General features: G+C 39.4%; 2 protein-coding genes across 3 annotated transcripts; both read left to right on the top strand.

Moving 5' to 3' along the window:
- Positions 1-13,785: 13,785 nt before the first annotated feature.
- LOC145978994 (uncharacterized) lies at positions 13,786-15,237 on the top strand. Its single transcript, XM_083112053.1, has one exon. It carries the CDS (start codon positions 13,786-13,788, stop codon positions 15,190-15,192), a length of 1,407 nt encoding a protein of 468 aa, XP_082968179.1. The 3' UTR covers positions 15,193-15,237.
- A 758-nt stretch (positions 15,238-15,995) lies between these two features.
- Positions 15,996-44,457, top strand: LOC145978667 (klaroid protein-like). 2 transcript variants are annotated; one of them, XM_083111437.1, is made up of 9 exons: positions 15,996-16,099; positions 17,227-17,358; positions 18,170-18,333; positions 19,599-19,701; positions 22,646-22,771; positions 25,358-25,470; positions 30,543-30,710; positions 32,477-32,569; positions 44,184-44,457. In XM_083111437.1, exons 2-9 carry the CDS (start codon positions 17,313-17,315, stop codon positions 44,313-44,315), a joined length of 945 nt encoding a protein of 314 aa, XP_082967563.1. In that variant the 5' UTR covers positions 15,996-16,099; positions 17,227-17,312; the 3' UTR covers positions 44,316-44,457. The 2 variants fall into 2 exon arrangements, with proteins under 2 accessions (XP_082967563.1, XP_082967562.1); XM_083111436.1 differs by having other exon boundaries at positions 18,170-18,345.
- Positions 44,458-72,089: the final 27,632 nt, after the last annotated feature.

Below are 72,089 nucleotides of genomic sequence, written 5' to 3'. Positions count from 1 at the left end.
ATACAATCTCCTATCCTTCCAACGCAAGAGACGTCAAAAATATATAGAAGAATGTGTTCACTATCACAAAAACAGTGTAAAATTGTAGATCGGAACCCAAGAGTCAATTGGCGGGAAGTATGGAATAATATACAGGCCCGCCACCTTACGTTCAGAGTCAGATCAGCGTGGTATATAATTGTACACCAAATATTCATTACTAGAGTTAAACTTTATGATATAAAATTAGTAAATACTCCAATATGTGCTACATGTAATGTACAAGATAATTTAGTGCATAAGCTTAGTGAATGTCAAATAATCCAAAAATCATGGTTATATATCAAAAAACTTGTGAGTACAATTTGTCGTACATCAGAACGTAACATTTCAGTAGATATACTTTTGTATCCTTCCTTTGCATATTATCCAAGAACAAAACGCCACAGTGTACAATGGCTCTTAGGCCAATATGCCCTTTTTGTATCCATATATAGGCAACAAGATTTTCACACCCAATTTATCAATCACCTGCACCAGGAATACCAAATGATCCCTCGTTGTAAAAGAGATATGTTATATGCAAATTTCCTAAATGTAATGTTCACTTTAAAATGACCTAAAATGTATAAAATGCACAATAATATGTAATAGTTTCAAATAAAAAAAAAAAGTCGGTAACGCGTCTGACTACCATGCTAAAGGTCCCGGGTTCGATCCCCGGCCGGTTCAAATCCGGGAACTTTTCTAACGTTGGAAGCGGCTCCGGCGCCCACCCAGCCTCGAATAACATGGGTACCTGGGGGAAACCCTGGGGGGTAAAGACGGTCAGGGGCGTGATGCTGATCACATCACCCCCACTCACGACCGGATCAAGAAAGTGTGGGGCGTTACCCCACACCCCCTATACGCCTTCATGGCGTGGTGCTAAGCACAGGGGAGCACTTTACCTTTACTTTTTTTACTTGAAAAGATGGGGTAGTGTGCAAGAAACAGCGGCGATGGGACTCGCTGAGCTTATCGCGCATTACCCAATGAAGAAGTCGCTCTGGCAAACCCCTGGCTCTTCCAGGGCTGTTGCGCACCGCAGTTTAGTTTATATTTATATATATTCATAATGAATAGAAAATAATACATTCAGTTCGGTAAATAATATTCTCAAATATGGCTCCTTCAAACAAACCAGGCTAGGTACGTCCCCGGACCGTAGCCTACCGTGCCTAAGACTGGTAGTATATCATAGTCTTTATAGTTCGTACAGAATGCAATGATCAGAATGGCAGTCCTTCCAGACCGTGGAAAGTCAGAGAAAAAACGAAACTGAATTATGTCCTAGTTCGGCGACCACGCGCTCGTTCCTCTCCGAGCGGCCATATTGCCCCATCAAACCTCGGCGAGAAGAAGAGGACCCTGATTAAACAATCGACAGGAAGAAAAGAAATGATCCTGCTTCCAAGGGTATCCATAACCCCTTGCATCCGGACGCCAGCCGAGCGAGGGAATTACAATGTGTTTCCATGTAGCTGCGTGTAACTTGGTTGGATGTGACGACCCTCGGACACGTCTCCTCTCGCCTCGGACTGATTGATGCCCCATTCCGGCCACTAAACATCGTCGGAAGGGCGTGACAGAAATCTCAACTCCCAAGGGTGGAGGAATGCACCGAAGAAATGAACGGCAATGCATTCATAATACATATGTAATTCAGTTGGGCTGTCATTGAGACCTGACTACCATCCAAGTCGAAGCAACAGTAGACTTGTGGTATATTTACGGTAGCATACAGCACTACCAGAGACGTTACTTCATGGAAGCAAGGAGTGAAGCAGGTGTTAAAATAACAACGAGACAAACGGGTTAAAGGTGTGTGGAAAAATGGGGAATCTAAACTGTGACATTTCTTTCAGGATGTTTGTGACCAAACGTGATACATGCGTTGATTTGTATGAGCAGACATCAGTGGCGGCTATTGGGTTCCAAAACTGGGGGGCAAGGACAGTTAACTTTCCCTTGGTCCCTATAAAATTTAGCATAGTGTGGGGCAAAAGTAGCAAAAAGTGGAAGGGCAACTGCCCCCTCACCCCCTAATAGCCGCCACTGGCAGACATGATGAATTCATTGATTTGTATGAGTAGACAAGTTGCATTCATTGATTTGCATGAGTAGACAAGCTGCATCCATTGTTTTGTATGACAAAACATGTTGGATATGTTGATTTGCTGGAGCAACGTTGATTTGTATGAACAAACATGTTCGATTCACTGGTTTGTATGAGCAAATAATGTTGCGTGTGTTGATTTCTATGAGCAAAACATTCTGCATGCGTTGATTTGTAATGTTCATTGACTGATTGATTTGCTTTATTTTACTTCGCTTTTTGTGCTACTCTTGGCTAATTTATGAAGATGGGGATGAGTGATGATATGATGAAATTGATGAATCAACAATCGCAAACATCCATGACGAGGCTGGCATTCAAACCGGGTTAGTGGATGTTCTAACCACTCCGCCACAGGGGGCGGCTTGTAATGTTGAATATGTTGATTCGCATGAGCGAATATACTTCGATATACATGTTCCTTACTTCTAGAAATAAATCCTGGAACCCTTTCAGCCTGGAAAATTTATCAGATACACAGCATTTGTATGAGGCACAAGAGGATGTGCGAATCATACAAATCAAGGCATTCAACATGTTTGCTCCTACAAATCGACACGTGCAATTAACCATTAATACAGGGAACACCTGTTTTCATACAAATAAACACATGTAACACATTTGCTCACGAAAGCCAGCACATACATGTGCTTATTCTAGTTAGATTTGTTTGCCTTAATATTTCGTAACTTCATGCAGTCTGTGCTACATTTGAGTGTAAAAAGTGGAAGTCGTGCCGAAACGCTTGGGATTTCAGGACATGTGCTCCAATTGCTCATCGAGAGCTGGGCAAAATGTAAGGGATTGCCCCGTCTGGTCTGCGGAGACGGACAACGTGAACGGAAAAGCAGAAACCGGAATTTTAAATTTGACTTTACGAGACAGCGAACGCTTTCGGGAACTACATAACAAGCACCTGGACACACGTGAGCGAATTGTAAACGACGGGACGCCTTGTCTGTCTCGAAATATCCGTTGGTAAAGCTTCTAATGTTAAATACCAGCCATTTTAGGATGTTTACAGTGGAAAAAAGAATTGGGGAAATCACTTGTGGTGGCGGTGACGGATTAACAATCTTTGCTCGTGGGGGGGGGGGGGTGTTAAGGTGTCGCCTTATATTTATTAAGGATGTAACGTAAACGAGACATTGGACAGTCTCGGTCTCGTTTTCTGACTGCCTCGTTCTGGGTGTAATGATCGTGCTTGTGAGCATTAAGACGTTAGTAATGACGCATTCCTAGCAAGCGCTGGTTAACTACTAACCTGAATATTGCAATCTGAAGAATGATCTTAAGTTTATTCCCTTCTATAAAAATATTGTTTATGGCTACCAAGAAAAACAAAAGTTGATGGTATCTCATTAAGCACAAATGTTTAATTAACATTAGCATTAACAAACATCTGTGTTTAATGTTATTGCCATTTGTTATATTGGTCATGCTATTTGTCCATGACAAAACCGATTTCCTATTTATGTTGAACATAATATATGACCCGTAGCGTGCCAATTGTCCATCACCATGCTCGTGCACTTTATTTGACCCAATAAGAGCTTCAAGAATTAAAAGAAAACTCAAAACAAGCTGTCGACAACTTCTGCACCAGCATACATAAAAAAGCATCGCTTAAAAACACATAGGACGTAAGAGAAAAATTAATGAAAATAGTCATGGACAATTTGCACAATAATACTCATGGATCCTACTGAACAACAGGATACAAAGATAATACAAATGTTAAAAATATTGGTCTAACAACATAGAAGTACGTTTAACTTTGAGAAAGGCGTGTATAAAAAGGTGTTTCTATTCCTCGCTGTAAAAAGTGTTACGTAAAAGCTTATTTTCCCGAACAGCTCAGAACACAGCCAGTCTTGTTTTAATAATTTACTAAAAATATTAGATCGTAAAAACTCTTCTGTCTCTCAAGGGATTGAGACCAAAATGCATACTTAAAGTTATATAATTCCTATTCAATATTGCTTTTAAAGCAGAGCCATTTCAAGAATGTATGATATTCAACTTGACGTCATCGTGGAGTGCACTTTAGGAAGAATACGCATGACAGATTTGCGGGTGTAAAGGAAAGGGTGTGAGAACCCTCTTACAGCGAGAGTGTGATCATGATAATCATACCTTGAATGAGTTCGGCAATGATCATGCGCAGAACGCTTAACCGGCATGCTTTCAACGCAGGATCTGATCTGTTTGTAGGAAATATGGCGGCGGGCATGGTTCCGAACTATGAGTTGTGGGGGAAGTTGTTTCCTGAATATAATCTACTGATACATGAATTGGCGTTACCAAGGCTTTTCTATCCGTCTGAAAGGTTGTGTACTGCATGAAACCACTGTCGCTCATTCGTACACGCTTGAATGTTTGCAATGAAATATCATTTCAATGTGTCAATGATCGTAGACACATATTTACAGGGTGTTTCCGTGACCATTTTACAAGTTTTCAGGGATGATGGAAGGAGACAAAAGCATCAATATGAGGTAAGCAACCCCTGTCCGGAAAAGCCTTGTTCAGAAGTTACAAGCCAAAACCATAATGACTAGATCACGGAAGTTCAGGCATTTATTTTCGTTAAAATAGGCAGGCAAAAAGGCATTTATAATGTGGTAAATAGGCACTAAAAATGAAAAAAGGCAAAATAAACCGAAAAAAGGCACATTTAGAAGTCGCTTACTTTTATCTATAATTTCTGGCAAAATGTTAAAATCTAAATTGGGAAGAACATTTCAATTTTCTCCGTCTTGATTGCACATAACTACAAGGTGCTTTTTAAGTTCTAAACATTCATTGATAGTCGTCTGTCAGAGAGAATGTTTTTCATAATAGAAAATGATCTTTCTACTTCGACAGAAGTTATTGGAGCATACATATAACAAGCTAATGTAGCTGGACTCATTTTGGTAACAGCATTTTCACCTTTTAGAATATCACAAATTGTTTTCAATTGTTTCAAGTCCTCATTTGCACTCACTGCCCGTTAGCACTTTTCCGCAACAGCTGACCCCTTTTCTCCTGGCACTTCCATCATCTGCTGCATAGATTCCTCGAAGATTTTCATGGATGCTATAATTGTAATTGTCTCTGGCAATGCACCATAATGTGCAAAAGTAAACTTGAATAGCACAGGAGTTTTTTCACTTCACGAATTGAAGCCGCTTCATTTTCTGGAAGAGCATCGATCACCTCACTGATTTTTTGAAGGTTGTTAGCATAATATATAGCTGCTGATATCCAGGTTCCCTATCTCGTCAAGACTGGTTGCTGAGGTAAACTAAACTCAATCGCAACTTCCTGAAATTTTCGGGTTCGAGAGGGAGATTTCAGAAATATTTTCTTTGTGTTCGAAATCAACCTGTCCACTTCAGCAGTCAATCATGCACAAGAAATGTTAACCGAAAGGCAATATCCTGACTCAGCATGAAATACTTTTTTCTCACACTTTTCTCCTTCAGCAATGTTGAAACATGCGTGAGTTCGACATTACTTAAATAAGGCGAAAATTATTCACGTAATAAACAGAAGAAAAATAAATGCCAACATTTTTTTTAAAAAAAAATGGTCAAATGTCATTGAAAAAGGCAGAAAAAGGCATTATAATTAAAAAATAGGCAGTGGGGTCCCAAATAGGCAAAATAGGCAAAATGAAAAGGCTTCCAAAACATTCGAAACAACATAAGAAACGTATATCCGGAAAAATTTTATCAATATATGCAGTAGATAAAAAGAGGCATTTTGCCAAACTTCCTGGCTCTAATAATGACAAGAAGGGTATGCCAGCAGGTTCACCTGATCTGTTCCCACTTGAGTGTTGTGTACGAGGCACCTGTGGATAATAATGAAGAACTCCTGGCAAGAATCCTTGCTGCCAGTGACATCGCCAGAACGACTCCAGGGGTGTTAGACCATATGCGGCAGAGTTTCTTGCAATGCTGTCATGCCTGCATTGATGCTAGAGGGTGCTATTTTTAAACAACTGCTACAAATGCATTAATTTTGGCTAGTTATGTATGATGTAGCAATGGTAGAAAATAGTACAAAGGTAAATCAAAAACTAAAGTGAATTTAGCTCTACAATCGATTGTTTGGCATGTGTGTAATTATATTTTTTGTATGTTGTATGTGTCGAGGTGTAGTACGTCTGACAGCCACCAGAGCGCAGCATGTTTTTTCTTCCATTCAATAGGACAGTCGAAACATGGCACAGCAACTGGAACATTACACAAAAGTGGATGTGTGTAGTGTCATTCGATTTTTGTGTGCCAAGGGGAAGAATTCCTGCCACAGGGTACAACAATTACAGCCGAGAGGTACTGCCAAAATATGGACAGACTTAAAACTGCCATATGCCAAAAACGCATAGGAGCATTACGACAGGGTGTGGTGTTCTTGCACGACAATGCGAGCTCAATGCTCCCGTGCACCCATCGGTGGTTTCAAGTGGAAGGTTCTTGAACACCCTCCGTACAGTTCCGATCTCGCCCCCTCGGACTACCATCTGTTCGGACCCCTGAAGAAACACCTCCTTGGAAAACGTTTTAACACAGTTCAAGCAGTACAAGAGGCTACCGTTACCTGGCTCAACAGTTTGGAGCAAGAATTGTTTGCGCCCCGATGGAAGATTTAGGCTCCCACTGGAATAAATGTTTGGACCGCAGTGTGATACCATGTGCATAACATACAGCAGTTTCATATTTATACTCATTCACGTTTCGGAATAAATTCAATATTCACCTTACTTTTTGATTCTCCTTTGTAATTTACTTATTAAAGCTACAAACATAGGTATTTCTTCTTTTTCCATAACCATCCCAAATTTTGGTTAAATTTTGGTTTTGTTGAGACTGTGTTATACTCAGATGGGCTAATCGGGACTGGACCTACAGGTAAAGTTGGACCAGAGCCACTGTGGTAGTATTGCATCCTGGGAAAAGGGACTGCATAGAACCTTCTAGCTTCAAACAACGATTTTGGTTTATATCTCTTGACTGGAGCATTTTCGGACTGAGGTTCCTTACCTCTTATGTCCATAAACAAACAACATATCTCCTAGTGTCTCAAGTTTGTGGGTTGCATACCTCTCATGTTAGAATGGTTTTGGATCCCTTGAAACTTCTGAACGAGGCGTCTCCGGACAGGAGATTCTTATCTCATATTGATGCTCTTGTCCCCTTCCATCATCCCTGAAAGTTAGTAACATGGTCGCGGAAACATCCTGTATGTAAAATATCTGGCCTGGCAGTTTCAGCCCACAGTCATCCGTTTCATTTTCATACATCACTGTATTGGTAAGATCGACTAAGCTACATTTTAACATGGAGATGATGACTATGTTTACTTAAGTTTTAATTTCACTGTGTCTTTCCCCTCACGATCTACATTTGAGGGCCCACTATTACAGACTAATTACGGTTATACGTGTACTACTGGGCTTCGAGCGTATACCGCTCGCTTTGCCTGCTCGGGCGAAGAAGTTCTCAATTCAGTACGCTATCTAGCGTCGTCCGTGCGAACTATTTGGTGCTCGAGCAAAATGCTCTTCCTGCAGCACTCTGATGAGTGCTTCTGGAATTTTTAGAGTTCACTCGGTTTGAGAGAACAAGACTATGTTCTGCCTCTACAGACAGACAGAGGTCATGAGCCTCCTACTCCATTCTTAACAGGTAGGGTTAACTTAAGCTCTGATCTGGATTAAGCGCAACCTTCTGGTGGTTTCTACTCGATTTCCTCGCCTCCCAAAAACAACCAAAGTGTTTGGAGTTCAAACTTTGTCTTGCGTCCACAGTATTTACTCGCTTTCTCGCCTTTCTACCAGGAGCACCGCTGACCCAACCAGTATCTTACATCCTTGTTTATTCTTTACGTTTGTTTTCATTTCCTCCTCAACAAACGGAATCTCGCTTCCACACTTCGTAGCTACGCTCCAACACAACTTGTCGATATAAGCATCGTTGCCAACTCGGGCTTCTTGGTCCCAAATATGGCTCTTTTCGTACTCTCTCTTATATCTCCCAAAACATGAAAATCTCCAAGGAGCTAGCTTCGCAAGGGTAGATCTGGCCCCAATTGAGGATTTTAGCTAGAACGGCCCTCAATTTGATTTTGATTTGGTGTTTTTTAAGTCCACTTTATGCACAGTAAGGCTATTCGGGACTGGACCTACAGTTTAAAGTGGCGAACCACTATGTGCCTCCACCGGAAATATACTCTGTCCCAGCTAACTGTGGAGCAGGCAAACGATAACAAGTCTCTGCGCAAGTAGTGACGCGAGACGGCTCCACCAATGAACAAGTGAGAGGAACGGAATTGCGTGGAGGGGGGAAAGCGACTGCCTTCTCAGCAGCGTGTACTGTTTCGCCCTGGCCACTCGATTTTCCTCGCTTCTCTGACGCTATGCGTTGCCTTGCTTCACAGTTAGCTGGGACAGGCTATAAGTGTCGAATGAGGGTGGGGTTTGAAGGACGCAATCCAACCCCCCTAGAAATAAATACCTTCTAAATAACGCTTAAGCAAGGAAAAGTTTGTTCTGTGTTCATTTTCTATCGTCACACACAGGTGTGGGAACACACACACACGCACGCACACACACACACACACACACACACACACACACACACACACGCACGTGTACCTGCCTCCAAGGGCTTCCCAGCTCTTGAATTACGAATGGACCTTATTTCGTAAATGTTCATAGGGATGGCAAAATCCGAAAAAAATCCTATCCAGATATCAATAATGTTCTATCTGGATATTCGAATTGCCCCGATTATTCGAATTGCCCCGATTATCCGAATTTTCCGGATATCCGATTTCCGAATTATCTGATTCGGATTATCCGAATTATTCCGATATCCTATATCCGTATATTCGGATTATCCGTTGCATCCGAGACAGATATAATTTGAAATCCGAATATCCGTTATTCTGATTTTGTGGCATCCCTAGTTTCAGGTTATGAAATGAAGATAATTGTGTGTGTATGTGGGGGGTGAATCTCCGTTATTTCGAAACGGTCATGTTTTATATATAACAAATTAAATCTTGAAAACCAAGAATAATGTAAATGTTTTATATTTTATTAAATGTAAAGATAACATCATGACCTGCATTCTTTATTCTCAGGGTCTAGCGCTTCCTCTTTAAACATGTGCAGTTACTTTAACTCTAAAACATAAATCCAAGCGGTTTAATGGCACAATACGACATAAAGAAAAGATGCGCAGGCACGTCGGCGGTAAGGTGACGGTAAATCCTATAAATACAGTGCACTAATGCTGTATCCGAAAGGTACAGGCTTGAAGTGTGGTCTTGACGGTGGTTCTAAGCCGCCAAGTACGCAAGCATTCGAGACCCTAGCTCGGAGCACGGATGGTTGCAGACTTGGTCACGTGATTTCTGCACTCGTTGTTAATTTGTTTGAAATCACGGAGGTAGAAAGCCAGCAACATAAGTTAAATATACGTTATAGGCCAGCAACTTGTTGGTTGAAGTTCTTCTAACGTGTGGAAATGTATGTATTAGAACATTTGAAAATGATATCTGATTTCTATGTTGAAAAACAATTGTTCCTAACGCGGGGAAAACAATGTGTACTCAGTTTTATCTATTTGGCGCTGCAGTCGAAAGAATTTCACTTCCAGTCCACGACTTCAAGTCCATTCTCGGAGGATGCTAGCTTCAAGTACTCTCTTGCACCTTTCTGACACGGCCTAAGCATTCTCTTTTAATAACCTTGTTTGGCAACACTGTCCATGATGTCTGTGGAACCTTCCAAAGACACACATCGTCTTGCAGTGGGATATCTATTTGCGATCCTTAATACCTTGTTTTCTTATAAGCAAAAAAAAGTGGGGTCCTCGTATGCAAACGCTTTTAAAATGTTCTGCCCTGGAAAAGGTTTGGACGACCAGATAAGTCTGCTTTGACACGTCCCGCAACATACGATAGGGGGCGCAGGAGCCTCGCCCTTCGTGTACTCAGAGAGAGGGACGCTGGACGAACAGATGGTCAGAGGATTCTGGCGTCTGAGGCCACTGACCTCGTTGTTTAGCTTGTAGCTCTGATATATATAAATAAAGAAATTTGTTCATTGTTTGCTGCATTTTATGACACTAGGTGCAGTGCAGGTGCAAGGCTGGTGCAAGGAAATTACGTTCAACCAAATAGACGGATAGCGGTGTTCAAGTTCGGAAGATTCAACAAATGTCTGTCTGTTGTTTCAAACGTACATTTGATTAGTTAGCACGCACCACGTGACCATCCATCACACGCTGCACCGCTTCAGAAGAAAGTGCGAACGGCGCAGACGTTATCTTATGTACAGGGGCCAACAGAAAGTTTTTTTGATTGAGTGATTTGGTCTATTTTACTTTGCTTTTGTGCCCCTTTTGAGGATGCTTGATGACAGTGATAAAGGTATATTCATTTATAATGTCCATGCCCAGGCTGGGATTCGAACCCGTGAACCTTGGCGTCGTAGCGCACCGTGATAACCACTTCGCCACGGAAGCCAGCTATAGTTACTTCAAAAGTTTCGTTCTTAAGAGCGATGCTTTGATGTCATGTTTACGTCATCATAAAAAAGAAACCTGTTAAAAAGTGATTAAAAACTAGATATGGAAGGAGCCGTAGAGAACGAGAGGAGGAAGCGAATTAAATAAAACAACACAGAGATGGAGAGAAGAAAGAGGGAATGCAAGAGAAGAGAATTAAAGGAACGAGGGAAAGAAAAGTGAAAATAATAAATAAGCGAGGCAGAGAGATAGCAAAAAAACGAAGAAAATAGAGGAGGGGAGAGAAAGAAATGAAGCAGGAAGTGTAACAAACCTGAGAGTTTAAGGTTTTATATTTGTAAGAAGTTAAGATTTTTAAAATGTTTGTTACTTCAAATAATGTGCAAGTTGTCACAGACAACTATAGTTAGATTGATACAGTTGTGGTTGGAACTTGTGTATATGTTTAGAAATACGTCATAATCTGTTCGTGTTGACGTCACTTTCTCATCTCAGCAGAGTAAGTGAACCCACCTGAATGTTTTTCACCTGACGACAGACACAGTTAGAAAAGAGGTGAAGGTGAGAAATCAACAAAAACGTGGTAACGGTTAATGGAATGCCCGAATAGTGTAATTGGTAATTATTTTCGTTTCATTCTGGCTATACTCGGAAATAATAATTAAGTACAGAAACTTTCGTGTATTTACGTTTGTCTTGTCCAACGTTAATTCTATATGCAATTGTGCTTAGTGATTGTGATGTGATTTAATATGCAATAGAATTGTTCCTCTTCAGGCAGAAACGTAAGCAAATCTGTACCTTGCTTGTAAATCCACATACGATAGGAAATATAAGTGATTATAAAACTGCGTTTAACTTCGAATACTGTGTTGTGCTTCTTTTCTACCCAGCAAGCCCTGATGCTTTGCAAAGATTATTATGTTCCCGACTAAAAGAGTAGCGGACTAACTTTCTGACGACTGGTGTACAACCGATGGACGTTGCAGAAGACAGACAGAGAAAGAGGAAGAATGTCGATTAAAAAAACGATACTAACCCACAGAGAAAAAAAGGAAAACAGATAAGACAGAGAGCAAGAAATAGAAAGAGACAACGAGAAGGAAAGAGAAATATGAATCATTGATTTATTTTACTTCGCTTTTCTGCCACTTTTGGGTAATCGCGAAGATGAAGATGAGTGATGATTTGATAAAGGGACACTCACAATGTACACCCATGCCCAGTGCTGGATCCGAACCCAGAACCCCTGAAGAGTAAAAGTGAAATGTTTACATTGTGGTGCCTGCACTGAAAAAACAGAAGCTCTACACCACATTTGGTCAACGTTTAACCTCAGTGGTGTTTAATGCAACCATTTATCGGTGTTGTACCACCACTGAGATTCAACGTTGAAAAAATTTAGTGTGGACCTTCCTTGACCACTCTTGTGTTGCTCTAACAAAAGTGCGCCCTTGACCCGGACAAGGTAGTGGAAAAAGTCATGTTAAGTTAACTAAAAATTGGTGTATTTGCGGCAAAAGTGAGACGGAGTTAGCATCAATATTGTGAATTTTGTTTCATTATATTGCATTTTGTTTACATTTCTAAAATAATCAGGAATTGGCGAGGTGAAGGATAAAGTGAACAAAATCGCAACGACCCAAATTATGCCGTACCAAAAGATATATTATTTCTTTGTTTAATTTATGTACATGTTCGTTTCACCCAGTGTTATTCTGTCATTGTATAACACAGACCTGTGTGGTCAAAGAAGATTTCTAGTGTTATCACACGTTTAGGTATGATAATTTTTCTGTGCGAGGTTGGCAACTCCACTAAAATAAGTGGGTTGGTAACGATGGGAAAGATATGTTATATGGTACCAGAAAATAAAGAGGACATTAGAAAGTAAGTCTAAGTTTGTGTTTTTCCAAGAGTTATTGGCGAGTAATCTTGTGATTATTTACTGTTTTCTAATCTATCGAAAATAGCAGCTGGAATTTAAATGAAGGATTCGACTTTGCAAGGCATGTGCATTGTAAGATTGTTAGTTAAAGTGTCCTTTAAACGTGTTGAGTCGCGAGTGCTAACTAGTTTCTAGTTTAGACAATTACGGTTAATAAAGTGTTAAATATATTAACTGAGACTATTAATTAAACCCAGCAATCTCTAGAAGAGATTTCATACTTTTATCCGGAGACGTAACAAAATTTAAGTTGTAGACAGGGGCGCCGACTTGTCAAAATTATTGGGGGGCTCCGATCACTAAAATAAATTGTTGAATGACTCACTCCCTCCCTTTTTTAAGTTTTGGCGTCAGTGTTCGGAATCTCGTACAAGTCCATGAATTCCTCAAAAATATTAAGATTTCCATTTACAGTTCAAATCAGAATGTCAATTGTTCACGGATGGATATGTCACATGTTTTGTCAACCACAATAGCAAAATATTCCCGACTTTTAATATCTGCTACCACGGAGCGCAAAACAAATCTCCCTTATATATCAATGATCTCGTTCTGAATGTCATGTAAGAGCCATTTGTAGCCCGGACGTCCCATCCGCTCTCCTAGTTCATGCACATCTTCTTTTGAAACTCTTTTTAGTAAAAGTGTTAACAATACTCGCAATTATACTGTGTTTTGCTGTATCTGGTCATAGCCCCCCCCCCCTCCCAAAGTTGAAGGTTTAGCGGCCTCAGCCCCCCAAAGTTGATGGTCTAGACATTGGTTCTTCAACTGTGGGGAATGATCTCTGAAGGGAGTCCGCGGTCTAAGAAAGTTCAAGAACAGAACATTTCAAATGTGTATTTAAAGTTAAGTTCATGTGGCACAATTCAGAGTAAACTTTATAAGAGAAGCAAAATAATACATTAGATACTCTTAAGCAAAATTATTTGAGGGGCTCTGCTCCCACATCGTTAACATTGGGGGGTGGATCGAGCACCCCCCACCAAGCCCCATGGAGTCTGCGCCTATGGTTGTAGAAATTGAAGAGTGAAGGCGCTACCTGAAAGTTGACCCGAAACGTTAGTTACGCCACTGTACGCAAAGCAAGCACAACACTCGCCGCCGCAGTCAATGCTAGAAACAATAGAAGTTTACGTATCCAAAGAGACTGCCCAAGGCTCCAAAACAACATGGGGCCCGGCTTCAGTAAATCCGAGAACACGCTGGAGGTGGAAAACAGCGCAAGTGCAGCGCCTCCAGAATCCAGTGCGTTCTTGTCCTTGCCTCCAGAGCTTCTGGAACGCATTCTGGAATTCGTTGACTTCCAGACCGTGGCAAAGGCGCGCCTCGTGTGTCGCAAGTTCAGAGACGTTGCACACAATGTTCTGGAGGCAAGCTTCAATAACTTGAGGAAGATCATTCGCGAAGAATTTCAAGCTGCTACCAAAATAGTGGAAGGGGCTCATGGAGAAGACTTGGTTGTGGTCCTAAGACGGCGCCACCTGTTGCAGATCTTGCAGTCTGAGGTGAGATTGTTACGGGCAGTTTGCTGGAGGTACGTGAGAAGCAGACTCTGCTGTTTTTTCCCAGTTCAAGTTCTGGAGAGGTTTCACGACTACATCAACCTTATCAAGGACAAGACCACAAAAGAGCAAGATCTTCATCCCATCAACTTATGTGACCTGAGCCAATTGAACGAGGCCTTCGTGTGTTTCTTCGAAAGCAACATCGAGACCGGCGTCCGCAATGTCTCTTCTCTGAGTACCAAAGTGGTGGACCTCCTGGACTGTTACTTGGTGTCAGAGAAGAGGGCCGATTGGAGTTTTGATACCGGCTCGTGTCACTTCTCCGCGGAGTACGAGTTCAAAGATAGCTGGTTCGTTTGCGAAAGCGGCGCTGGTATCGAGACTCCGGTTGACGACGAGCTGAGGACAGTCATGAAGTGTCTGAGATGCCTGGTCGCCTGGAGCAATGAGTCTTTCCTTGAGGACCAGTTCCTCCAGCAGGAGTCGGCTCTTGGAAGGACCCAACTCATCATCCCACTCTCCTCTGACTACTCCGGGGCAGCCAAGTGCGGGCAGAAGTCCTTCGTCTACCGTCGCTGCAGCCAGACGTCCTCCAGCGATTTGGACAAGGACACGCCCACGATGGGGATGAAGGTGCATGTTGATCTCCACTGCACCAATCAGCTGCTGCCGTTCGCTCTGCAGTCCTTGGCTCCCGAGAGCTCCACAGAAACACCGAGGAAGATCCTCGGTTTCCTCGGAGACGAGCAGCAATCCCGCACTTGCGACCTCATCTTGGAGCTGAAGATCGACTGCCCCGTCTCGAAAACCCAGTCATCGCAGTACCAGTTGAAAGTGGTGCACTCTGTTGACGACGCTAAACCCGTGAGAGATCCAACAGCTCGGTGCGAAAGCTTGAGAGGAATGAAAGACCAGCTTGTAAAGAAGGAACTGAAGATGCAAGAAAATATCCAACACCCCAGAATTCTCGAAGCTGCTCAGGTTCAAGGTAAAACACGAAGTCCAAGAAGCGCCATGTTCAACTTCCTTCGCAAGCACTACCCGACTAACAATGTGAATGAAGACAGCTAGATTGTCGTTGTTGGAAAGAAATCAGACAGAATCCAATGTAGCGCATAGCAGTCAATGATAAAAATAAAGATGAAATTCCAAAAGCAACAAGTCAAAAGAAGTACACTCTGTCCTGGGAATCTCTGGAGCACGTGAACGAAAACAAGTCTGTGCGCAAGTAGTGACTCGAGAGAACTCGACCAATGAACGCGTTACGAGTGAAGTGCGTGCACGGAGAGGAAGAAGCAGCTGCAACTACCAGCCGTTTGCAGCAACGGGTACTGCTTTGCTCCACCCACTCGCTTTCTCCCCTTCTCTTCCGCTACGCGCGGCCATGCTCCACAGATTCCGAAACAGAGTCAGCAGAATTTGTAGTGTTGGTTGGGAAATCTGAAGATAAGAGTTTGTTTAAGTTCTTGTTTAAGTTCACTTTATGCACAGAGAGCTAATCTGAACCGGACCTACTGTTTAAAGCAAGATTGGAGTCATTATGTGCCTCCGGCGGGTCTCGAACCCGGGACCTCTGAAAAGTAAGAGAACTTCATAAGATAGATTGGAAGGAAATGAAGAATGGTCAAGAATGTTGTTTTTGTGTCTGTGGAACGAATCTTCTGGGTCACACACACACACACAGACACAAACACACATATTCATTCGCCCATAAAGACAGAGAGAGGGAGAGAAGTAGAGGTGGGTGTTGTTCTGTCCTAAATTTATTGATGACAGAAACGTAGCACAGAATGACGTATTTGTAGCAGCCAATGGACAAGCTCGTACATATATGGCGAAACCTTGGTGTGCCAAGAACACTGTAATCTTAGTAACAACACGTGAGAATTGCTTTTTTTTATGATTACTCTTTCGATTTTGAAACTAATTTTGGCTGAATATTTAAAATGATGATAACAGGATAAAGCAGGAGAAAGTTGTAAGTTTGTACCAAATGTAAAAAAATACTTCTTGAAGAGCAATAATATACGTTAAACATACTAACTGAATAAATGTTAAGCGACGCTAGATTTATTTATAATTTCGCTTTTCCTAATTTTTATTCTTGTTTCTTTATTTACTTTATGGACAGTCGATAAAAGAACTAGAAATAACATGGCAAATTAACATTACATATTTATCGCAAGAATAAAATGGTTAGTGTACAACTGTACTTATAAAATTGGAAAAATCTTACTGATGTAGTAAATTCTAGATAGCTAATTGTAACACAATTAATAGCGATAGGTGTACATGTCTAACAATTTCTGTTATCTATCGGTGCATCTCGAACTCTAATACTGTCACCTTGTAATCAAGGGGTCTAGGGTTCGATTCCTTGTAGAGGAAAGTTTTAGTGGTTAAATAATTTAGATTTTCACCAGAACGAAAACAACAAATATGACGAACTGACATACTAATACATGCCGCTGGTAGAAGTTGCCATTGAAAATTTGCTATTAAAAATCCACTTTTCGCCGTAAAAATAGGCAACACACGTGACGCCTTGCAGGGAAGCGAGTGTTTCAGGATGTAGGTGGCACATTTTTATTGCCCATGAGTGTACATGCATATTTTTTTCCTGTCTGCCTGTTTTGTACTTCCACTAGGGATCGAACCCTGGACCTCTCGATTAAAAGTCGACAGTGTTATCTCTGCACCTTTGTGGAACTCCTTTCGGTCTATCCATTTGAGAGATGTTATGTTGACTTTTGTTTACCAATTTTTGTAATTTCAACACTTATTCAAACTGAAATGTAACTACCTTACCAATGATTACGAACAAACTTACATAAACTCGAATTTTATTTTCCTAATGAAAGGGGAGAAATTGTATGATAATATGAAATTTGAAAATTGAGTTTTCCTCATTTTGTTCGCTTCTAAAGCAGCATTTCGCATTTTAAAAGGAATATTTATTTTTATCGCAACGTTAAGACGTTATCTGAACAATTGACAATTTGCCTTCAAAAAGAAGAAATGCTTTTCTCTTACAAGGAAAATTCACGATTCTACCAATTCGTAATAACACACATTAAAAGCCATTTGATTCTTTTGTACTTGCAGATTTGTACTATAGTAGCATACGAGGAGTTGCTTCCTTAGTGCTTATTACTTCACATGGTCTTCAAAGCGAGAATCGTCTAAGGAAAATGATCTCAACATTAATCGGCTGCATTGTTGTTATATCTGCCATCAGTAAGTTAAATATTTATCATTGTAGTCATTGTCTTCATAACGGCGGTCCACTGCTCCTCTATCATTTCTCAGGATTGCCTCTCAGTGTTGCCAATATATAGCTTTTACCACCAAAGTTGGTCTTCCTGTCAAGGAGAAAAAATAGTCATTACTTGTACTATATTGTACGCGTTGATATATCAACAAAAGAAAGAGGCGCATCATTATTATACTCAATATGTACAGCATTGTATTTTAGTTATGTTGTATTCTTTCTCTAGCCTTCCAGATTAATCGTGATGATGGGTGATGAATGATGAATAGTTGAAATTTTGATGTACACAAAGGCCATATTTACCTCAGTTTACAGACGGAAATATCCTGAAGATGAGAGTGAGGATCTTGTGGAATCATACCTCATGCAAACTCTTATAATAGTGTCTTCATTACGTGATTCATTATTGTTATAGTGTTTCAATTGCTATTTGGATAACTTATTGATGTAAGCAATCAAATCTTTCACCTGTCCTCTTTTATTCATGTGTTTTTCTCCGCCATCAGAAGTTTGATATTCCTAATATAACAAGTAAAACAATACTCCCATAAGCGTAATGCTAAATTTTCTTTTCCTCCTACAACCATCCAACGCACAGACACCTTTTTCCCCAACTTACCGCGGGAGGTCGGTGGAAGGAGAAGCAGTTTCGGGTCTTCGCGTCTGGCTGGACACAAACTGTTCCTTCTGCCTTTCCAAAAATGAATCCTTGCTTTGCGTACCTAAGGAGCTTCCCTTGTTGGTTGCAAGATTGATTAAGAAATTTGTTCCTTGCAGGCTACCTGGTCGTACCGTACTTCCAGCTTCCTGGGGTATACCAAAAGTCCAAGGACGAGGAACTCTTGAGCACGCAGATAAAGGTGCTACAGAATGAGGTCGCCGCCTTGACGCTTTGCCCACCAAAGTACAGGATAAACGAGGAGATAATGAAGCTCCTACAGGTGCATATACTGGTCCAAGCAGTAAAGTCAGAAACATAGGCAGATAAGGGCACAGAATATATAAACATATGAAAGAATGCAACTTTGAAAGTGTATATATACACTAGCGGCGATTGGGCGCCAAAATTAGGGGCGAGGGGAGGACAGTTTTCTTCCTCTTGGTAGACAAGACATACCGAGGCTAATCGCCGCCACTGTATGTGTATATACGGTATATATAAATATATCATGGTAATTTATTTAATTTATTTATTTCCGCTTTGAAATACATGGCAACGTTAAGGTTATAATCTATTTCTCACATCTCATTTACTATTAAAGTATAAAAATAAAAACAAAAGGAATGAAAAATAATTTTAAAATGTATACAGTTCATAATTTCACACACAGACACAATTAAGTATATAAAAGATATGAATCTCTTTACAAAGTTTCTTTTAGTTCCACTTTGTGTCCAGATAGACTAATCGCGACTGGATCTAAAATTTAGAGTAGTATGCAAATCGCTGTGCAATGTTCTTCCACCGGGAATCAAACTCAGGATCCCTTGATTACTAGCATACTTAAATTCCTAAGAAACTACTTGTATTATTCTGGAACCCAGGGAGATATGCAAAGTTAGCAGAACAGAAAAGGAGGATTGGTTTAAATTCTCGATTTAGGGAAACATTCAGAAGTAGGAAAGCATTAAGAAGCATACTATTCAACATCAAGCCATAAAATCCACAGTTAAAACACAAATATCGGATAACGGATATCCGGGTTTCAAATTTTCAAATATTCCGGATAATCTGAATATGTGTAGAATTCGAATATCCGGATAGTACAGAATTGACGAAGGATTTGTAGAAAATAAAAAGATAGTGAAATACGAAAATGACGAAGAAAGGGAATATGTGGATAGGTTGCATCCACCACACCGGCAAAAAATGTTCATCTCAAGATTAGAGAATACATGCTCTCACGTAACGTAGTGTTATAACATTTGTAAGTAGCAAATGCACTAGATAAAGTTCAATTAGCATTGAATTCTAATTACCTTGTTCTGTTCCCGCCAAAATGTTTTGACGTAATAGCGCCCACGTGACTTAACTAGCCAACCAGATTCAGCTACGTATTGCCGAGTCTCTGTGTGGCCCTTCGGCTGGCGCGCTTACTAGAGGCGGGACATTTTGGCGGGAATATACCTCAGGGGCTATAAAGTGACGATGAAGTAAGTTGAAAATCATTGATTTAGTTGTTGTTTTTTATTTCCTTTCTTTCAGCCGGAGAGTGGTTGCAAAGAGGGGAACCCTAAGGAGTGCGTGAGGAAACGGTTTATTGAGCAAATGTTCAAGCAGCTGAGCGAAAACGCTGACGTGCAAAAGAGTACGTAAATGTTATACTTCTATTTTATTACTAAAGCTAGGTTAGCCATGTTCATGGGTTTCATAACAAAGCGAAACAAAACATCTTTGTAGATCTTGCTGGAAATCGCATATTCAGGGGTTTTCATGGCAATTTTAGTGCATTTTTTAAAACAATTTTTAAGTATTTTCTTGCTTTTTATGTTTTCATGAGAGAAGGTTTTTAGTGGATTTTTTTTTAAATTTCTTAAAAAGCAATCCATTTGTTACTTGCCAGTACGAAAGTTTAAGAGCACCATCAAATCTGGCAAATCCTTCCTTCTGGGAGAGAGAGACCTAACGAAAAAGTTGGAAGTGACTTAGTAAACGTCCATGGGAAAGTGAGAAAGGAAGTAGTCAAGAAAATGATTCTTGTTTGGAACAAAAATGAAGAGTTTAGTACGCCGTGTCCAATTGCTGATGGGGCTGGAAGGTGTGATGTTTCTCGTAGTACACCCAACTGTCAACCCAATGCCGGATCTACAAATCTTGCCCCCCCCCCCCCCGCAAAATATTACCAAAGGCCCCCCTCTACCTTCCTACCTTTACACACACAAACACACACACTATATATATTTAATATATATATATTTATATGCATAGATACATACATAATATATATTATACTATATAATACATACACATTACATGCGTGTGTAATTCTTGATCTCATGTTGACATAGTCACATATAAAGGTCTAGAGAGTGATTCAAAAGTACCTTATCGCCCCCTCTAGAAAGTAGAGGAGTTAAGCTGGGTACAATTGGTCATGCTAGAAACATGTTAGACTTAGGGGGAACCACATTTGTGTGTTCCAAGCGGACGTCCGCCATATTGAATTCAACTCAAAATTTTTAAATAGGAAAATGGGTGCTGTGATATGTATATGACACTGTTTTCTCACACCTGGAAAATTATACATTTGATACAATCATGCAGTCATAACTATTTCCTGATTAAAGAGAGGTTGAAGAAATCTTCAACACAGCATTTCTCGTAAAATTCTAGCCTGACTTGATTTTAGTCTGACTGTCACGCGGGAAACCTGGGTTGGATCATCTAAGGTCGGCATTTTCCGGCTTAATCCGCGCATAAAGCGGCTCTAGGGCCCACCCAGCCTCAAATGAAATGGTCCCCAGGATTGGGGGTGGGGCAAGGGGAGATAAAGGTGGCCGCACATCACCTGCAAGATGGCCAGCATCGAAAATATTTTGGCCCTTCCCCCAAATACCCTAAAAGTGCCTTCATGGCACGGTCCTATATGCACAAGGAACTTTACCTTTACCTGTATATATTGTATTAGTTTCTGTACCCCTGAGTAACTAAGTTTATTTTTTACATACGCAAATACGAACCCTCTACTCTGTCAATGGCTGAGGGGCCCCCCGCACTGCGGGGTCTTGCGGCTTGTAGATCCGGCACTGTCTCAACCTCACTTCCACGTAGTACACCCTGGACTGCATGTTGCAGACAAACGAGGATCTGGCGACTTACCCTATGGCCAGTATAATTCTGTGTGTTGTCTTGTTTCTTTGTCCTTATGTGTGCTGAGTGCTCCTTTTCAGCCTCAGCTTTTAACGGAAGTCAGAATATTTTGAGATTTTAGTTATGCAACGTTAGAGTTGTTATTTGTAACGGTAAGAGGCTGGACCCGTATAATGTGAAGGGTGTAAAATGGCCTAAATGCTGACGCACCCAAAATTTTAAAATCAAATTCAAAATTCAAATTCAATTGCTGGTGTTTTGTCTGAGGGTTTTTTTTCTACTAGAGAACTACTACGGGATTTGCAAGCTGGCATCATAGTTTTCTTCAAGTACACTTATCGATAAAGATGCAAAGGAGCTTTTCAATGTTCAAGTCTTTTCTAAGAGACAATGGATAATCGCTTCGCTTTGACAATCTACGTATATTGTTAATTCACCATTGTTGACATGAACACGTAAGAGCGTTTAAGAAATCTTAGATAATTTGTTTGTGGTTCGTGCATTAAAATCTTAGCTCTTTTTATTACTATTGTTTTTGTAATCGTTACAGTACCTAGCCGCGGAGAGACTTTGTCTGTTTCATCTCGATCTCGTTTCAGCCTCTCAAGACAGGTCTCCAGTTGTCTGGAGTCTCGAAATAGAAAGACGAAAAAAGCTTATTAAAGCAACTATAAAGATGTCCCATATTAAAGCAAACCTAATTTAGGATTTTTGTCGCAACGCTTCGATTCGATTCTATTTATTTCTGAAGGTTGGTTTCCAAGAGGCATGTGTCGCTCGTCCGTCGCTTCGCTCTGAAAGCTGCCTTAAGTGTGAGGCGGATACTTGTTCATAAAAAAAATGCTTTCGACATTTTAATACAAAGTTTATACGGTATATATTGCTTGTTTATTAGAGAATGACTGAAGAGATTTAAGTTTTCTCATTTTAAGTTGTAAGTTGAAGCAGGGGTGCTGTCGGCCATACGCCCTTTGAAAAGCTTCTGAAACCCTCCAGAATATTACGTATGTTTATGTCACTAGCTGACTCAGAAATTCTTATTTTGTAAAATTTGATTAGATTTCATTTTTGTTGTTTAGCGTCGCTTTTCTACCAATTTTGGGTAATCGTGAAGATGAGAATGAGCCATGATATGATGGCATTAATGAAGAAACACCCATGCCCAGGATGGAATTCGAACCCGGGATCCTTTGAGTCTTAGCACGCTATTTAACCACTCCCAAACATCGGCATTTTGTAAATTTATACTCATGTGTTACGCATGTTCTGAGATACGTCAATGCAAAAGATGTGGTTCGAAATCCAGAGAGACATATTTGTATAGATATAAAACATTATAAACTTAGTCCCTCCACCCGAAATAAATCATTAATACGCCACTGACTGATAAATAATATATTTTAATTCTGTTTCCTAGGCTATAGTCTCATCTATCTTTACAGTACTTCAGAAGCAGTGTGGGCCAGGACAGAATCTCTTAGGTGACGTGGAGAAGTTGATAGGCGACTACATTCGGAAGTACGATGCGGACAAAATAGGCGAGGCTGACTACGCCTTGCAGTCTCTAGGTAAGGCTATAAGGTCTCAAGTCACTTGTATTTATAACTATCGAGAACAACGCAGCATACAAAAATACAATATACATTATGAAGTCTTGGAAACACTGGACTTTACAGTGTCAGAAAATTCAAGACAATTCGGCAGCAGATAAGCCACAATGGGAATTAGTCGAGATACAGTTTCATCACAAGCGCAAAGAACTACTGACATATTTATTTTTTGCTTGTGAAAATATTCTTCAATTGCTTGCAAATTGTCGATGTGGCCACATTCATGATTTAGGGGTGATCCTTCCTGAGCACACACAAATGTCAACCTCCCTTTCCAAGTAGTACACCCTGGACTGCATTTGGCAGACTAGCGAGGCTCTGGCGTCTGGACTCAGCCAGTATAATCTTCCGTGAGACTCGTGTTGTTTTGTCGTCCATGCATGCTTGTGGTTATCCTTTCCCCAATCTAATCTTACCAACATCCGTAGCCAAAAGGGGCAGAAAAGCATAGCAAAATAAACTCAATCAATGAACATGATGTTAGCCACTGCAAAGAAAAAGTGATTTGTCGATATTGAAAAAAAAAAGAAGCGTAAAATAGCCATTTTCATTTCTTTCAAAACTTCATATGTTTTCTCTCTATGCATTGTGAAAGTTTGAAAATGGGAAGAAAATATGTCATGACTAGAGCCCGGAAGTTTGGCAAAATGCATCTTTTTATTTACTGCATATATTGATAAATCTTTTCCGGATATACGTTTTTTATGTTGTTTCGAATGTTTTAGAAGCCTTTTCATTTTGCCTATTTTGCCTATTTGGGACCCCACTGCCTATTTTTTAATTATAATGCCTTTTTCTGCCTTTTTCAATGACATTTGACCATTTTTTTTAAAAAAAATATTGGCATTTATTTTTCTTCCGTTTATTACGTGAATAATTTTCGCCTTATTTAAGTAATATTGAACTCACGCATGTTTCAACATTGCTGAAGGAGAAAAGTGTGAGAAAAAAGTATTTCATGCTGAGTTAGGATATTGCCTTCGGTTAACATTTCTTGTGCATGATTGACTGCTGAAGTGGACAGGTTGATTTCGAACACAAAGAAGATATTTCTGAAATCTCCCTCTCGAACCCGAAAATTTCAGGAAGTTACGCCTGAGCTTAGTTTTCCTCCGCAACCAGTCTTGACAAGATGGGGAACCTGGATATCAGCAGCTATATATTATGCTAACAACCTTGAAAAAATCAGTGAGGTGATCGATGCTCTTCCAGAAAATGAAGCGGCTTCAATTCGTGAAGTGAAAAACTCCCGTGCTATTCAGAAGTGAAGAATGAACTGTCGTTTATTTTTGCACATTATGGTGCATTGCCAGAGACAATTACAAAGCTAGAAAAAAGAGGTGAGACTCTTGTAGCATCCATGAAAATCTTCGAGGAATCTATGCAGCAAATGATGGAAGTGCCAGGAGAAAAGGGGTCAGCTGTTGCGGAAAAGTGCAAACGGGTAGTCAGTGCAAATAAGGACTTGAAACAATTGAAAACAATTTGTGATATTCTAAAAGATGAAAATGCTGTTACCAAAATGAGTCCAGCTACATTCGCTTTTTTATGTATGCTCCAATAACTTCTGTCGAAGTAGAAAGATCATTTTCTATTATGAAAAACATTCTCTCTGACAGACGACTATGAATGAATGTTGAGAACTTAAAAAAAAACCTTGTAGTTATGTGCAATCAAGACGGAGAAAATTGAAATGCTCTTCCCAATGTAGATTTTAACATGTTGCCAGAAATTATATATAAAAGTAAGCGACTTCCAAATGTGCCATTTTTTCGGTTTATTTTGCCTTTTTTTTTCATTTTTAGTGCCTATTTTCCACATTATAAATGCCTTTTTGCCTGCCTATTTTAACGAAAATAAATGCCTGAACTTCCGGGCTCTAGTTATGACAAAGAGTGGAATTTCGGGGAAGTTACGAAAGAAAATATTTTTGCTCGCTGTCATTTTTTAATGTTGGGATAATTTACTTCTTCAGTGGCGTATTTAGATATTGTTCAGTGAAGGGCTTATCTTGCTTTCTTGTAATACTCAGTGCTATAGTTTACCATATTACCATGATTATATGGTTCTTTTAGGGGGGGATAAATACAGAGGAGAACAGGATGTGAAAAATTTGTTGGTAGGGGAACAGCGGGACCAAGGGTGTATTCCCGTTTCGCCTAATGGCCCAGAGGCACATTGTATCAGATTTCCCACTAAAGTAAAATTTCGCCTAATACCTAGTATTGGAGGGATAGAATTTTCCTTCCACAGGGAAGTTTCATGTATTCGAGGCTGAAGTGCACTGTTTAATTTTTGTAAACAAACAGAAAACTTACAAAAGAATATATGGCGAGAGATTCCTAAAAAGAGGAAGTATATATAGTATTTGTGGATGTGAAGAAAGCATTTGATAGAGTGAATTGGATGAAACTTACAGAGATTGGTTGGAAAGAGAGGAGACTTAAGCGATCCATACATGAAACGAGTTAACGGTGTTATTATTGTTTGCAGCAGTCGACATATTTGTGATATTAATCGATATCGGTTCTCTGAACATTCTAGGTGGAGCCATAGTGTCTCACTCTTGTAAGGAGGTTGTAGGTCGAAAGGTGGAGCTGACTCTTCTTGGACTTCCTATATATTCATTAACAAACGGGCCAGATTCAATAATCCAGGTAAGGGATTACACAGTAGCAACGTCAATAAAGATGGTATACTACAGGGTGGCTGGAAAGTAACTCCCAATTGAAAAATACAGCGTGTCCCGCTTATACGTATAATAAAAGAAAAATTCATAACTTCTAAACAAACTGTCAGAATGATGTGATTGTTGTTTCATTTTAAAGAATGACTCAGATTTTTTTTTAGCAACAATTTCAGTGGTAGTTGCGCATGCGCAGTAGCCAGAATGTCTTGAAAACTGATATCATCAGTTCCTCAGTAGCCATTCGTCATTTGGTCGCCACAAGAAAAGGTGTTTTGTGTTTTAACGTTGTCTGAAGTGAAGTCTGTTACACTTGTGCAGAGACGATTTCGTGCACGTTATGGTTTGGGTGCTAAAGAAATAGTTCCATCGTACATTTCAATAAAGAATTGGGGAAATAGTTCCGCGAAACCGGTTCATTTCTCAAATCTCGTTAGAGACTTCCTGGACGAGCATTTCAATGGAACATTGATAGGAAGAAGTTCGAATTTTATTGAATGGACCCCACGGTCACCAGACCTCACTGTGTGTGATTTTTTGTTGTGCGGGTGTGTTAAGGACAAAGTTTACTGTACACCGGTTAGAGATTTGCAAGACTTGCGTGCAAGAATTGTGGTTGCAGTAAGCAACATTACCCCGCACATGCTTCAAAACGTGTGGCTTGAGGCTGACAACCGGTTTGACATTTGCCGTGCCACTAACGGTTCACATGTGGAAGTGCGCTAGTTTTCTTGATTTGTAAAAAAAAATTCTGTTCTGTTCCATGTTTGTACAAAGTTTGAACAAAAAATATTGGTAAATAAAAAAAGTTGTGATTTTTTCTTTTATTATACGTATAAGCGGGACACGCTGTACTTATAACATTTATAAAGGTAACCACATTTCCATGAAACAAAATGCATTGTGATCCTTGAAGTGGTAGAATGTAATTGCTAATTTGTGCTTTCTCCTAACGGCGACAAGAGCAGCCGATAAGAACTGATGTTTGACCCTGCGTGACCGTACCCAGCTGGCGAAGTGTGGCAGTCCGTGGTACAGGTGCAAAGATGGTGACGGGATGTTCAATATGATGTTACTTTCCAACCACCCTGTATTTATTTATTTTTACAAAAAATATAATTTTATGCAACTTCTGTTGTTTTCACAAAGACTTGACAAGTTCGTTGCACAATTTTCACTTAAACTGAAGTTATGAAAAACTACATACCATTGATGAAATTTTTTTTTTTGCTTTTCCGTCACTTTTTAGCTAATCGCGACGATTGCAATAGTGATGAGTATTATTGTTGTTGTCGTTGTTGAGTGCAGTCGGTATGGTGTCTGACTGTCACGCAGGGGATCCGGGTTATATTCCGGGGTGGGTGAATTTCAGGTGTGGAATTTCTCCAATGTCATTGTGCGGAGGGGATATGGAGTTCAACCAGCCTCTACTAAATGGGTGCCTGGGGAGCGGGGATAAAGGCGGCCAGAGCGTGGTGCTGTTCAAAATGTGTGTATAATTACTTGATCGACATACGTATTAACACAGCGACTGAAATGAGAATAATTTGTGCACCAATAAAAGTATAAATAAATAAATGTATTAAATTGTGTAATGTTTCAAGAAAATTAATGTACACGAATACGCATAATACAGCGTTATTCATATGTCAGTGTCACATTTGGGGAACATCGTGTGCGTGATGTATGAGACGTGCGAGTCCGAATCATGTACGTATGGAATCAGAAACTCTCAAAGTTTGTGTCACGTGAACAGCGCATGTTGTGGTGACGCGGTTGGCCGCTAGGCGGCAGCAGTGTACAATATGGCGTTCTCAGGTAACGCGAGATCATTTTGCGTGATACAGTTTGCGTAAACAGAGGTTACTGTGACTGTTCAGCGGCGATTTAGCACTCGTTTTCAGAAGGATCCACCAGATCGCAGGACCATCAAGAAGTGGTATGAAACTTTTGAGCGCACAGGGTGTCTGTGTCTACCTAAACGACCTGGAAGGCCGGGACCGTCAGGCGCCACTGTTGAAAGTGTTCGTGAGTTGTTTGCGCGCAGTCCTCGGAAATCGACAAATCGTGCAAGTGTGCAGCTGGAAATGTCTCAGTCGACTGTGTGGCGTATTGTTCGCAAGCAGGGGCGCCGACTTGTCAGAATTATTAGGGGGCCCTGATGTCTGAAATAAGTGAATGAATGACTCACTCCCTCCCTTTTTAAAAATAAAAATTACGTCTTCGTATAGCAGTTTTTAAGCAGCTATTATATTCCTCATACAAATGAAATGTAACATGAGAAACGTTTAGAAAATGATTCAAATTCTCTTTATGTCTTCTGTGTCTGCTCATTTGTGTTTTAGATAACAATTAACATTTTTATTTAAAAGTAGGCTATGTATTTACATTAAGAGGCCAACATAACAGTTTAATGCCGGCCTCGGTAGCCGAACGTGTTAGGTGGTCGACTCAACTCGCTTTGATCCGGAGGTATCGGGTTAGAGTCCCGGCGATTGCATGGGTGTGTTTTATTGTCCGCAACAGACTTGTAAAGAAAGGACATGTGACGGGCGCAAATAACCTTAGTGTTGATGTAGCCATAAAAATAACGAATATTTAACAGTTTTATTTGAATATTTACATAAATGCTAACACAAATCACAGGAAAATTAGTTTTACTTTTTTGTACTTGCTACAATATTTTACTTTTTAAATTTAATTTTGCAATAATAAAAAAAACACATAGCACGCTGTTCTTTAGCAATAATGCCTTTCATCATAGCCGTTGCCGCTTTCGCAATACAGACCTTTCATAAGCTTTCCTTGCGTACTTTATTGCAAGCCAGTGTTATATAAACTCAAACACTTTAGAATTATTTTCCCCTTATTCTGTACTAGACGAAGAGATTTCGAGGATAACTAAATATCGTACATATCAATATTGCCTGAAAGTCGTGTTTACCACCTCAAATTGTTCAGAATTCACTAAACAACATACTGGTATAATTGTCATATCACCTCGTTATTTTTAAACTCTTTTTAGTAAAAATATTAACAATACTCATAATTATATACTTAGTATATAGTAATAAGTCATGTGTTTTGCTGTCTCCGGTCATACCCCCCCCCCCTCCCAAAGTTGATGGTTTAGCGATCTCAGCCCCCAAAGTTGATGGTCTAGAACATTTCAAATGTGTATTTAAAGTTAAGTTCATGTGACACAATTCAGAGTAAACTTTACAAGAGAAGCAAAATAATACATTAGATCCTCTTGAGCAAAATTATTTGAGGGGCTCTGCCCCCACTTCATTAACATTGGGGGGGGGGGGGGGCTCGAGTGTCCCCCAAGCCCCATGGAGTCGGTGCCTATGTTCGCAAGCAACTGATGATGAAACCGTACAAACTGCAACTTGTACAGGCGCTCACAGAAGGTGACAAGGAGGTTCGCACAAAATTTGCCATCGACATGCAGGCAGCAATGGCAGACTATGATAATTAATTTTGGTGACAGACTCGTTTTCAGGGATGAAGCTACTTTTCACTTGTCGGGGAAGGTTAACCGTCACAACGTGCGGATTTGGGGAACCGAACACCCACATGTGACAGTCGAGCATGTGCGCGACTCCCCAAAGATCAACGTGTTCTGCGCCATGGCAAAGGACAAGGTTTACGGGTCCCTTTTTTTTTTTTTTTTTTGCAGAATCCACAGTGACTGGCATCACTTATATGGGTATGTTAGACCAATGGCTTATTCCCCAAGTGACAGCAGACAGAGGTAACTTCATTTTCCAACAGGACGGGGCCCCACCCCACTTCCATCGACTCGTGCGTGCGTACCTGAACAAGAACTTACAAGAACAAGATGGATTGGACGCATTACTGACGATGACGTCGCATTGTTTCGGTGGCCGCCAAGATCCCCAGACTTCACACCTTGTGATTTCTTTCTCTGGCGATATGTGAAGGACTGGGTGTTCATTCCACCACTTCCAGCTGATTTGAACGACCTCCGAGTTCTCATTACAGCAGCGATAGCGACGATAGACCGTGACATGCTGGTGCGGGTGTGGGCAGAATTGGACTATCACCTGGATGTCTCCCGTGTAACCAAAGGTTCACACATTGAGCACTTGTAATGTATGACAAACAAACTTTTTGAGATTGTCTTTCCCTTTTTATATCATTCATGCTGATATGTCATGTACTTATTTCACAATAAAACTCCGAAATGTGACTTTGACTTATGAATAACTCTGTATGTAAATCATATATACCTCAAAATAAGGACGGCTATACACTAAAAACTGACTAAACAAATTACGCTATAAAACTGTCAATTTCAGCTGTCATCCAACCAACGTAAAAAATATGACCATCAACATATCTAAAATATTAATGGCAATTATATAATTACCCTAATGAATTCGATTTTAACTATCCAGTTTTAAAGAATGTATTTATGACGCACGTAACTAGTTTATGGTCAATATCGATTTTTATGTTCGATAAATATTGAGATTTAATTTTAAAAAACGGTACCGTTCCATTTTTGTAAATTAACAAGCAGAATGTAAAATTTTAACGGTGGAAAGTTGTAAATTTTATAATAACTTCTGAAAGTTATGTCAACTTTGGACAATTGAATCTTTGCTATAAGGCGGATATTACGTACTATCTCATACGTGAAAAGTCCAAACTTAGAAACTGTCCCACAATTATGCCACTAGAAACAGCAATGAATTTATTCTATTATTTTTGTTCATTTGCATCAAGTCTTGTACAACTAACTTCGATAACAGGTTGTGCTCGATTTTTCTCTAACTGGAGTAACTTCATTTTTATTTACCATCCAATTGCCCATATTTTTGATCCTTAAATCTTTTATGTTAGTCGTTAATCTGTATATTTTCAGCATTCAAATTGAACAGAAAAGTCAGCGCCATCTCTTGATCAAGTGTTTACTCACAACATCTTTGGCCATCTTTGGAAGATGGGACGCCATCTTTGTTGCGAAACGTACAAACGAGGTTTTGCTATGTATAATAAGTTTTGTCCTTTTAGCCAAATGTTCATCCTGGTGAATGTTTTCCGATTGGAGGCAGCGAGGCGTCCTTTACCATTAAGTTGGCAGGAGTCATACAAGTCAGCGGGTTCACCCTGGAGCATATCCCACGTTCGTTGTCCCCCAGTGGACAGATTGACAGTGCGCCGAAGAACTTTCGAGTGTTGGTAAGTGTTAGAATTAACAAAGTAAAGTTTCTCGCTGATATCTCGCATCGCAAATAGGCAGTAAATGGAGTTTAAACTAAATACCGAGGGCCGAGTCATTGTTGTTGTTTTTGTCGTTATTATTATTATTATTATTATTATTAGGAAGCTATTTTAATATTAAATGCAGCAGAAGATAAACCCTGCTACAGTTCATTACAGGATCTGCAAACTGCTGGTAGCTGTAGCTGCGTTACCCCAGTATGTACTGACTTCCCCTCTCACGCGTTTATGGATTGAGCCCTTTGAAGTCATTACTTGCGCATAGACTTATTTTCGTTCGCTTGCTCCAGAGATTCCCGGGACAGAGTGTAGATATAATATGGCTGCTTTGGTACTCTCAATACAAGATCTGCCGCCCGCCGTGGCGGAGTTCTTACCACATCGCGCTACGACGCCAGGGGTCCCGGGTTCGAATCCTGGCCTGGGCATGGATGTTTGTGAGTGCCCATTCATCAATTTCATATCATCACTCATCCTCATCTTTGCAAATAGCCAAAAGTGGCACAAGAAGCGAAGTAAAATAAAGCAAATAAATAAATAAAAAGATCTCCAGTTTTGCAGCAGTTGGCTAGGTCAAAATGTTAGTGCTTGCACCCCCTCCCTCCCAAAGGGAGCTTTCAGGCCGAAGCGACAAGCGTCAGTTGGAAACGAATCTTCAGAAATAAAACTTCAGCATCTTGTACCGGAATGACGCGACAATTTACACATGTCGCTCGGACTGGGCCGTTTCCTCAATGACGTGTATATTGTCACCTAGGTCTTCTGCTGGTTGCGCTTGAATGCTTTCTTATACATTTGATGTTCCTGTGTGTGTGTGTGTGTGTGTGTGTGTGTGTACATATATACATACATAAAATCATTCATTGACTTCGCTTTTCTGCCACTTTTGATTTGATTTTGATTTGCTTTATTTTACTTCGCCTTTTGTGCCACTTTTGGCTAATTTTCGAAGATGGAGATGAGTGATGATATGAAGAAATTGATGAATGGACACTTACAAACATCCATGCCCAGGCCAGGATTCGAACCCGGGACCCCTGGCATCGTAGCGCGATGTGCTAACCACTCCGCCACGGGCCACTTTTGACTAATGGGGAAGATAAAGATGAGTGATGTTAGATATAAGGACATTAACAAAGAACACCCACGGCAAGGTCGAGATTCGAACTCGAGACCCCTGGAGTCGTGCGGCGCTGTAACCACTCCACCACGGAGGTCGGAGTGCACGCGTGTGTGTGTCTGTGTACAGTACAGCTTTTATATGGCTATTATACAGGTTTTAGAGCTTGAGTAAATTTCTTACAATGAAGTGTACTGGCATTCCTTGTAACAGTAAATATCCGGTAGTTGATAATAAAACGTGATAGCCTATATATTTGTATTCTAAATTTTCATCTTAAAATCAAGAGTACGTCTTACAGTCCTAAAAAATACAGTAATTTGATTGGCAATGTTTCAGAATTACTCACGATTGATTGATTGAATTGTTGTTTTAAGTCCACTTTATGCACAGTAAGGCTAATCGGGACTGGACCTACAGTTTAAAGTGGGATCCGAACCACTTGTGCCTCAACCGGGTATCGAAACCGGGACCTCTTGATTACAAGTTGGCGACGCTACCACTGCGCCATCGGGGAGGCATAATTACTCACGAAATTCCGGTAAGACTTCTTCTTTTCTGATATTCTTTTAGATTTAAAATATTTACTTCTTTATTACTCCAGGGCCTGAAGAATGAGAGAGACCACAGCGGTGCCTGTCTGGGTACCTACATGTACGACATCAATGGACCACCCCTTCAGACCTTCAAAGTACAGGTAGGGCTTAATTTTAGTTTGCTCAAATAACGATGATTCGTTTGGTAAAATTAAAATTGCTAGTTCCACCCGTCTCAAATGTCACCACTAGCATCTTGCCGTTGTGTAGGCCGCTTTAATAGATTCTATAAAATTGTCGGTAACAGTTCGGTATATCGGAAATACATTTCTTCATTTTTACAGAAGAAACTACTTACGGAAATGAGTTTCTGCAAGCTTTCCAACGTTCGTCGAGGTATTTTCTTTCATCGTGGAATATATTTGACCGGGAAATCATGTATTTTTCAAGAGAAATATCTCGTTTTCGCTTTCTCTACGTGAATTGCATGCTGCGTACGTTTGATGACGTAAGCCTCTGTCAGTGTTTCCAACCCCTTTTTTCATTATGCTTGCCGAACGAAACCTAACCTAACCTTATCGGAAATGGTTCGTGGGGCCATCCGTGAATGGTTCGTGGGACTATCCGTCAGCTACCCGTACATAATGTACAATTTCCACCGGTGACGAACACGATAGTAGGTATTTTTTGGTGAAGAAGGTTGGAAACACTGCATACCCACAACTTGAGTCAAGATGTTGCCGCCATATTGTGTGTTAAGGAAGCGAAGAAAGGAATAAAAAAAATCACTCTGTATGTGAAAAATTTTGTTTGTTTTCGTGTAAAAAGCATAATGGCACCTTGAACTATGTTCTGCAATACACAATTGTTAAGTACGAACCATGCGAAACACAAAATATCCGATTTTAATGTGTTTCCGATATACCGAACTGGTACCAAATTTTCATGACGAAAATTATAATAGTAAAAAAATAATCATTAGTAACAACAAAATATTACGAACAAAAACACGCCCATTATTATTATTATTAATATTATTATTGTATGCGAGAGCTTTCAAAGACTTTCCCGAAATATTTCTTTAGATACGTGACTCTTTAGAACACACTATTCTCGTTTTTTTTTTAAATACTCGCATATTTTTTAAAGAAGAAATTAATACAGGATCATTTTGTGTAGATCTCAAAATGAAATCAAAACCTACTTCAACAGTGCCTCCCCGATGGCGCAGTGGTAACCTCGTAATCAAAGGTTCCCGGGTTCGATACCCGGTGGAGGCACATAGTTGTTCGGATCCCACTTTAAACTGTAGGTCCAGTCCCGATTAACCTTACAGTGCATAAAGTGGACTTAAAACACCAACTCAAGCAATCAATCAACCTGCTTGAACAGCGGAAAGGCTTCACAAATTATCCATGCTGGAGAGAAACGCTGGACACAGAAGGAGTGGTCCATCCACGAATCTCAGGAAGCAGGAATGCCAAGCATTGTGAATGAACTAATTTCGAGCCGAGACAGGATCATTATCCCCGTATCAAGCTTGGCTTGATGAAGCAGTTCGTGAAGGCATTGAATACTGATGGTGATTGTTTCCAAAATATAAGGACATAGTTTCCTTTCCAAGCTTTGTCTTTCGAGAACACCAAAATAGGTGTGTTCGATGGACATCAGATTCGTATCCTTGTATGTGGGAGGAATTTGTCAGGAAAATGAACAAGAAGACGACAGCATGGCTGTTTTCGGGTGTTAAAAAGAAAACTTTACTTGTAACAAAATGTTTTTGGCCCTCCGCGGTTTTGGGTGCAACGTGAGCGTAAAGATCTATTTCCTGAGCAGGCACCTTCCTTGATCAATTCCCCGAAAGCCTTGGAACTGTTAGCGATGAGCAAGGAGACGATGAAAGAGTGCTATCAAGGGCGATTGGGCAAGAATATGATGGCAGACTAATGCTAGGACATCAAATAAGTGTGTCCTGAGAAGTCCGCAAACATAGGAGCTATACTCTGTCCCAGCTAACTGTGGAGCAGGCAAACGCAAACAAGTCCTTGCGCAAGTAGTGACGCGAGACGGCTCCACCAATGAACACGTGAGAGGAACGGAATTGCGTGGAGTGGGGGGAAAGCGACTACCTTCCCAGCAGCGTGCACTGCATCGCTCTGGCCAATAGATTTCCCTCGCTTCTCTGACGCTATCTATGCCTTGCCTTGCTCCACAGTTAGCTGGGACAAGTGCAAATTGTTTCCTGAATAGAACCTATTTGAAGTTTTCATGCCATGCACATTAATTTATTTTTACATTACCGGCTTTCTCTGTGTCGACATACATGTTAGTTTAAAGGAATAAGCCTCCAATTTATATTCATATTCACTATAATGAATATATGTTTAATATACTTAAAAAAAGGGCTTTCATTTTGCCATATTTTCAGACTACAATACATATTTTGGTGCATCTACACATTAAAATGTTGAATTGCATGTCGAAAATTTAACATGAAGGCTTAATTTTAAAATTTTCAATTACAAAAAAACTAGAGCTTACAGAGAAAAGCTAACTTCATATTTGAAATCAGCACACCAAAATTAGGTTAGAACAAGTGTTGGTAGTAATGCAACAAAAATGTTGTTCCGTAGTGTTATCATTAAACCATATCTTTCACACTCGCAGGTATTCTCAACAAGTACGCACTTTCATGAATACACAAAATAGATATAGTCGTACACTGATCAGCATAACTATCACAAATTCATACGTACCTAAATCACACTTACACACGTAGTTGCCGTACTAATCCAGGTTCTCTGTTACTTTTGGAATGAGTGAAAATACTTGGAAGTTGGACGTTTTCGCAGGTTAGATAAATGAGGGTGTAATGATAAATTTTAAATTCTTATGTTAGCGATGAAACAAAAATCCCATTAATTTTGACGCACACCTTATTTTTCACAAAGAAACTGTATCACCAAATACTTCACTCAACCAGAAACTCCATATTTCCGCGTAGTCAAATATAGCTGTTAACGTACCACCATGATATAAACGGAAGCATGGACTGGCGAGTCCCGAGGTCATACTCCAAGCTACGTGTTCAAACTCCAGCCGATAACCTGCAAGCAACTGTACCACAGATTAATAAGATCGCTTACTTCCTATCTCTCCTTTGTAATCTGTGCGTATACCAAACCGGACATGTGGAGCCACCCTACGGCTGTTTCGAAACGTAAAGCGTTGTCATAGCAACCTCTCCGCCAATCATATCTTACTCTTGGCAGTGACAGTTGAATGCGTCTCAGCGCAATGATCCGCTCACCCCACCCTTCCATTCCTGCTTTTATTTTCTGCTAATAATTCGGGACATATCTCGTAAGGTCGAATTAATTATTTTATATAAGTGCATAAAAATGTTCTACAAGGATAAATACCATTGTTCAGTTAATGCACGTTACGTTTGAATGATTTCTACATCTAAGTTACGAGATATACAGAATAAGTAGCCCAGAAGCACAACATACAAAAATAATTTCAAGTTCCTGAAATTCCAGCACGTAAATCATTCTGTTGTGCATGAAAAATGGTCCTTGTATTATCTGTGGTAATAAGTATTTTTATGTCGTATTCTCCCTATTATGCGTTGCTTTTCTGACATTTTGGGCAAATCGCGATTTTATCTTGTGTAAACTCTACGGCGATTACTTTGTTCGTAGATCAATGCGTTTTACCCCTCCCTCGTCGTTGTTTATTTAGCATCGCATTTTTTCAATTTTAGGCTAATCGCGACGATGCTATGAAAAATTGATGACACAAAGAAAGCTCTAACAGGGATTCGAACCCTGTTAGAGCTTTCTTTGTGTCATCAATTTTTCATAGCATCGTCGCGATTAGCCTAAAATTGAAAAAATGCGATGCTAAATAACAGGACCCCTGCATTAACCGAACAATGGTATTTATCCTTGTAGAACATTTTTATGAACTTAAATAAAATAATTAATACGACCTTACGAGATATGTCCCGAATTATTAGCAGAAAATAAAAGCAGGAATGGAAGGGTGGGGTGAGCAGATCATTGCGTTACCCAAAGTGTTCTAAAGGGCGCTCGAGCCATGTTGCAACATTTCCCAAATTGTCTCTTTCTCTTCATAACAATTGCTGCACAGTTTTACGTGGGTGGCAATCTGCAGGATACAGCATACTTAATACCAGCAACTGTTTCTGGTGCCGTCACTGTAATTTTCTCCCTTGTGTAGGCCTACCATATTCAATCGCAAGATGTAAACACTTCTGATTTACCAACGTAGAAAATTCCATTCATCTGTCTATGGTCTCATAAAACGAAAGACAAATGCATCCACTTTCTCTGCAATTGATATCAGTGGAGTACCCTGAGGGGGGGGGGGGGGGATTTGATGCTGAAAATGCCAGGGAAACAAAAGACAGGATTCGAAGGTTTTGTCTCAGGAAATAAGAATACATCATAAAACGTATATTAAAAACTACTGATGGAACTAATGGAACAAACTTAACCACCATCCTAAGAAATTTGGGGACCTACAAGTGAGTAGCGTAACCCAGTCTGGGAAATCTCCTATAACAGCTGAGGGTTCGATGTGCTGACCCTACGTCACCCCATTACTGGTTGAAGATCTCCACACCTCTAGGTAGGGTTGTGGGAGGCAGACTGGCAGTCAGTTGATATGCCAAGGACCTTCCAGGGCTGTAGAGCAGTGGATCTCAACCTTTTTCAGTCGTGGAACCACCTTGAAGGATATTACACTTCATGGGACCCATAAGATGGGAACAAGCGGAATTACTTTGTAGGGGTGTGCACCTAGTCTATAATCATATATTTGCTCTTTTACAACAACACGGCCTGAATTTAAATTGTTAAAACAATATATCTAAGTAATTTAAGGTAATAGGTTTTTAAAACCCAGTTAACAAAGTTTCGAACCCAACTTCCCGACCCACCAAATGTCCCCTCAGGACCCAGGAGTTGGTCGCACCCTATAGGTTGAGAAACTATTGTGTAGAACCATGGGTTATGTTATGCTGTAGTCTGTAGATGAAAGTAAATATTTTACACTACAGTTAATTTCTATCACAACTTACATTCAGTGTTCTGTAGATGAAATAGTATTTTGGACAATACGACATAGAAACTAGTTCAGTGCCATCTGCCATGAGAGAATAGAATAAAATAATAGTTATGAGTGACACAGCTCATTGGGGAAGTTATCAAACAGAATAATTTCTGGAATAAAAATTGTAATTGTTTTAATTCTATCAGTCTATTTCTCTGTAAAAACTACTATGATGGTGATAATGAATAGTTATAGGAAAATAGAGTAAGAAAAGGTCACACCTTACACAAGTTAACCTAGAATGCCTATACAGCAACCACCCCATCTCGAAGTTGTACCTATATGGAGACGCATAGTGGTTCGGATCCCACTTTAAACTGTAGTTCCAGTCCCGATTGGCCTTACTGTGAATAAAGTTGACTTAAAACACCAAATCAATCAATCAATCGCAGTTGTATGAAATTTCACTTTTCTGGTTTGCATGAGAGTAATTTCAACCCATTTCTAAAAACGTGTGAATGTTTGTAAGATATATTATTAACTAATCACTGCATGCTTATTCATTTTAGTATTTGTCAAAAATCCCTAATTTTTAATCTAGAATGGGAGTAGGAGTGTCATACAAGCAAGTTTTGTTCGAAGTTACTTACTGGAACCACTCTACATATTGACTACAATTTCATCATATGGCATTACACATTTCATAGTTACACAAAAATCTGGACTCGAAATATGAATGTCTTAGAATAAAAAACAAAGCAGTCATTGAGTATGTAGGATCAAGCTAGATAAGCACACTCCCAGCCCCCCACTCCTAAACACACACACAATGGAATTAAAAATACACCACTGAAAGATCTTATCCTGCACAGATATGTATTTTATATATTCATATACTTAATACAGTACTGAAGATGGTACAATCCATGCATTCAGAATAAATATTGCACATGAATTTTTTAAAGCTAATTAAAAAACAAAAGAAATGTGCAAATTTCCAGCTGATGACAAAGAAACCAACAGTATTTTTGCAATTTAGAGAGATTTCACACCAAAGTGACATGTGACATATGCCACTTGGAAATGAACCAATGAACAGCAACATTTCACTCATAGTGGATGCCATATTGACAAAATCCCTGCTACTTCTAAATAATGTCACACATGTTTCTAGCCAGTCTAAAAGAAAGTGAACATAAATAGTTAATAAATAATCATTCTTTCAAGCTTCACACTATCAGGTCGATCATTGGTGCATGATGTTTCTCATACCATCTCTTCCATCAAGAAGTAAATTTAACTTGGCCTCGTATTGAACATAAGTGTCTCACTCATGATGATTTGCTGCAAGGGCTAGTCCATCCAATGTGTCATGTCTAAATGTTAAGTGATTGGCTTATTCCTACCAAATGTGTAGATTATACTTTCCTCAAACTTTTGATCTTACCAATTATTGACCAGGTTGGGAGATAATGAAAGCACTTTAAGAAATGTCAATACCTTTTTGAGAAGAGCTGGGCTCTTACACTGTCTCTGAGGAAGTTCGTAGTTTTGTGTATATCCTTTGCAAGTCTTTATAACTTTTCACTTTCAACCTTTCCCAAGGGGCTCTTCACACCCATTCTTTAACTCAGGTATGGGTTCGATACCCGGTGGAGACCCATAGTGTTTCGGATCCCACTTTACACGGTAGTTTCAACCAAATTAGCCTTTCTGTGCATAAAGTAGACCTAAAAGAACAGTTCAAACTCAAGTAAGGATATTAGATAGAAGGATTCTTCCTCACATACATTGAATGGCCCAATATGATCATTATGCCTACAAGTTCCAAAATTTATTTCAAGCATCTTACTTCCAATTACACATATAAATTATATTGTTAGCATTAAACATATGGAATATAAAGTTAAAGACTATAAGAAATCCTTAAAACCCTACATCAAATAATTTCCACTGTATTGAATATTATCATATTATTGTTAATGAAATTCCATTAGACAAACCATTGTGTCATACTGATAGGTTTCTTGGTCGGACACTCACTATGGTGACATGTTATACTTCACCAAGAATGAATTTACATGTTGAAATACTCCAGAAGAAGAGAACAGTTTCAGAGTAAGTACATTACTCTTAATGATTTAATACTCATACTGTGGAAATGTAAAACATTATATTCTATTGCTAATAACAAATGTAAGGGAAAATAAACGAACACGTTGTTATTCAGGTATATATATATTTATTGAATCACTAGTAATTAATATATTTTGCATAAGGTATGATAATCTCTTTGAAGTCCTACAGAGTTTCACTGGAATAAAAGTTACTGAAATTATTAAAGCATCATTAACACACTCAACAAACACTTCCATAGTAGGTTCACATATGTACAGTCTCAAACAGAAAAATGTGTGCATTTTATTTTCTTTAATCAAACTGTTCAAATATTTTACAGGACTGTTTAGCTGAAAATCATATCTTTTTCATCCATCCTGCTTTTAATATTTAGTGAAACATTAAATACATTTGTTTCTAACATCCTCAAGCAATGTATCGTGTTGTTAGGTGTTATGTACTTTAATCAAAATTTAACTCTAAAGCATATATCTTTTTAATGCAGAAAAGGGAAAATACAATTTCTTATGCATGAGCCACATAACTGATGACAATGTTATTCCATAAGAAATGCAATATACTTACTTGGTTCTACTCTGGGTATGCATCATGCACTAACTTATTTCTATTAGAATTCATAAACATTTTCTCTGAAAAATTGTCTCCACAAACTCTGTAACTTTTGTATGTTTTGTGCCTCAAGTCCTTTCGCCATATTTTCTCCAACCATATATCAGCTCTACGAGAAAAATAAAAGACGAAAAATTATTTTAGAAACATATAACTATGCAAGACAAAGCATTCTGCATTTTATGTCACTCAAAAAAGATAAATTCCAAGATGCAAGAGTTGTTAGTGAGCTAAGGTCAAAGCGTGTCAACACAAAGAAAAGTTACTGAAAATGAATATGCATTAGATCACTATCTGTATCTGTTGAATAAAGTAGTGTCAAATGTATAAGGGTACGTTCTATGATAGCTCCTTCAACAATTGCGCAAAATCTTATGAGCTTGTCACCATTCAATTGATTTATTTATACTCAATTTTCACATTATTTCTCATCCAAACTACTTCTTATGGCACCATACAGTGTGTGTTAATGCAAATAAAAAAATATTATAGATATTGCACTAAACTTCCTAACATATGAAGCAAAGTTTTACCACATTATCTTTTAGAAAGAGTCCCTGAAGCTTACTGCCTAACCTACAACTGGCTAACAATGCAATTATTGTCATTAAATGGATCATGGAATCTATTCCTGGGAGTGCTTTCAAGAAAAATGTTATGACACAACATATTTCTGAAGAAGATACCAGGACAGGAAATATGTCAACAAATCAAAATCCCCCATACCATCTAGCAGATCAAAGCCAATGACCAACAACAAGAGCTATTACAGCAATAATATTAACTACAGGTATAATTAGATGATTCCATCAACAAAATATATTATTATTAATAATAGGAGTAACATCCATAATTCTGTAGGGTTGGATTAAAGCACATAGATTAAAATGCGATTTGAAACACAAAATCTTCCTCCCGTGGCACCAGTGAGAAAGGATTGTTCTTTACAATAACACATGTGTAAATGTTCGTAAAATATTTTGCATATATTTCACATTTAGGTTAGTTACACTCATTTCGTTTCCAAAACTAGTGATTACTTATGATTTGGTTCAATGTATGCTTTCGTAGATAGGTTAGGCAGGCCAGGTTTGGTTCTCTTCGCATTATAAATATATTACCTAAATTCATTTTACTAAGGTTCCGATTTACTTCTACATTAATTCCCACTAGTCTACGATACTTACAGTCCCTTGTCAATGGAAAATACATTGTCCTTGGGAAGCGTGCAAGCTTGCGTAAGGTAATTTTTAAGTTGTTTTTTCAACATAAATATTTTTTAAAAAAAATCCAAAGAGTGCTAATTACTTTAAGAAAGGTTCAAATTTCGTGTGACAATGATTGCTAAAATTCTACGATAATTAGTCTTCCTGCTAAGAGAATTTTTAAAAAAATCATAGAACGATAGGAACCGTTACCTTAGGTTTCATTGCTTTAATATTTACACGCTTTTTTTCATCTCCTTTACATGTTGACAAAGTTTTAAATGCTAGAAGAAATAAGCTTCATGCAGAAGCGAATAGGAGCGCGATAACTTGCAACTTTCTGCATTATAACATGCACAAATGAGCTTTTCCGAACTTCAAACAAACTTCAAGTCATTCCTACTATTCTCGTTGGCTTCCTATCCTCCTGTGTAACTTATAAATAACATTAAGTTACAAAATCGAACCTTTAATCTTTCAGACGTTTTTTTTAACACATGTCCTTTTACTCAAATGAAGCAAAATACAGAATACGAAGACATGCTAGGAATTATTCTCCGTGGAAACTAACTTTATGGAAATTATTTTTACATAAAGAGCGAACAGAATTAATAAATAACTAACCTTTCAGGATATGACAGGACACGAACACAGCTCTGGATTCCTCTTCTGACAGTTTTTACAATAAAAATCTGCACAATAAGCCATTGTTTTTATTTTTTGTTCTTCTACATCCTTATTAAAATAGTTAGTGTACGTCCATGACAGATCATATGGAACGATGTTACGTCATGTGGAACTAGTGACTTTAAAAATACGATTTTTCTTATACGTGTTTAAGAAGGGAAAGGCATTTAATAAAATACAAAATCACGTACAAGTGATCATCATTGATTAATAGATACATAAACTAAATTTTTAATAAGAAAATTAGGATTTAGCATCGATGGTGGTGCCGACTGGTAGCTGGTTAATTCATGCACGAACAAATGAATTCCGAAATTAACCTTATTCGGATTTTTGCACCAGTGCGGGAGGCCTGACTGTACTGCTCTGATATGCATTCGGTTGCGCAGACTTGAAAGCAAAGTTTTTAACAACTGCCCATAGAGGGCAGACAAGAACAAACTGCGTTTATCGTGACGTATTTATGTAGACAACCTGCATGTTGTCCCGTGCCCGAATGGTGAAAACAGTTAGCGGATGTTTGATATAATGGTCGACAGATGGCAGCACGCCACGAATTTATTAGGAACGTTGATTATTGAAACAATGAGCATGGGAAAGGAATGAAAGTGCTTGTAAATATTGGAATTTGTTATGCTCATCTTAATTTATGAACTGAGAATAATAATGAAATAGGATTAAGGCTAGAAAAACAAATTATAGCCTATATGATAATATGTAGAAGTTAAAGAAGTCGGAAAGTGATTACAATTTTGTATCTATCGTTCGAGCAGGAATGAGATTTATTTGCAGGACTTTTTGGTTGTTTTTCCTGTGTGGCGCCAAGTCATAGGCAGCCCCAAGCACTTCCGTGTAGGCGCATATATTGCAGACCCGGATATAGGTGAGCGCAGGACAGGCAGCGCCCCTTGATTACCCCATTTTTCTGCTCGTATTTATGCGGTGGCGCTGCAAGCTATGGAAGGCATATAGCTATTTGAGGTAGTAACGCATGCAAACAAATGGTTGTAACCCAAGAAGGATGCATGTACGTAGATAGAGGGTTGTAACCCAGAAGAATTAATGTATGCAGATAAAGGGTTGTAATCCTAGAAGAATAAATGTATGCAGATAAAGGGTTGTAATCTGAGAAGAATACAAGCATGCAGATGTAAGCAGAAATTTATTAGAAGAGAAAGAAGCCTCTAGAAGAAGAAGCCTAGTAGACCAAAGAAAGAGAAGCTTCTGGAATTTCCTATAGAAGAATAAGCCGATTAACCCATAAAAGCAGAAGCCTTGTGGAATTTCCTATAGAAGAAGAAGTTCATTCCATAGAAGAAGAAGCCTGTGGAAATATACATAAAAGACGTTAACCTACAGAAGAATCTCCATAGAAGAAGTTGAAGAATTAAAAAGTAAATAATTTTAATCTGAAATTGTATAAAAAAAAAATTAATCAAGTATCTGAAATGTATTATACCAAACGTTTTCAGAATATATGTCAGTTCATACCTTCTGTAGTGGGTTAAACGAGTTGTTTCATTTAATTCCTTGTTATCATTCAGTTTTAGTTGCCCTGAGTATCTCATGCTTTACCCTGGCCTAAGCCGTACTGGTGCTACCCTCTCCGGAAGGTGGCATTGTACAGCCTAGAGTGGATGGAGGTCTGTGGTCGAATTACGATTTTACTTTAATTATGAATATTCGCAATCACCACAGCTGTCACCATTTAATAAATGAATTGTATGATAGTCGAAGTGTAACGAAGAATTTGACCATTTTTGCCCATAGTCGTGTTCTACGATTTTGGGTTGGTTTACTAGGTGACACTAGTGTTATATGTTGATATTCTTTTGTTATTAGTTTGTGATTTTCTTTAAAACTGGTATCCACAGTTGTGAGCCTGTCCTTGTTTACGAAGTTCATGTTTCTCTCATAAGTCATAACGCACTGTTATATTACATCTGCATCGGAATTACTTTTGAGATATTGCTTTACGAATCTGTTTATGTGTAAAAGTAGTTTTGAATGTTGTAAGTTAGCAAGTAAGATTATAAATAGCAATTTCTCTTTATAGATGTGCTCTCCTCCACCGTTTGGGTACGTGAAGCTAGAAATTTTGTCCAACCATGGGAATCCAAAGTATACCTGTGTGTACCGTTTTCGGGTACACGGAACACTGGCCAACGCCAAATTAGGCTGTGAATAAAATATGTATTTCCTGCGAATATTCATCCAAAATTATTCGCAGTGGCTCATATTAAATATCTGTCATTGTGGGACGCTAAACTGAAATTCTCGATGGACTATTAAAACTGTTGTCGTCACACTAAAAACACACAAGTGCTTGTAAATCGATAAATAAAAATAATTTATAAAAATGCAAAACTTTATTAATTGGTGAATTGGTGTGTATTGATTAATATGCACAACTTACATTTGCAAAGGTTCTTCTCTGACTGAAAATACGCGGTGTCGAAAGGCTAGAAATATGCATAGATTGTTTTTTTCTTTTTCATCTTAATGCTGAGTGCAGATTTTTAAAATAAATCTCGAATTTTTGAGGAAACAAGTAGAAAAATTAGAAAAAAAACCACTGATTTTTGCAATAATAATAATAAACGCAAAAAATCATGTCCCAAATTATACTGTATTAGGTGGTTTTCACGCCACTGAGTGCTATGTCGCGTAAACCTGTTGCCAATGCACTCGTGGCGTCTGCAGAAGCCATCCAGCAGTGGCTAAAGAGACAGCCTGTGCCCGAAAGGTAAAAAAGTAGGCTTGAAGTATGGTCTTGTCGGAAGTGACGTCACCTAGTTAAGTTCGAATTAAACGAGCAATCGAGCCGGCAGCATGCAGTGCGCTACATTGCACACTCGTTCGCTTGTTTGAAAACATGGAAATCAGAAGTTTAGCTGTTGGTTATAGTTATTTTATTATGTGTAATTTTAAGTATAAGAGATTTTTAAAGTGCCATGATATTTATATGGTGAGAAACAAGTGTTTAAAACGCGAGAAAAACGATGAATTTTTAGTTTCATCTACTGGTCGTATTTGGCGCTGTAGTCGACGTGTAACTCGAAAGATTTTCGCTTCCAGTCCAAGGATTCAAGAGTGAAGTGTGGGGGCATTCTCAGAGGATGTACTGTCTTGCACCCTTCGGACAAGGCTTCAACACGAAGAGGTATTTGGCAAGGTTCGTCGACGTGGTTGACTTTCGCAGAACAGTCTGCAACTGTGGCTAGAAGGCGACAGAGATAAGGTATCAACAAGGGGTGAAACGACGCTCTAAGGTGCGGTACACGTATTCACCTTGGCCTAATACCTACGGACATTTGACCACAAAGGTCAGTGTTCTTCTTATCTCGCCATTTACCATGTCGGTGGACACGCCTGGAGGTTTAAGATTATACGGAATTGCATACAAAAAGGTTTTGTAGTGTGTTTCTTCCATGAAATATGACCGTCTTTATTGCTGGAGAACCTCACAAAGGAGCTCATTTGTTTGCTGATGTGGGTGTTGTGTTGTTCTGTAATTGAGCTCATCAACTTCTGTTGTCGAGTGTCATGTTCAAGTTTCGGAGACGCACGCGTCTTGATATCTGAAGTCAGATACGTGGCTGAGTTGAAAAGGAAAAACCGAAACCAAGAATGTACGTATGTAGTGAGACTTCCTCGTGGTGATATGCTCAGAAGAGGGTGGGTGGGGTCATAACTCCCCTTGAGTGCATGGCTTCACACATACAGGATAGAAAATACAATTTTTACAGTGTTCGTAGCTTCGACACGACGCCTTAATGAGCAAAACATTACCAGGAAACGCTATTCGTTTTGATGTACCCTACAGGCTGCGAATATTCCTTGGTGTTGTTAGACAGACAGTTATATACGAGGGTTTTGGCATTAGTCATGACAACTATCTTTTCGCGAGAATGCGGGACCGACACAAAAATTCGAAGTATACAAATACTTTATGAAATTGAAAATGTATTAACAATGTAGCTCGCGTGTATCAGGTGTTGGTAGGGAAGTGTCAAATAAACATTTTAGAAAGTTTAGTTCTACATGCGTGTATTAGTCACAACGCTGAATTATGAGTACAAGAGGAAAAGAGGCGCAAATATAGAGCCCTATGAACCCTCAAACTAGTCCCCGAGAGCATCAACGACACGCTTGGGAGACGGTTTCCCACATGTGGGAGGCGTCGAATATCATCTACCTCATCAGGTGAGAGTCCGGACATCTCACGTTTCATGGCGATGGCAATTTCCTCTCAGTCCGAAACCGTATATCATTTATGCTAATCTTAATTCACGTATTGATCGTCAAGTTACGCCTAAATGTTATGCATTGATCGCCAAATGATGCCTAAATGTTATACCGCTCGCATTTCCAATTCGCGGCTGGGAAACAACGAATCAGCGTTCAGTTGAATTTTTTTCGACTGACATCGGCCATTTTCGTGTCACAAGGTACCGAACGTTTTTGACGGGACAAAACAAATGAGCGTCAGATACACGGCATGTTGCCAAATGTACTGTAAAACGAGTGAGAGAGAGAGAGAGAGAGAGCAGCACCGTTACTGGATAAAAGTTGTACAATAGTACACCGAGCACGGAAAATTAGTACACAAAACACCTAAAAACTGTACAAACAAGTAAATAAAACCAACTGACAAAAACAGATGTGCGCTTGGCAACGTTGTAACAGGAGAGCGATATTACCCCTACAGCTTTTACTTCGCTACTGGGGTTGTTGACACTCATAGAGGCACACACCCCCGAAAACGATTTGCGGACAGATAGAGCTATGTAGCAAAAAGTAGGTCCGCCGACAGTTGAGGCCACGATCAGTATAGGAATTGGTAACCGAAGTGTGCCACGAATTGATTTCCAAATGGCGCTTAAATATCGAAGACTGGTTTCGGACACTGCTGTAACTGTAAGAACTCTTGTTTCCATAAAATGAAGTATCTTTATCTCGCACGTGTTTTCACTCGCGGACCTGTCTTTCGGTACAAATGTTCCAACACATCTCAGGTTCCCGCTCTCCACTCGGGTTTCCCGACCTGTGACCCCATCGCATGAACCTGTATTTCACTTCCAACACCTTCCACATCGAAGGCGACGTCACTGGACAATGGCGCCTATGAAAGGGCAGCGTTGGGAAATTTATCTCCTCGACCACCAACTTCCAAATCTGTCGGCTTCCACTGAAGTTGTCGTTATTAATTGCCCTCCTGTCTGCGGGAGACGTGTTCTTCCCGCCCAGTGAGTCATATTGGAAGATGGGCAGGGCGAGACGGGGCATGTTCCTCCCAAATACTTGGTGTAATTCAATCCCTTTTTTCACACTGCTTGTACCGGGAAAAGTTCGAGGAGAATGTAGACTTTATTTTGTCGCACTTCCACTACTTTACCATAACACAAACCACGCTTTACAGAATTCACCAGCGTGCATCAGACTGGTGAACCAAAAATGACGTCAAATTTTGTAAAATCCTGAAAACTTCTTGCGGAAATAAACGAAGACTAGATTCGAAAAGAGCATGCATATTCGCGTTTATTAGGAAAATGTCACTGATAGTGACTACATCACAGAAGATATTTCATGAATATTTTGTATTTGCACCTAACGACATCTCATTTTACATTAGGACTGTGAATTTAAGTGGTAATCTTTGTAAAAATATCGAATATTGCAAATGGATGCTTTCGTTCTAGTTGCAGCAGAACACAGGATGCATGTTGCGATGCATCAGCAGGGACGTCGTTAGGAGGGGGCACGCGGGGGCACTGGCCCCGGCAAACATCCACGTGGCCCCGGGAAACTGTTCTGTATTTGCTGGAAATTTTACTTTGATGTCAAATATTGCAAAATAATTATTTAGTAAATTTTGGTTGCAGTTTGAAACACTTCTTCAATTTTCAGTAGCACAAACCCAAGCAAGGCACTTTCCTATTTCCCTGTTTCTTGCTAGTTGAACACAAACAGATGTATTGGGAGGGGATGCAGTTAATGGTTTTGTGGTCCGCCCCGGTCAGGGAAGTCTGAGACCTATTGAAAATGCATTTTTCCTCCCTGCTGCACACCAGATCCAGGATCACTCCAAAACCCGCACTTTCTCTTCATCTGGCCCTGTACTGGCACCATGGGCGCCGAAAAGACGACAAAAACAGGAAGATTTAGGTACGGGTGGCTAGAACTTTCTGGGTTAATTATTTTATGGTTCAGAAAACATATCCCCATGCGTTTCAAATTCCAAGAACAGAATTCTATTGCTTGTCCCTTTTTCGGCGCGGGATAGAATGACATAGCGGTTCTTCTCACATGCACTCAACCCTCCTGCTAATGACCTGCCCTGCAAGGAGGGAAAGGCCTCTTTCTGAAAATTCGGAGAAACATCGAAGCGGTCGGTTCATCTGTTGATTTGGTGGACAGTTGATATCTGTCAGTTTGAAGTAGGATTTGTTGTCCAAGCGGTGGTAAACTTCTGTAAACGCGAGATGATAGCATCACGAAGTGTTTGTGATCTCGTTTTCCTACATCTCAAGTAAAATGTCGAATGAGAATCTGCCAGATTGTCTTCCTCTGGAAACAATGGATGAGGATCGACTGATCGACCAAATATCCAACATATGGCATTCTAAAAGAGAGTCTGAGTACCACACAATATCCTGGGTTCGACTCCCAGGGTGGTTGATCTCATGTATAATGAAGAATAAACCACGTTTTAATTAAGGAAGGAAACTAGGTATAAAAACCTAGTTGCTCTATAAGTATTATGTTACAAAATTTGTATATCTTTCTGACTTTCTGTGATTTTTCTTCATTTAGCCTCCACCTGCAAATGCGGAAGCTGCTGCTGCTTAGGTGGCTAGGTTGGCTAGACATACAAAAATAATTCATCCCTAGTCATGCAGCGAATAATACTTATAATATAATCATGAGTTATGGAGAAGCAAATAACTTATCAAGCATTTTCTCTTTCTATTTGTTGTGCAGTGGTTAACAAGGTGCATTACGATGGGTTCGAATCCAGGACTGGGCGTGTGTGTTCTTTATGATGGTCCTCTCATCAATTTCACATCACTCATTTTCATCTTCATCTTCACGATTAGCCAACAAAGTGTCAGAAAAGCGAAGTAAAATAAACCAAATCAATCATTTATATATTTCTATATTACGCCGCTTTTCTACCTCTTGGGTTAAATGCGACGATGAGGATGAATGATGAGCCGAAGGAATGGCGATGGGACAGACATGATACAACCATACCTGTCCAATGTCCGAACCTTGGACCTCTGGTTACGTAGCGTGTTATACTCAGTGGAATTCTTAGGAAGAAAAACTGTAAAAGTAGGGTGAAAAGAAGCAAAGTTGTACGATGCATAAAAAGCCATGTTTAGTTCTTCTAAAACCTTCCAATTATCGAGTTCGTGTTTTAAGTCCACTGTATGCACTGTATGTAGTGGGATCCAAAACAACTTTGTGCCTCCACCGGGTATCGAACCCGGGACCCCTTGATTATAAGGCGGCGACGCTACAACTGCGTCATCGAGGAGGCCGAAAAAAACTTGCAATTAGTCAGTAAAATTAATATTGAGGGAGAAGGCCTGCGAAGAGTTCTTTCATTCGGTTGCGAGTGGTCATCACATCGAGTCCCATAGTTTCGAGAGCAGAATTTGCTTCCATGTCGCTTTCAAGTACTTCCCAAATTGTCCTCACGATGTTGGAACAGCACAGAAAGTTTGGAACTAATGCAAGCAGGCACATACGCAGGGAACTGGTTCGGAGGCTGCAGTCCTTTCCCGAAATCCTACAAATATCTGATTTTAATAATGTGTAGTAGTAATTAAATTTACTTCATTAACAGGATTAAACATCTTGTATATGGTAAGTTGCAATATACCAAAAAATTCATCTTCAGCGCATTTACTCCTCCCCCAAACCTTTTCGTCTTTTGATGGCGGCTGCCGATAAGGGATAAGCCCGTTCCAAAATCAAATTCTGGCTACCGGCCTGACCACCAGGGATCGAACCTTGAACCTTTCGATTGATTGATTAATTGAACTGGTGCTTTAAGTCCACTTTATGCACAGTAAGGCTAATCGGGAGTAGACCTACAGTTTAAAGTGAGATCCGAACAACTATCTGTCTCCATCGGGAATCGAACCCGGGCAGGTTCTTGAACCTGCCGAACCAAAGAGGAGAGCGTAATCATTTGAGCGTGTGGGAACTTTCTTTTATCCAGTGCCATCATATATTCAGTTTTCCACACAAAAATAAGATTAATTTGAAGAAATTAGACGTGTGCATATAATTTCTTACCGTCATCATTTCCCAAGTGAACAATCAGATGCCATATAAGACTCGGGCCCATTCTTTAGAATAGTGCTTAACGCGGTTGCCTTGAACTAAGGGCCCGACCCTGTGGCCGAGTGGTTAGCACATCGCGCTGCGACGCCAAGGGTCCCGGGTTCGAATCCCGGTCGGGTATGGTTGTTTGTGCATGTCCATTTTCATCCATTTCATCACTCATCCCCATCTTCGCAAATTAGCCAAGAGGCACAAAACGCGAAGTAAAATAAACTAAATCAATCAATCAATCAACCTTGAACTAAGAGATGCCGGATTCGATTCCGGTATGAACTGTATACATGAGATGCCTAGCTAGAACTCATTACGCACACATTTCATATTTGCACTGTTGCCAATACTTGTAAACCTGGTTCCAGCACTTTATATCTAAAACCACGGAAAAGGGTTTATCTACTTCTCAATTTTCTTCCAGCAAATTTACAAATCGAAAGACTAATAACATTGTTCTTGGTGTATCAGCCATTAAGCTAATGAGTTCATTCTGCATTTAGTTTCCAGAATAATGGCTGTGTATTTCGCGAGAGTATATCCATAGACTGTTGGGGGCTACAGAAGAAAATGATGTTCCTTTCCAATTTATTGATTGATTGAGTTGGTGTTGTAAGTCCACTTTATACACAGTAAGGCTAATCGGGACAGGTTCTACAGTGTCAAGTGGGATCCGAGCCTCTATGAGCATCCACCGGGTATCGAACCAGGAACCCCTGATTACAAGGCGACGATGCTACCATGCGCCACGCCACCGAGGAGGCCCTTGCTCCTTTTCTTTCCAAAACTATATATATATATATATATATATATATATATATATATATATACATACACACACACACATACATATATAATGCATGTATACAGTATAGGCCTATATGGTGTATAAATAGTTTGATACAAAAAAATCTTACGTTTGGGCCCCTCCAAACTGATCAACCTATCTACGTCCCTGTGCATCAGCATACCTTATTTCACGTTTAATGCAAGTGAAGGAAGGAAGAAGTGCATTTATCCTCTCACGCATTCATTGATCTAGAACTCTCGAGTCATTACTTGCGCCAGACTTGTTTTCGTTCGCTTACTGCACAAATTCCTAGGACTCTAAAAAATTAACACTTGTGTATGCTGCTGTGTGCTATGACCGCCATCTTGAAAAATGGTGGCGTATCTTTACAAATCGTGGGAAATATCGGAAAATGTTTCAAACAAAATTTGTAAAGGCCTAAAAATGACACGTTTTTTGTTAGCTATTAAAGTTATATATATCTCCAACTCCGGGGTACAACACTGAAATTAGAATACACATTGTTATAATGCCAAATCAACATTGTTAGAAAGGTCAAGAAATGTTCGTTGCTACAAAATAACTGTTATTTGTGTTGCTGCTAAATTTCACGACCAAAAATGACCTTTACCGAAAATGTCAGATACTTTTGGTGCGGAATTTTAACTTCCAAAACTGTTATTGTTTGTATACAACATTCTTGTACCAATTGTTGTCATTCTTGCATGACAAAGGTCGAAACAACAGTTCGCTGCTAGGAATTTACATCTAACTGCTAAATGACTCAATTGACGAATATATAAAGAGTATTCGAACTAAATTTAACAAAACAAACAAAACCGCTCACCATAAAGGACATTACTAGTTATATTGTAAAATACTTCCACCATTCCATTCCATGTTAGGAAAATATAGTCTATCTAAAATTAAGTGAGCTAGAAATTAAGACACCAACGTCAACAATATTTAATTGGTATGTATGTATATATACTTTTAGAATTTCTACTAAAAGGTAGCTACCTCCATTCGATAACAAAACGCAATAGAAGTTATCAAAGCACGTATGGTTCACCTTATTCTTATATATTGGTGAGTGTTGTGCTTTCTTGGTGTGGTAGAAGTTGTAGAGTAGCTGAAGCGTTTTCCCTCCCACAGTAAATTGAATGCGAAGTTGTGACTTACTATCAGTCGTGTAGGAATCGGCTATTGGCGGTCACAGATCATGTGACCTTCTTGCGTAGGCTAACTGCAAGTTGGTATTCATGGCCACTGGCAGAAATAGTAAGGAAAGTTTTCAAGGTTATTTTACCTCAAAGATGATCTACTTTGCTCTTTACCTTAACTTTAATTACCTTCATTTATCCCTTAACATTGTTTTTGTTTGTTTGTAAGGACACCATTGTACACACATGGCTTGATTGTTTCGTAATAATCTCATAAACTAATAGAACGGATTTATCTCCAATAACTATGTATAATTTTATTACCGTCCTGACAGCCTCATAAATCCATTAAATATTATTGGCCCTTAGATATAACTTACCAGTACTTGAAAACACGAAAATCGAATATAGCTATGCATTCCAGAACGTACAGTGTGTGGAAATTTGTTTTTCTTTTTAGAAATAACTGAGTTACAGTTAATTTCCTCAAAAGTGGAGTAACTCAGTTACCTTACTATATATATGACCCTAGAACATATTTACACGCAGGCTATGATTTGGTAATATTATTGGCCATCTGAAAGTAAAATTAATTTTCTTAAATATTAATTATAATTTAAGAAACCCACATGTTTAAATGTGAAAAATAGAAGTAAGAGATTTTATAGTAAATGTCCCACAAAACATTTAGCATGTTTCTTTGTGTGTATGTGTGTGTGTGTGTGTTACAAATAGTATAAATATAACGTAATTTCAATATTTCTCTTCTAACATTAAAATTAATCTCTTTTAATATAATATTCTGACGTTTCAAGATTTCATGTAGAAACATGATTTCATTTAAATATATTACATAAAAGAATAGGCACAACAGAAGATAAGATATTTTAACATTGGGGCAATTCCATATGCCTAAAATTTCATTGAAATTTGAGTGATATCTTGGAATATTTGCGAGGGGACTTTTTAGTAAAATATTTTAGTTTCATTGGAACACAAAGAAAGCGTTTTATAATCTTTTGGAATTGTTTGGGAGGGGGGATTTAGTAAAATATTTGAGTTATTTGAACACAATAAATTGTGTATGCATTCCTCAATCTAATAGGTGTAAATGGAAAAATAATGTTGGATAGTTAAAGAATTTAGAACGTTGCAACTATAGAAATGACATCATCAGGGCGGGTAGGAGGTGTATTCTTTCTTGATTGATTATTTTGATATTGTTTTAAATAGATAAGATGAGATTGAAGGACCATGATCCCCGGATATCATATGAAATGCGACTTTACATTTTTTAAAGAAGGAATTAAAGAAACATTGTAAGTCTCATGAAGTTCCACTTAACACATTTGTAAATATTATTGTAGCTGTAAATACGATTACGTTAATAATGAATGTTAAGTTCAAATAGTTTGAATAAGCTGTTTCTTCCTTACTGCATTACCGTTTATATGGAGGTGCTAAGGAGCTTCGGCTATCGGCGTCATTTCGCGGGGTGGGCCAGGGGGGTAGTGGCAACAGGTAGGGCGGGTGACGGATAACCTTAGTGTCTCCGGTATGATACTACGAGGCGTGGCGGTGGATTTTGGGAAATAGTGTACGTACTGAAACGGTACTGTAGTAACAAGTAAACATTTATCAAACGAAGTATTGTAATTAGTTATCGTATGGTTGCTTTAACATAACATTTAAAACATTGCGTGTAGAATATATTTATATGATCACAATTAACACTTGAAAGATCCCAAAATGTCGTATTTCCTTCATAACATTAATATTAATCAATCTCGTTTAATAGAATTTACGCGTGTTTAAAATTTCATGCAGAAAAATAAGGTTAAATCAAATCGATTAGAAAAGAGAATTAGGCCCAACAGTAGATAAGCCATTTTTGAATGTTGGCTATTTTCGTATGGCTAAAATTCCATTGTAACCTGCGTGATATCTTTGGTTTTGGTGGGAGAAGGTGGGAATTTGATAAAATATTTGAGTGTTCCTTTGAACGCAAAAATTGTTTCATGCATGCCTTACTGTAAATTCACGTTCTATTTCTGGTGTCGGGAAAAATGCGCCCGGGAAAAGTGCGCTCTCGCAAAAAAAAGTGGGAAAAATGCACCCTCCCCAGAGTAACCACAATGAAAAGTGGGAAAAATAAGGCCAGCACACACCACCTTCACCAATATGATAATATGTTGATTAAAACAACCTTTACGCAGCTTCCCCTCACACTTAACACAGGCTTGGGACTGTCAGGAAAGAGAATTTTTTAAAAAAGTACAGTAAAAATATTGTCTTTTCTGACGTGTTTAGAAGCTGGAGATGATGTCCTTTTTCATATTTTTATTTTATTTGATTAAAGTTTTTATTTACATTTGTATTTCCATTTCTCATCCATTGACGATCTTTTACTCCATTTTTTGGATGTACGCTAAACTTCTCAGGCACTTGGTAAGGTCCTTGGGTGTGCTTGTTTTGTAAGTATGTAAAATTTTGCTAATCTGTTCATCCAGTTTTATGTACGTCCGTTTCCTCTTCGTTCCTTCCAAACCGCTGCTAGCCCTGTCATATTTGTATCCGCTGTATTCCGCTTCCTGCTTCAGCGTCTTCAGAAGGTTGTAGAAGTTGGGATGAAGTCGAACTTTCTTCTGCAGCTTATTGTTCCACCCTTCGACAGCATTGTTCGTGCGGTGCTTTGCATCTCCACATCAACTGGTAGATTTGGATTTTGCAGACATTGTTGTACAAAGTAGTCAAGAAACGCTGTCAGTTTCTCTCCTGCTGGCGCCGTACAATGGATTTGGAGCCACCCATCTTCAACGTCCTCGCGGGGGATCATTGCCAGAGCGCTGCACTTGCGGACATGAAGCCTTACTTCTTCGCCATTCTTGTAGTCCGGTACCAATTCAACGTCTTGAACTTTGCGCCACAGACACTGGTTAAAGTGGAAGTAGCATCCCTTGATGGTACAAGTCGGAAAGTTTGAAATGAGGGAAGAAATGCACGCATCTTCGAAGTCAACCATGATTCTTTCTGGATTCCAACCCGGTAAACATTCCATCATTTTCCCCAAAAATAGGTCGTAAGTTTCTCTTTTTTTGTTGGGCAGGAAGGCGAATACTACTGGAGCGTTGTTCGTCTCGTTATCTGTACTGCCAAGGTCTGCGTGGATTGTATAGAGCTGGGTAAACTGCTTGCTACACGATTTGAAAGTCCCGTCCATGAAGAACTGATTGTGATTCTGCAGTATTTCCCTGCCTTTGGAGCTGCAAAAAACGAGGATTCTCTGCTCGTCTCCATCTACCAAAAGGAAATTTGAACTGTCGCCCATTTTCAAATCTTCTTCAGATAGAACGATGTTCTGTCTGGAATTCGGGTCCCGACGATCTCCTTGTGCCTGTCTCCCAGGGCCGGATTAACCTATGGGCAACTGGGGCAATTGCCCCGGGGCCCCCACCAAAAGGAAGCTGTGAAGGGCTTCCACCAAAAAGAAGAAAATATCCAGCTGGCTATGCTTGTGAAAAATTACATAAGAAGTTGTAGTATTTGAAAAATAAAAATAAAATTCAATATTGTCGTATGTCTACACTCTTCTGGATCCAATTGCAGCCGATTTGTTTGTAGATATCTGAAGCTCAGTATACTTTATACCATGCAGGGGTGCCCATCCCCCCAAAGGTCAATGGCGCAATCCGCCCCAAAATCTTGTCATGCGTCCCCCCCAAATCATATCATTCGCGCCCTCAAACTATATCGTAATTCCCACGAAGTATTAAATTACGACATCATGTCTACCGAAAGTAACTTTTTTCTCAGCTTTACTGAACACTATACTTGATCTGCCCTTCCTCCCTAAACAGAACTGCCCATCACTTAAGACTGGCCCTAAAATTGTTCATCATAATCCCCCGAAAATAGGTTGGATGAATAAGTAATAATTTAGGTGTATTTGAATGAAGTACCATGTTAAACTGCCCTAACTTTTTAATTGTTCGATTTTCGAAAAAGAAAACTTAAAGTTTTGATTGGTTAAATGTAGGAAATTAAATTACGTAAATGTGCATGTAAATAGTGTTTGTGAGTGGGTTTATAAAACTCACAATTTGAGTATTTAACACAAATTGTTACACAACTTAAGATAGAGATAGAAAATTCAACCTTGGCAAATCAAATAACATGCTCCAGCCGAATGACCGATTAAATTATTGTTTCACGGGACATTACAGGGCCCTAGCTAGAAATTCTTAAGCTCAGGCCGATTATATAATACGGTTGCTCTTTCAAACCCCACCCCCCCGTTTTCTTGGGGTAAATATAATCATGTTATTATCCCATAACAAAAATTACGTGCATTTTACCTTCAGTGCAAATTTAACATGTTAAAGTAAGATTTTCCTGTGACAAGAAGTTAGAAATGCAGATTAGATATATTTTTGTTCCAAATGATGCACCTACTTTAAATTAAGCAGTATACCAACACTAAGCATTATATTTTAAGAAGTGTTGTTATTAATGAATATCAAGAATATCGCTTATGTCTTGCAATGCAATTGTAGTATAAAACTTCACATTCACCTCAGTAAACCGCCAACCATCATTCTCGCAACAGATTACTTCGAGCGAAGCGAGCAAGAAAATTTTAACATCCATTTCCTTGCAGGTTTTCAAGAATATTAATGGGGTGTCAATACTTTCTTAGGATCCCGAGATATTTAATCTTTTCCAGCTTCTCTTTTGTCACGTTCGAGGTCGAAAACGTGTGGATTCCATATCGCTAAATACAGTCTCCAAAATTTAATGTTCGAACTCTCTCTCGACTACAGAAATCCCTTGACAATCTAAGATCTAATTAACACTTTATCAAGCGCTTCCTATCTCCCCCTTTAAATTTAATACTCAATTCTACCACCAAAATGTCCATGCCCATATTAGACTTACTGTTGATATTGAAGAGTGAATATTAACTACTAAAAAAAATTCTCAGTCTCCACACCAGAATTTCCGCTACAACCTAAGACAATAGTAATATACAAGAATTGTATCCCCCCCTCAATTTAATTCTCAATTCTCTAACTAAATTACTCGCCATAATCTAAAAACTAGAATTGGATACTGTCCACCCCAACGTTTAATTCAGATTCCCCCCCCGAAGAACCCACGTGTCAATTAATGCCTAAAATGTAATAGTTGGTTACTTGCCCCCCCTCGATAATACCCTTAAAAAACTTTTCCTTCATCTAATGGGTTAAATACGGTGCATTTAAGGTGTAAAATTTGCACATATATTTTGGAGAAATATATAATATTGAATTTTATATTATTTAAAGGGGAAACACCCCCCCAATCTCGATGTCGCAACCTGCGCCATAATCCCCCCCCCCCCTGTGGGCACCTCTGATACATGGATTGATTTGGCTGTGGTGTGGAAATAAGGCACACTTATTCAAACTTGTGAGCATCTACGAGGAGTATCTGGAACCCTCGCTAGAGAATGAGCTGATACAGTTTGCACACCTAGTAAGCAGTAGCAATGTCAAACATCAGGAAGACATCCCAATGGAACGGTCTATGTATAATATTGTATATAAGGATCCGTTCCGCAGTACATTTCCCAATGTCGAAATTCTCTTTAGAATGTATTTGGTCTTAATGGTACCAAACTGCAACGGAGAAAGATCTTTTTCAAAAATGAAATTAGTGAAAAACAGGCTTCGTGCTGCCATGGGACAGGATCGCTTATCCAATCTTTGTTTACTAAGCATTGAACATGAACTTCTTCGTGAATTGGATATAGTAGATGAATTTTCGGCGAAAAAGGCAAGAAAAGGGTGTCTTTAAGTGTTATACCTTTGGGAATTTTCTTGAAGAAACTGTAGTTACTACAATTTCCACAATGAATTGTCCAGTAGATGGACCGTGCATATGAAATGACATATTTACTCTTATTTGTAAATAATATAATTTATAATAAATTATGTACGTAAGTACAGTCTACTGCGTAGGACGTATTTAGGGGGTCCAGAGGGTTCGGACCCCCCACCCGAAAAATTTATCAAGTACTAAAATTAAATAAAGAAAAATTTATTTGTTTAGCCGTTGTTATATAAATTCCTCTGAACTTTTTGTAAGACAAGGATTATATTGGGATCTTATGGCTTTGAAGGACACGAAGGATGTATTTAGGGGGGAGTCCAGGGATCCAGACTCCCCGAAAGACTTACCAAGTACTAAAATTAAGTAATGAAAATATTAACATTTGTTGCATAATCGATGGTTATTAATTTCCTCTAAACTTTTTAGAAGGCAAGGATTATATTGGGATCATAAGGCTTTGAATCACATTACAAAGAAGATTTATATACACTACTAATCACAATAATACGCATAAAATTTTAATCAGAAACTTACATTTGTCCAACTACATGTAACATTATTTTTGTTATTCGATAAATATTCAATTATTCATCTATTTGACATTAATTTCATTGCCAGGGCACTTGTTTTTATGTAAGTTATTTCGATCATAACTACAGGTAAGCTACGTAATGAATATGCACTGTTATATCTCTATTCTTATACAATATTTTTACCTAATCGTGTGATAATATAATTTTAATTTATGTATTGTACTTAGTATTAATTTGATTTAATATAATTATTTTAATTTAAACATTATTATTATTTTATTATTATTTATTATTATTGTTATTTTATTATTATTCCTGAGACACTTGGTTCAGACCTCCCCCCCAAACATATTTCTAGATACGTGCCTGGTCTGAACCCCCTTAGTATTTACTCTATATTGTAGTTACGGTGTTCACTCTTCATAATATACTGTAGACATTTAGATGCAGAATTTTACTGCTGCTACAGCGCTACAATTTTCGTCCTTTAACTTTATTTTACTGCGCTATTCTCCCTGCAAACCTATCTGCGATATGTTCGATTGTGAACGACTACTGATTCTAAAATCAGGTCTACCATTTCACCTGCTGAAAATTGGTGGTTAACATATTGAGCTAATAAAGCTCATAGTAAAAAATAATTTAAAAAATGGGGGGGCCCACCAAACATTTTGCTCAGGGCCTCCACCAACCTTGATACGGTCCTGCTGCCTCCTCGCATAGTTCATGCTGCGTTTGAAGCTGGAGTACACACAGGAACTTCCGCCACGAGGTCGAATCCTTGATTAAACAAGAAACCCATTTCTTCCTGGTAGAGCTTAGACATAGATTCGTCACCTTCTTTTGCTCGCTTCTTAGCTGCCACTCGCTTAATTCGGACTTCTGTTTGCACTTGTGATCTGTTGAGCTGATGATTTATTTTCCTTTCGTAACTAACTGTCCTCTGGTGGCCGCGGTGGCTCAGTCGGTAACGCGTCTGACTACCATCATAAAGGTCCCGGTTCCTTGATGAATTGGGTGTGTAATGAATTTGAATAATATATGTTGTATATAACATGTATTAAAGGAACTTTGAATACGTACACAATTTAGTGTCCACGTCGCTCCATGTTGCACATATGTGAAACATATATCGTGCATGACAGTTATACATGTTAATGTAAAAACTAATTATATTTGGAATGCATTTATCAAGCATTTTGTGTCTTTCAAAAATAGTTTGTGTGCTTGTTTTCCATTATTAATGTGACAAAATAATTCAAATCGTCTGTTCGAACACAAATGCTTTAGCACCAACTTCTACCCCCTTTTTGCACTATTTACGAGGGTAATAACGTCTTTGATACTATCGCTACTACTACTACTACTAATAATAATAATAAAAATAATAATGTTGGTCCCGGGTTAAAATCCTGGCTTGGGCATGGATGGTTGTGAGTGTCCATTCATCAATTTCATCATATCATCACTCGTCCCCATCTTCGCAAATTAGCCAAAACTGCTACAAGAAGTGAAGTAAAATAAAGCAAATCAATAATAATAATAATTATTATTATTATTATAATAATATTATTATTACTATTTATATTAGCATTATCATAATTAAAATTATTATTGTTATTATTATTACTACTACTACTACCACTTCTATCATTATTATTATTGGTACGTTTTTCCTGCTACTTGCCTCCCCCAGACAAAAATTCGTGGTTGCGCCTCTGGTCCTCGCAGTTAAACTCCCAGGTCCATACTAAATTTGAACAACATGAACTTTGCATCTTGGGCCATTCGTGAGGAGTTCTGTTCCCAGTTTCCATTTGGAATTTTCCAGAGGTGGTTGGTACTTCAGAGTTAATACCTGGTTGACGATGACAGGCTTTCATTAGATAGAAAGTGGTGAAAGTTAGAATTTTTGTGCAAAGAGAAATGTTAAGGACTGTCAAATAAATATGTTGTATGTAAAGTGTGGGATAATATCTGACTACTATAAAAATAATTTGCATTATGACTGAGCTGATACCAACGCTGATAATAACCCATGGCGCAAAGCCCTTGAGGGCCAGGGCATACCTGCCAACTGCCAGCCTCCCCCCCCCCCACATGCCAAGGTGGGCGATCATCCAGGTGGCATGTGATCAACATGACAAGCCCCCAGTCAGTCGTCGTCGTAAGTTTGCTATGACCAGGTTACGCTACTCTTTTGTAGCTCCCCGATTGGTGGCTGGCTACCTGTCCCATACAATGACTGACATCTCAGGAGAAGTTGTTACGCTTCCCCCACGAGACTCGAACCTGCGTGTCTGTAGCTGGAGCCCTAAGCATGATGCCTTCGACCATGTGGCCATGGTGCAGGACATAATACTAAGTAAGTTATTACCTATTCTCTCCAATGTTTGAAAATTGAAAGAAAAGTTGTTCAAAATATTATACCTAAGTATTCCACTGCAATCATAATTGCATATGCAATCAATTGCATATGCATCAATTTACTCGTTTCCGTTTTCAAAATATATTTTTTAATAATTACTCTGCTGTAATAATAATGATAATTCAAATTTTGCATTATTTCCAGGATAATTACATAATAGTATCACTCTGGAAAATATCGTTGAATAAATTTAAACTAAACCCTGCGACAGGTAAAGTTTGCAGCAGGTTTTATGTATTAATCCACGTGAAAACGGCGCTCAGCATCTTCCGTGCCAGTCTTGCCTCAACCGCTGGGCTGTTCATGTCACAGACAGTGAGAAAATCGGCAGTATTGCAGCACTATATTTTGACCGCTCGTTTGGGTCTATATATGCGAAAAGTTGCTGCAAACTTACCCTGTCGCGGGGCTTAGTAGGCTACTTACCGATACGCTACCACTGGCATTGGCGAATACCAATACAACAGAATCTCTATTGGCTCAACCAAAATTTACATAGATTTACTTCGCTTTTCTGCTACTTTTGGGTATTTGCGACAATGGGGATGAGTGATGATTCGATGAAGTGACTGGGACACTCACGAGGAATGCCAATGCCTGGGCTGGAATACGAATCCAGGATCCATGGCATCATAGCAGGTTCGAATATATAGAAATGGATGGAGAATTGAACCACCTTCCATGTATTAACTTGATGTATCCAAGACACATGGATGCAGAGGTCACTCTTTCCTGAATAATATATACGTGATAAAAATGCTTTGAATTAGTCATTTCTATCTTTGAATTTATTTTCGTAAGAATCAGTCATATTTCGTGATATCCTTTCGTGTCTTTCTTTTCCTGGACTCGCTCTGATCTTTTCTAGAAGTAGAAAACTGATACTCTGTCCCAAAGGCTGCAAGACAGCAGGAAACACGCAGCAAAAAGGCATATTGTATGTTACAATGGACATTTCCACTCTAACCTAAAATATTATTTTAACTATATCACTGCATGCCATTAATTTTATATTAACGTTGTGCAAAATAGTTTGCGAGAAATTGGCCCTAGAAGTTGTGCCAAATTGATGCTATACGGCACGAAAACCGAACGGCCTCTGATTGAATATTCCAGTTATGACGTTCTCGTTCGACAGTGAACTCGGTGGCCTGCATAATCCTACAGGGCCTAGAATAACGTAGTGTGGAAAACGGCATGCTTCTGCGCTCTCTGGATGGTTCCACTCGAAAATGATCCGCTAGAGGCGCTGGTGTTGACCCCGGTGCTTGGTGTTCGACTGCTTATAATGGAAGTAAATGGAGTTTTCGCTGCAACGTCTGATTCTTTTACACGAAGGATTTCTATGAATGTGATCATTGCTATGATATTTGGTACAGTGGTCGCGAAGATATTAACGAACATTCTAGACAGTCGACCACGTCCTGTTATCGTCATACTTTCGTTAATAATATGGGAGAAAAAATACGCGTGGAATGCTCTTGGCAACTAAATTTTTGTGTATGAATTAGGTTCGTTATTATTATCATCATCATTTCTTTTAAAGATATACACACTGAAGCATTTGTATTTTTGATATTTACTGTCTCTTTTCTTCCGCTTTTAACTAATCGCGGCGATGATGATAATGATGATTGCATGAAACGACAAGGGGAACCCCACAAAACTTTCTTAGTGCCATCGACATGATTGTAAGGCAACTTTCAAACGAATGGGACAAGCGACACGGATGTTCACACTGTCACACTAGTGACACACACTTCCAGACTGTAAAATAGCATTCATTGCACATGAGGGTCCAAACAGCAAACGACACGTTCATATGGCGTATTCGCGTGCTACTTGTTACTTCGGTCGGAAAGCTCCTTAAAGGAAGGGTGCTCAGACCTAAGCGACATGGTGCCTTCAGTCTATTGGCAAGCGTTGCTTGCGAACAACAGATAGGCGACACGATAAACCGCACATTACAACTACAGATCTAGGCGACACAATAAGCAACACACGTCGCTTTGTCGCTTGCGCGTCGCTCAAACTGGGCCATTTCCTCAATAGCTTGCAACATGTTGCCGTGGTTTGTTGTTCGCACATACGCGATGCAATAAGTGTCTTGCTTTAGTGAGATTGCGCACCAAAGCGACAAGGGGCGCGCGACACTTATCGCTTGAGGATTTCACCAACCGAACGCTGGCCTGTGCTTCCCGTCATGCCGCTACGATGTGAAATGTTGCTCTTGATTGGCTCGTTTCCAAGCAACATGTGTCGCTTCGGTGTGAAAGTTGCCTTGGACCGAAGGACCCGTGTCGCTTTGGTGTGAAATCCTCGTATCGTTTGTCGCGTGTCGCTTTGGTGTAAAATCTCCTTGAGGAAACGGTGCAGTCAGAGCTTGTGTCCGTACTGTTCGAAAGGCTGCATTGATTTCCGACTGCTCGCTTTCAAGCGACATTTGTGGTTTGTCGCCTCGGTATGAAATATCTCTCAGGATACTATTTATATTCTAATAACATAGAAAAATAAACTCTAATAGACAGTCCAAGACCTGACGTCCGGAATCACATTGCGATGTTTCTTCTTGTGTTACGCATGCTATTTATTTATTAATTTTGTTTTACTTTTCTTTCCAAATTAATGCCATTTCGTGCCTGCAAATCACTCCACAAATATAACTGTTTCCATCAATTCACTTACCGCCTTTCTAGAGAAACAAATCTACACAATATATCCCAAAAACTAACTAAGCCGCATTACTTTCATAACAAAATTAGCACCTGGGTCGATCGCACTGCCATCTACTTGTCATCGTCTCGGGGAACCAGTTTCTTGGGTCGTTTTCCACACTACGTTATTCAAGGCGCTGTAATAATCCTAACTGCTGTCAGTTGACGATGGCCTGACATCTAGCGTAAAACCTATGAAATACTTCGCCACTGAGAAGTGCATAGCTTGGGTGCACTGCCAATCGCTGACATCACGAAGGCCACCACAGCCCCGGCTAATAGAGCTTCATATCCATGGTCGTCTGCTTAGCGCTCTAGCAATCCATGCACGAAGGCGTTCGTTGTCTCTCGTGTTTGTAACGCTGAATATTGAAGAGGATTCTCTGTGATTTTCAAAATTAAAGATTCGATTATGACATGCGAGAGATTTAGGAAAGCCAATTCCGGCAATCTAACATGTGCAGATGCATTCACGGTAGATCCATATTTTGCACAACTGATATTGGATGGAGCAGAGATAAGAGGAGCGGAAGCAGCGAGTTAAGAATTGCAAGGGACATTTGACATGGTGTTTACTTTCATCGACAGCTTATTCAAGATCATTTAATATTATACTGTTAAAAGATTTTTCTCAGTAGCAATGATTCCTAATTTTCAGTTATTAATAGTAGTGCTGGTATTACTGCAGTGCAATAAATTTGCACGACGGTATAAAGCAGCGTTTTTTCTATTTTCTTGCGTAGCTGAAAATAAATGTATGTAATGCAAATGAGCGTCGGGGCGGGGGTTCGAACCGGTCAGTTACAAAAACAGAAATAATATTATCTTTATTGTAAATAATAATAACAAATAAATTTCAGTTAGATATTATTCCAACCATGGGTGTTGCGAGAATTTTTTGCTAGAGCTCGGGAAATGATAAAACTTGAATAGTAGAAATAATAACAATAATAAAAATTGCTGTTAATGACATTGTTATTTTACAATTATATACTAATAATAATAAACGGATGAGTGAATATCTAGTACAATGTTATTTCATACATTTTTTTTCACTCAGTGTACTAAAATTCACAGTTATTGTATTTGTTATTAACTTCTGAATACATCATTCGCGAAAAGGCTGTAAAAGGTAGGCGAACATTTTACTCATAAGGTTTATGTTGTGACCTCTCAAATAAAACTATATTTTTTTCGAATATTGAAAACTGTGGAACCATTTATTTCTTGGATTGAATGGTAGAACAAGGAGATACAACTTGTTTCCTATATTTTCCTTTAATTTTTTTGATCTAACACACTTTCTACTGTCGCTATATTCTGTACAAATGCTAACTAAATGATCTTTATTTCTCCTATTAACAATAAAAATAAGAAGCTTTCTTTCTTTCTTTTTACTTGAAATGAACAATGTAAATTTCCAAAAGGGGGGGGGGGGTGGTCCGTCTCCCATCCTTTCGACGCCCATGATTCCAAACAGAATAATCAAAGTAAAAAATGTGCGAGATCGAAAAAGTTGAGTGTAAAATGCAGGAACCATATTTTTATTATTTAATCCAAGGAATAAGTGGTTCAAGTTTTCAAAATTTCAAAAATTAGATTTCTTATGTGAGAGATCGCACTATGTGAGCACAATTTACTCCTAACTTATTTCTTTCTTGAGCAACGTGTGTGAATGTAAATAACAAAATATATTACTTTGCATTTCAGTACACATAACTGTATTTGAAATGTAAAAAAAAAAAAATAATAAATAAATTGTTGCGCTGCATATTCGCTCATCTGGTGGACCGAAGGATGTAATAAAGTTATTATAGAAATAAAAAGTTTTACTTTTTAGTTTATAATAGTTATTGTTGTGCAATAATAATAATAACCATTATTATTATTATTATTATTAATGTTTTAACTTTTATCAGAAGCTGAACCCCTCTCCTCGGTACAAAAATTTCTGGCTACGCCCATGGTAATGCACTACAATGTAATCAAATAGAACAGTATTTTTAGTAACTTGCATTTTTACATAGCTTTCAAATACCAATTTCATTGTTCTTGTAGCTCATCATTCATGTGGCCTCGCCATGTAAATCGCACACAAACAATTCGTCTGTTTTTTTTTTCAGTCGTGCGTGCGTTGAGAAATATCATATTGGAGCATCTGGTAGGCCTACTCATATTTGTGCATAATGGTGACATCTTCATTTTCCACTTTGATATCCACAACACTGACCAGCTATAAAATTCGGGGTGCTCTGCTCTTGTAACTCACAAGATGGAAACTTGTTTCGGCACAGGGCTACAAAAAATCTTATTTGTAATGTTGACTCAGCTGTGACGTCCAGGGCAGCACAGGTATCACCCAGGGAATTTGGAAAGGAAGCGTGTTATAGGGCGTAAGATGTTATAGCGCTTGTAAACCTAACTGGACAGTCTCAAATTATTGGACTTCCTTAAAGTACAATGAAATTAAAAATAATGTCAAGTCACGAAAAGGATGTCGACGTGCGGGTAAGCGCAAAGCCGACTTTCAAACAAAAAACGGTTACTCGTAGATATATTAAATTACGTTAATTTAGGTGATCTCCGTACTCTTCTTATTTGTCTAATATGATGGCAAACAAATAGGACGCATCATCAATTCCAAGAAACGCGCGAAATTTTAATGACGCACTATCACGGAGGGCGTAAGTAAGAACGCCGTGACAATAATTGGGCCACTTTGTCAAACAGAATGTTAAATGACAGATATTTTCTGAAGTGACGCAAACACCGGATTCGTTATTTCCCTAATAAGAGAACGAATGGCGTGTGCGTTCCTTCTGTTAAATAAGCACAAGAATTCGTTGAAAATATGAACACTAAATTGGTGCATACAACTAATACTACCTTCACCTTTAGCTAGGAACCGTCTTAACTTAATTGTTCTTCGGTAAAACTGTCAAAGCCGGGAATCGGATTTCTCCACATTTACAGGAGAAATTACTTACGGAATTGAGTTTCTGTGTAATTTCGGAAGGTTGTAGAAGTGTTTTCTCGCATTTTTCAGTGTACTTGGCCGCTAATTCATGTATTTTTCTATAATAATGTCCGTCCGATGCACGAAAGCTGTTGCTTGCATTTCCAACCATGTACTTGAACCGGATGTTACGAGCATGTGATGACGTAATCCCCGGTAAGTATTTCCAAACACACAGTTTTTTCACTATATTGCCCAACCTAAAGCAACCTAACCGTACCTTGATGGTGCGTGGGGCTATCGTGAATGGTTTTTGGGGCTATTCGTGGATGGTTATACGTTACAGAATGGTTTTTGGGGCTATGCGTGAGTGGTTTTTGGGGCTATGCGGGAATGGTTTTCGGAGCTATGCGGGAATTTTTCTGTTAAAAAGGTTGAAACACTGCTTTGCCGTTTGAAACACAACGCTAGTCAAGATTTGCCCGCCATTTTGCGTGTTCAGGAAGTGAGAAAAGAACGAACAATAATTACTCGATATGTCGACAATAGATTTTCGTTAATAAAGAAAAGCAAAATCCCTTGTTAAACAATCTTTCGCAATGCAGAATAAGTAAGTACGAATGTAAAAAATTACAGAATAAACGAGTTACCGCCGATTCCCCGCTTTGACAGTTTTACCTTGTTCTTCAATTACGGACAAGTATTTAACAAAGATACGTCACTTTTATTCGTGAGTTAAATAACAGTTACAATTGCTCATTCTCAATTCAATCGTGTTTCAATAGTAGATTGATAAATAACAGTCTATCAATTCTAGCACGCAAACTAACAGTACTGCGTACATCATTATATAATTAATTTATTACATACACGTATTTAATTGCATACAAGTACACGTACAAATAGCTTTGGTATCTTTACACAACAAATGAACAACGGATAATTTATGTACAACTCCGTAATTTCAATTTCAAAAACGTTACTGCCTCTTACACTAAAAATGCATTGCACTACAATGGAATTTGATCTCATGCATAATTCTCGCTCCCCCTCTCAAAGTGTTATATCTTGATATACTTGTGCCGTTCATTCTTTTTGTCGTTTTCTTTCACAAATTTGGCCCCCCGTTATTATTATTAGTAGTAGTAGTGTTTGTTTTGTTGTTGCATTTGAGCGTTCTTGTCATAACCGACCATGAATAGTTCGAGGTATAATTTCCGCGAGCACACTAGGATGGCTAGCTATATTGGTTCTGCTGGAGATTCGGACGATCGGCAAGGTGAAAGGCGAGAGCTCGCCGATCTAGGGGACGTCCCTGAGACTCTAGAGATGCAGGGAAGGAGCGAAGCTAATGTGACAATCAGCGTGGGTGAGATGACAACGGTCGGCAACGCTCAAATGTTTCGATGCTACAATCCATCATGGGGAAACTGGATGTCCTTCAGACAAATATAATAGACCTGGAAAAGAGGCAGGATGAAAAGATGGACCGAAGATTTGAAGAACTAGAGCGCAAGATGCAGGGTTCGAACCTAAAACGAGAGATGCAGAGGGACCTCAAAAGGGAGAATACTGTGCTAGGGAAAGCTATCGATGAAGTGGGTGACAGAACCGAATCATTAGAGCAGCGAACGGAAACTGTTGAAGAAAGCCTGCATAACATCAGGGCTGAATCTGCATCACCACGTCGGAAGAAGGTCAAGGAGTAAAAATCACGCATCAAGACGATGCTTATCACTTTCTTTGACAGTGATGGCATGATCCATAAGGAATTCCTGCCGGAGGGAACAACAATTTTTCCGCCTTGGCCTTCTTCCGACGGGGTGATGCACACACCAGCTCTCATCCTCTGTAGCAATGCATTGCAAGAAATTTGGATCTGAATCCTCCAGATTTCTTTCTCTTCCCACGCCTCAAAATCCCTTTGAAAGGTCAGAGATTTGAGGATATTCCGGACATCCAACGGAACGTGACGAGGGTCTTGAACACCATCCCGAAAGAAGACTTTTGTAAAAGTTTCCAGGACATGTACAGCCGTTCTCAACGGTGCATAGCCATGGGAGGGGACTACTTCGAAGGACAGTAAGGTAGGTTTCATTAAGAATTCGTCTACTTTCGATATTCAGGATCATTCACCGAACTTTATTGTCAGAGGTTGTAAAACAGCAAACTACTGCGTATGTGAGCCCGCTCGTATGTGTTAGGAAAAAGGATTCGCAAAGAAGTGTACGTCCTTGTCTAGACGCACGACTTTTAAATGTACGTATAAGATCAGCCACCTCCAGTGTTGGAAGTACTACAGATATTCGAGGGCAAGAAGAACATTACATGCGCCGACCTTTTACGAGTTTCTTTCTTCAAATAAAATTAATATAAAGTGATCAAAAAATATATGGGATTCGTTTTTGACGGTATCTCATACACTTTCACCAGAGTGAGCTTCGGCTTGAAGACAGCAATGTCGATTGCGGTGCGAGTACTGAGATACGTAATGGGACATGAAATGGACGATTTTCTGTCGTGGTATGTCGACGACTTGTAGATTGCAAGCAATGATTTCAATCAGCACCTGGAACACATGCGCGCCGTTTTTTTTATTAAACTTAGAGATGCTGGCCTAACACTAAAGTTAAAGAAGTGTAAATTCGCACGGCAAGATGTATCCATTCTCGGATGCAAAGTCACTCCACAGGGGATAAAAATGGACGCCGAAAAGTTGGCACCAATACACAATTTTCCCAGGCCGAAGAACGTCAAACAGCTTCGTTCGTTTCTGGGTCACCTTAATTATTACAGAATATTCCATGTGAAGCACGCCGAGCTTATATCGCCGCTGTTAGAATTGTTGAAGAAGGGGACCTCGTTCAAGTGGTCGCAAAGGCACGAAGAAGCGTTCACGAAGATCAAACAGGCGTTTGGAGAAGAGGTAATGTTGCACCACCCTGATCCAGAAAGTACATTTTATCTGGAAACAGACGCGAGTGACAAAGCTATCTGTGCGATACCGTACCAGCTTAAAGAAGGTGATGTACGAGTTATAACCTGCCACAGTAGAGTGTTAAGTGACTGTGGGAAGATGTGCAGCATCACGGAGAAGGAGCTCACCGCCATCTTGTACGGCATACAAAAGAATTTGGTGTACCTGAATGGAGCGCGGTTTGTTATTCGCACAGACCACGTGCCGCCTCACGAATCCGAAGATAGCCAGGTGGTTACTGCTACTTCAGTCATTTGACTTCACTATTCAATACATAAAGGGCAACACAAACCTCGCAGATCACCTATCTCGTTATCCGTGCAGTGGAAAGATAGAGGAAAGCGGTGGCAGAAAGGAACCGTGTGAGGTCATAGCGGTCATTCATTTCAGGCCTCCAGAGGATCTGAATAGGAGGATGCAGGATCTTCCGAAGCTGCAACGAGAAGACGAAGTGCTAGGGACAATAATTCCATCCCTAGAGGGGCCCAAGAAGAGGAGAGAGAAGAAAATTCTCGTTATGTGATGGAAGATGGAAGATCTTGTGCAAAAAGGAAAACGGAGTGTTCAAGATTTGCATTCTGAAGTGCCTAACGGATGGCATAATGGATTTTTATCACAAGAGAGTCCACTACGGACAACAGAAAACTCACGTTGAAATCTCCGAATTCTTCACTAGTGGAAGATGAGAGCAAGCATCAAGAAGCACGTGAATGCATGTGATCTCTGCCTGCGGACGAAATATTCCTACTAGGAGATGAAGGACCGATGCACCTAGTGGTGGCAAGTAACGTTGGCGAAATTATATCAGCTGATCTCTACGGTCCACTACCGAAGGCGAGATACGGTTTCCAGTACTGCCTGGTACCTCTGTACGTTTTCTCCAAGTTTGTGATGGTATATCCGTTGAAGAAAGCCACAACAAGCGCAATCCTAAATAAGATTGTGAATGACTTTTTGGTACTCTGTCCGAATGCAAAGACGTTCCTCACAGACAAAGGAACTCAGTTTACGGGGAAGGGATGGAGGCAGGAATTGAATGAGAGGGGAATCGAAGTGCGATTCCTTAGTGCCAAGAACCCTAGGGCCAACCCTGTGGAGACAACCATGAGGGAGATAGGGAGGCTTTTTCGCATTTGCCTAAAGGACAAACATCGTGAGTGGCCGCAACACATTCCGGACATCACAAAATGCATGAATCTGGCCGTGCACAGTTCCACGGGATATGCTCCCTACGATCTGTTTCTCAACAGAAACCCGGAGGAGGAAATTAGGAGAATATTCAATATCCCTCGATTAAACGACGATTCCAGTCGTGAGGTAAAACTAATGAGAACCAGGGAAAATCTACATAACGTTGCAGCTGCTAGAAAGAAACAGCACGACAAAGGACACTTGACAACATTCAACGAAGGAGACTATGTTCTAAAAAGATCCTCCGCGACCTCAGATGTAGACAAGGGGATCTACAGAAAATTCGTGCATCTCTTTGAAGGCCCATTCGTGGTAATGAAGGAAATAGGGCCCAATGCATACCTCTTGTCCAACCCACGAAGCAACAAGGAGATTGGTGTTTACAACACCACCAACCTACGCCGGTACACTGCAAGACTGGAATAGCACAGTGAGGCCGATGATTGTTTTTAAGTGTAATTTAGTGATTTTCAATTGTATTATTAGTGGCTCAGTCGGTAACGCGTCTGACTACCATGCTAAAGGTCCCGGGTTCGATCCCCGGCCGGTTCAAATCCGGGAACTTTTCTAACGGTGAAAGCGGCCCCGGCGCCTACCCAGCGTCGAATAACATGGGTACCTGGGGGAAACCCTGGGGGGTAAAGGCGGTCAGGGGCGTGATGCTGATCACATCACCCCTACTCACGACCGGATCAAGAAAGTGTGGGGCGTTACACCCACACCCCCTATACGCCTTCATGGCGTGGTGCTAAGCACAGGGGAACACTTTACTTTTTACTTTTTACTATTATTATTATTTTCATTATTATTATTATCATCATCATTAGTGTTTTTATAATTGTAATGTGCATCATGTTTTAAGTGTCAGGTGTAAATAGTAATGAAGAAGCATTAGCCAGCAAACGAGATAATGAGAAGATTATGAATGTATGTAATTATCTGAATATTGGAAGAAGGAAGAAGTATCAAGTATTTATGACTGTGCGACGA

This window comes from Lepisma saccharinum, chromosome 25 (genome assembly GCF_977018435.1).
Source record: "Lepisma saccharinum chromosome 25, izLepSacc3.1, whole genome shotgun sequence".
NCBI lineage: Eukaryota > Metazoa > Arthropoda > Insecta > Zygentoma > Lepismatidae > Lepisma > Lepisma saccharinum.
This window is presented reverse-complemented; position numbering and strand designations above follow the sequence as displayed.

What these genes read in the sequence shown, in the direction of transcription:
- LOC145978994 (XM_083112053.1), top strand. Translation starts at nt 13,786, where the DNA reads ATGGGGCCCGGCTTCAGTAAATCCGAGAACACGCTGGAGGTGGAAAAC.
- LOC145978667 (XM_083111436.1), top strand. Translation starts at nt 17,313, where the DNA reads ATGATCTCAACATTAATCGGCTGCATTGTTGTTATATCTGCCATCA. An exon ending in AAACGCTGACGTGCAAAAGA is followed by an intron (nt 19,702 to 22,645) that starts GTACGTAAATGT and finishes CTATCTTTACAG; the next exon opens with TACTTCAGAAGCAGTGTGGG. An exon ending in CGAAGAACTTTCGAGTGTTG is followed by an intron (nt 30,711 to 32,476) that starts GTAAGTGTTAGA and finishes TTATTACTCCAG; the next exon opens with GGCCTGAAGAATGAGAGAGA.